The sequence below is a fragment of the Schistocerca serialis genome, chromosome 7 (genome assembly GCF_023864345.2).
Source record: "Schistocerca serialis cubense isolate TAMUIC-IGC-003099 chromosome 7, iqSchSeri2.2, whole genome shotgun sequence".
Classification (NCBI taxonomy): domain Eukaryota; kingdom Metazoa; phylum Arthropoda; class Insecta; order Orthoptera; family Acrididae; genus Schistocerca; species Schistocerca serialis.
In genome coordinates, this window is record NC_064644.1 from 509,717,245 (window position 1) to 509,789,333 (window position 72,089).

Consider the following 72,089-nt stretch of genomic DNA (forward strand, 5'->3'; position numbering starts at 1 on the left):
ATGAATCATACAACAGTCGGCAATGTTCACCTATATGTCTTGCAGGCATGTAGCTCTGTGTGAGTGAGTAAGCCCTGAGGTGAATGAGGCCAAGTTAGGATCTTTTCTTTTTTATATATGATCTTGGTAGGCGAAATCGCCCCCAACACTCAAGACAACATTGTGAGATCTCAGTAATATTGGATGATTTCTGGCTTCCATGTAATTCTGAAATGAGCCACTACACATGTGGAAGTCAACCGTGGTGGTGGGCAGTGAGAGGGGATGAAACAGTCTGACTATCCCCCATATTCAAGGGTAAAATTTAATGTTGATTTTACATCAAGAACATCGTTTTTGTTAGACGAAAGGAAGTTATTGGCATGAGCTGGCACTGATGGGATCAGGTACATTGCTAGTGCATGTGGGATTTTTATGGTGCCTCTCCTTCGAACAGTATTTTCTGCAGTTGAGAACAAACAGTCAGTTTAGTCATTTAACATAAAACCCTGTATTGGACGTCTGAGGCTTGAAAGCCACATCCAGCTATTAAGGAAATACCATCTTGTTGCATTTACTAGGGACAGAATGTTGGGCCCAAGAATTTCTCACACTGGTGTACAGACTACACGTTTGGTAGAAGAGATAGTAAAAATGCCTACTTGGACCTACCTGTTAGATGCCTCTTGCTGCAGCATGGGCAGGGGCAAGAGAGATTACAGTCATCTCCGACAACTCGCTGTGTCAAGGGCACCCTTATTCTACATCTACATTTATACTCCACAAGCCACCCAACGGTGTGTGGCGGAGGGCACTTTACATGCCACTGTCATTACCTCCATTTTCCTGTTTCAGTCGCGTATGGTTCGCGGGAAGAACGACTGTCTGAAAGCCTCCGTGCGCGCTCTAATCTCTCTAATTTTACATTCGTGATCTCCTCGGGAGGTATAAGTAGGGGGAAGCAATATATTCGATACCTCATCCAGAAACGCACCCTCTCGAAACCTGGCGAGCAATCTACACCGCGATGCAGAGCGCCTCTCTTGCAGAGTCTGCCACTTGAGTTTGCTAAAATGTCCGTAACGCTATCACGGTTACCAAATAACCCTGTGACGAAACGCGCCGCTCTTCTTTGGATCTTCTCTATCTCCTCCGTCAACCCGATCTGGTACGGATCCCACACTGATAAGCAATACTCAAGTATAGGTCGAACGAGTGTTTTGTAAGCCACCTCCTTTGTTGATGGACTACATTTTCTAAGCACTCTCCCAATGAATCTTAACCTGGTACCCGCCTTACCAACAATTAATTTTACATGATCATTTCACTTCAAATCGTTCCGCACGCATACTCCCAGATATTTTACAGAAGTAACTGCTACCAGTGTTGGTTCCGCTATCATATAATCATACAATAAAGGATCCTTCCTTCTATGTATTCGCAATACATTACATTTGTCTATGTTAAGGGTCAGTTGGCACTCCCTGCCCCAAGTGCCTATCTGCTGCAGATCTTCCTGCATTTCGCTACAATTTTCTAATTCTGCAACCTCTCTGTATACTAGAGCAACATCCGCGAAAAGCCGCATGGCACGTCCGATACTATCTACTAGGTCATTTATATATATTGTGAAAAGCAATGGTACCATAACACTCCCCTGTGGCACGCCAGAGGTTACTTTAACGTCTGTAGACGTCTCTCCATTGATAACAACATGCTGTGTTTTGTTTGCTAAAAACTCTTCAATCCAGCCACACAGCTGGTCTGATATTCCGTAGGCTCTTATTTTGTTTATCAGGCTACAGTGCGGAACTGTATCTAACGCCTTCCGGAAGTCAAGGAAAATAGCATCTACCTGGGATCCTGTATCTAATAGTTTCTGGGTCTCATGAACAAATAAAGCGAGTTGGGTCTCACACGATCGCTGTTTCCGGATTCCATGTTGACTCCTACAGAGTAGATTCTGGGTTTCCAAAGACGACATGATACGCGAGCAAAAAACACAACAGATAGACGTCAGAGATATAGGTCTATAGTTTTGCGCATCTGCTCGACGACCCTTCTTGAAAACTGGGACTACCTGTGTTCTTTTCCAATCATTTGGAGCCCTCCGTTCCTCTAGAGACTTGTGGTACACGGCTGTTAGAAGTGGGGCAAGTTCTTTGGCGTACTCTGTGTAGAATCGAATTGGTATCCCGTCAGGTCCAGTGGACTTTCCTCTATTGAGTGATTTCAGTTGCTTTTCTATTCCTTGGACACTTATTTCGATGTCAGCCATTTTTTCGTTTGTGCGAGGATTTAGAGAAGGAAATGCAGTGCGGTCTGCCTCTGTGAAACAGCTTTGGAAAAAGGTGTTTAGTATTTCAGCTTTACGCGTGTCATCCTCTGTTTTAATGCCATCATCATCCCGGAGTGTCTGGATATGCTGTTTCGAGCCACTTACTGATTTAACGTGAGACCAGAACTTCTTAGGATTTTCTGTCAAGTCGGTACATAGAATTTTACTTTCGAATTTACTGAATGCTTCACGCATAGCCCTCCTTACGCTAACTTTGACATCGTTTAGCTTCTGTTTGTCTGAGAGGTTTTGGCTGCGTTTAAACTTGGAGTGAAGCTCTCTTTGCTTTCGCAGTAGTTTCCTAACTTTGTTGTTGTACCACGGTGGGTTTTTCCCGTCCCTCACAGTTTTACTCGGCACGTACCTGTCTAAAACGCATTTTACGATTGCCTTGAACTTTTTCCATAAACACTCAACATTGTCAGTGTCGGAACAGAAATTTTCGTTTTGATCTGTTAGGTAGTCTGAAATCTGTCTTCTATTACTCTTGCTAAACAGATAAACCTTCTTCCCTTTCTATATATTCCTATTAACTTCCATATTCAGGGATGCTGCAACGGACTTATGATCACTGATTCCCTGTTCTGCACTTAAAGAGTCGAAAAGATCGGGTCTGTTTGTTATCAGTAGGTCCAAGATGATATCTCCACGAGTCAGTTCTCTGTTTAATTGCTCGAGGTAATTTTAGGATAGTGCACTCAGTATAATGTCACTCGATGCTCTGTCCCTACCACCCGTCCTAAACATCTGAGTGTCCCAGTTTATATCTGGTAAATTGAAATCTCCACCTAAGACTATAACATGCTGAGAAAATTTATGTGAAATGTATTCCAATTTTCTCTCAGTTGTTCTGGCACTAATGCTGCTGAGTCGGGAGGTCGGTAAAAGGAGCCAATTATTAACCTAGCTCGGTTGTTGAGTGTAACCTCCATCCCTAATAATTCACAGGAACTATCCACTTCTACTTCACTACAGGGTAAACTACTACTAACAGCGACGAACACTCCACCACCGGTTACATGCAATCTATCCTTTCTAAACACCGTCTGTACCTTTGTACAAATTTCGGCAGAATTTATCTCTGGCTTAAGCCAGCTTTCTGTACCTATAACGATTTCAGCTTCGGTGCTTTCTATCAGCGCTTGAAATTCTGGTACATTACCAACGCAGCTTCGACAGTTGACAATTACAATACCGATTGCTGCTTGGTCCCCGCATGTCCTGACTTTGCACCGCACCTGTTGAGGCTGTTGCCCTTTCTGTACCTGCCCAAGGCCATCTAACCTAAAAAAACGCCCAGCCCACGCCACACAACCCCTGCTACCCGTGTAGCCGCTTGTTGCGTGTAGTGGACTCCTGACCTATCCAGCGGAACCCGAAACCCCACCACCCTATGGCGCAAGTCGAGGAATCTGCAGCCCACACGGTCGCAGAAGGGTCTCCGCCTCTGATTCAGACCCTCTACTCGGCTCTGTACTAAAGGTCCGCAGTCAGTCCTGTCGACGATGCTGCAGATGGTGAGCTCTGCTTTCATCCCGCTAGCGAGACTGGCTGTCTTCACCAAATCAGATAGCCGCCGGAAGCCAGAGAGGATTTCCTCCGATCCATAGCGACACACATCATTGGTGCCGACATGAGCGACCACCTGCAGATGTGTGCTCCCTGTACCATTCATGGCATCCGGAAGGACCCTTTCCACATCTGGAATGACTCCCCCCGGTATGCACACGGAGTGCACATCGGTTTTCTTCCCCTCTCTTGCTGCCATTTCCCTAAGGGGCCCCATTACGCGCCTGACGTTGGAGCTCCCAACTACCAGTAAGCCCACCCTCTGCGACCGCCCGGATCTTGCAGACTGAGGGGCAACCTCTGGAACAGGACAAGCAGCCATGTCAGGCCGAAGATCAGTATCAGCCTGAGACAGAGCCTGAAACCGGTTCGTCAGACAAACTGGAGAGGCCTTCCGTTCAGCCCTCCGGAATGTCTTTCGCCGCCTGCCACACCTTGAGACGACCTCCCACTCTACCACAGGTGAGGAATCAGCCTCAATGCGGGCAGTATCCCGGGCAACCACAGTCGTAGTCCAATTGGGGGATGCGTGGGACGAGCTGGCCGTCCCCGACAAACCGCCATCCCGACCCACACAGTGATGCCCATTGGCAACAGCCTCAAGCTGTGTGACCGAAGCCAACACTGCCTGAAGCTGGGAGCGAAGGGATGCCAACTCAGCCTGCATCCGAACACAGCAGTTGCAGTCCCTATCCATGCTAAAAACTGTTTTGCAAGGAACGTATGAACTAATCTACAGCGAGCGCAAACAAATCGACAAAATTTAAACGGTTATTAAAATACAAGATTGCCTAGTAAATGCAGTAATGCTGCTACTTGCGCACTGCTGACACTGCTCGGTGGCGAAAGGAGACTACGCGAATTTACACTATTCAGGTACCAAAACGCGATGCTACAACTCTCAAATACTATAATACGCCCGAAATTTATGAATTAAACAATGTAAGTACCAAAAACACGCAAAAAAATTAAGAATTAAACTATGTAACAAATGAGTGAGCTAGGAGTATACGACTTGCTGCTGCAGCTGCTTATCCAACGGCGGCAGGGAGCACACTGACTGTGACCAACCGACACTGGCCGTTCAAAACAAAAACAGAAGACAAACGACTAAGCGAATTTACACTATTCAGGTACTAAAACGCGTTGCTACAACTCTAAAATACTATAATACGCCCGAAATTTATGAATTAAACAATGTAAGTACCAAAAACACGCAAAGAAATTCAGAATTAAACTATGTAACAAATGAGTGAGCTAGGAGTATACGACTTGCTGCTGCAGCTGCTTATCCAACGGCGGCAGGGAGCACACTGACTGTGACCAACCGACACTGGCCGTTCAAAACAAAAACAGAAGACAAACGACTACGCGAATTTACACTATTCAGTTACTAAAACGCGATGCTACAACTCTCAAATACTATAATACGCCCGAAATTTATGAATTAAACAATGCAAGTACCAAAAACACGCAAAGAAATTAAGAATTAAACTATGTAACAAATGAGTGAGCTAGGAGTATACGACTTGCTGCTGCAGCTGCGTATCCAACGGCGGCAGGTCTGCCACACTGACGTTTAATCTCCTTGTGCATACTGGGTATAAGTGATTGAAATTGGTATATGGTATGAGTGGCGAGAGGAAGTGTCACACGCTGGAATCTGCCAAGATTTCCGAGCTCCATTAGAGAGTAGTTACGATCCATCTAACAGAATGTCCGGTCCGATAGCTGAATGGTCAGTGTGACGGACTGCCGTCCTAAGGGGCGCGGGTTCAATTCGCAGCTAGGTTGGGGATTTTCTCCACTCAGGGTGTTGTGTTGTCTTCTTCATCATTACATCCCCATCCGGCGCGCAGGTCGTCCAATGTGGCGTCGAATGTAATGAGAACTGCACCAAGGAGACCAGAACTGCCTCCCGGCCAGTGACACCAAACGCTCATTTCCATTTCCATCTAACAGATCGTCAGCCACGACTTTGCATATTTCGTGCCTGTAATACTGAATTACGGGCGCCACACATCACTGCTCTGCAGATGCCAGAACCACGATTGTGACACCGCCAAGCATCAAAGGGTATTGTATTGCTGCTCCAGCTTGTTAAAGTAAACAGGATTACTTTTTCTCAGCTTCATCAACATAGTATAAGTTCAATGTGGAATAAATCCATCGAAGTCTATTCAGCATTAGATAACTTTTGACTGAATTATCAATGTTTTGAGCCAGAGTACATAGTTCAATCAGACAAACCTTAGTCTTTGCCAGTCAGCTACCACACAGGAGATTGTTCACGATGGCATATTTTTACTGCCATCAGTTTATGTTTATTTGTTTTCATGCTTAACATGTACTTTGTTCCTATTTTTAATCAATAAACTTGTGCCATACTTTTATAATTGATCAATCCCATGTTGATATATTAACCACCCACCAGCAATTCACTAAAATAATAACAGAACCACCATTTCATTAATATTATTTCAGCATTCAAATTCATTTAAATTCTAATAAATGTGATCACCTTTGTAACACGCTATGAATAACAAACACAGTCAAGGGCAAAATCAGTTTTAGCAGACTTATGGGCCAGGTAGTGAAACATGGACTGTGGGAAAATCGGAACAGAAGAGAATCGAAGCATTTTAGATGTGGTGCTATAGACGAATGTTGAAAATTAGGTGGACTGATAAGGTAAGGAATGAGGAGGTTCTACGCAGAATCGAAGAGGAAGGGATATGTGGAAAACATTGATAAGGAGAAGGGACAGGATGATAGGACATCTGCTAAGACATGAGGGAATGACTTCCATGGTACTAGAGGGAGCTGTAGAGGGCAAAGACTGTAGAGGAAGACAGAGATTGGAATACGTCAAGCAAATAATTGAGGACGTAGGTTGCAAGTGCTACTCTGAGATGAAGAGGTTAGCACAGGAACGGAATTCGTGGCAGGCCACATCAACCAGTCAGACCAAAAAAAAAGGGGGCCAGGTAGTCAAGTGGAAGGCTTAACAGTTTGATGTCAGGGCTTAAACTCACAGTCACGCCCGAGCTGGCCACGCCAAACATGCACAGGCTGCCAGTCGATATGCAGCAGCCAGAGCTGGAAACAGACCCCACACCAGGTCAGGTGCCGCCCGCAGAGCTGCTCACAGCAGGTATTCGCTTCTGGTAAGAGGGCGCCACACTATGGAGGGTCAGTCTGGAGCTTCTTACATTGTCCTGTACCCTGCACTAACGTGGGAAAAATAAAGCACCACAGCTTTCTGCAGCAAACCAATGTGTTTATTACCCATTCTCCTTCAAACTGTAGCACACACATAGGTGATAAGTGAGGGGCAAGAAAATGAAGTTCCCAAATTTTTCAAATTGCATCAAAAACGGACTATAAAAAATATAGTCTGTGCTGTTGTATGATTTCCCGATTAATTCACTTTTCCTGCATATTCTCCTCTAATGTAAAAGTCAGTTTCGATTTTCTGTTTCATAACTGATTATCAGCAGCAAACAGTAGCGGGGTACATCAACAGAAATGGTACTGGATCTGACATTATTGAAGGAGTGAAAGGAAGAACTTGTTTAACAACTGCATATCTAATGGTTCTAGTTATTATAACACTTCTGAAGCTACACACATAACTACAGGGGAGCTCTTCAATTTACCATACAGACACGAAAGGAAAATTTTAATTTTATACCATAACAATTATCATCAGGAATTGTTAAGTAGATATAATGAAGTAAAAGATCTAAAACAGTAAAGCAAAATACAAGACGATTACAAACACTCATTATAAAAGTACAGCAGAAACATTAAAGTGTGGCTGCGAATAAAAATATCTGTAAAGTGTGCACACAGCACTTCAACATCACCTACACCTGCATGTGTACTCCACAGGCCACTTTGAGATGTGGTACTTAGCATGACACCACATGATAGGGACTCTTCCCGTTCCAGTCACATGGACTGCAGGAATAATAACTACATAAGTGCCTCTGTGTTACTACTTTAATCTAGACTTCACTCGTCCTCTGGGAATGCTACGTAGGTTGATAGAGAATATCTCTGGAGTCTCAGTGAATACTGTTTCTTCAGTCTGTGTAGTACGCTTTTGCTGGAAACCTGCTGCCTATCTTTAGATGAATGCCAATCTAGGTTTTTCTGCGTTTATGTACGTTCTCCAATAGTCAGTCAGAACTGTGGCTGTATGTGTCACCTATTTTGCTTACTTCATTGTCCTCAGATAGATCTGTTTGGCACAGGCAATATTGAGCAATATTCTAAAAGTCTCCTATGCAGTCTTAAAACTCTCACTTTTCGATCCTATCTCTGTGTGTACAGTAGGTGACAGAATTAACGAGACCCTCACTTATCCATTATGCTGTACTTCAAAACTTTGCAGTCTGGAACAATACATGTCTGGTTAGGAGACATCGTGCCACCTATATACTGTGAAACACGTGTGTGCAGACTACATAATGAGTGACAAACAGTTCGAAAACCGTTTCGAGAATTTCAAAATGGCCACACAAATATTGGCAATGAACAATGAAGTGACAGACCCAGTAGTAGAATCAACGGTAACGTTAATCAACTGAACGAAAAACTTCGAGGTGATCGGCGACTGACGATTAGTGGTCTGCATGGTGAATTCCAAAATGTTATTCTAACCTCAGTTTACAGAGCTGGTACAGAACATCTTGGATATCACAAATTGTGACCGAGATCCGTTCCAGAAATGCTCACCCATCAGCACAAAGAGCAAAGAACGCTTTGTGCAAGACAGCTCTGGAGCGCTACAGACGGAATGGAGATGGCTTGTTTTCCAACGTTACGGGTGACGAAACGGCGTACGCCAATGTAGAATCGGAACAACAGTCAATTCAGAGGTCCCACTCAAGTTCACCGAAATAAAAAAGTTTAAGCAGTCTACGTTCTCGAATCTAAAAATGATGGCCCTTGATGAACAATTACAGCTGATGTATACTGTGAAATGCTAACGAAACTGAGACGTGGGACCAAAAGTCTTCGACGCCGCAAACTGTTGTCTGTAATGAACCTCCTTCACGACAGCGCACGTCCTTATCCCGCTGCCAAAACCAAGGAAAAGGTTCAAGATTTTCGTTGGGAGCTTTCGGGCACCCTTCGCACAGTCCCGACCCTGCACCAAGCGACTGTTTCCTCTTCTTACTTTTGAAAATGTGGTTGGGTGGAAGATTCAAAAATGACGATGAACTCAAAAGTGGCGTCAGCAACTGGTTCACATCCCACGTGGTAGACTTCTCAACAGAGGTGTTAAAGAAACTGGTGCAAAATTACAGAAAATGGATAGATGTGAACAGCCAGTGTATGGGAAAGTAAAGCAGATATGTAGTAAAATATCATTATCAATAAGAACCTTTTCTCATGAGTTTATTTCTTCACGACCAAACAGATCATAGTTCTTGAATACACCTTGTTTTTCCCAGTGCTCACAAAACACCAGTTTTTCTTCTCAGTCTGTAGGCGTTACTGTGCCTCTTCTCTGGATTGCTGGTTTGTGCACTCGTTCATAATTGAATGCACTCACCTCTAGTGTCAATAGTGTCAGTCTACTGGAATATCATAGGCTGTGAGATGCCGGGGTTGAGAGGTGCACAAGTTACCCCAATTCATTAAAGAAACCCGTATTAGTTAGGCCGCTGCTCTCAATTCCCCATTTAACTACCACAGTTCATTTCACGAAATTGATAATCTATGGAGAAAATTATGATATGGTCGTGTTTGTGGTCAGTTTAAGAGTTTCGACGTAATTCTATTTATGATAGCCCTTCAACTGATCAATCGTATCTGTCAAAATGCCCTGATAGTAAAGGTGAAATTCGACTACAAAATAGTACAAAGAGTAAAGTATTACAATACACAACCACTGAATGGAATATAAATAAGAATAATGTAACTTCGGTAATGAGACGTTGGCAGAATTTCTGTCCTATCCCGGTCGTCCCGCCAAACGTGGAGTGTGCCCTTCTGCGTCATACTGGTCCACCAATTAGATGGCGTTTTTCGGTCTATGAATGGGAGAGTATAGGCCTGAAACTGCCTCCGGCCATTTTGCGGCAGTGGTCTACGTGGGCGCTGTACTGTAGACCCCCAAGACAAACCGACCCAGCCAATGCAACCGTAAGGTGCCGTCTGATACGTGAGCGGCGGGCCCCACTGCACTAAAATGTTTTGCGAGGCTCCAGCCCCAAAGCTGCCCGTGTTCCAAAACGGTCTGCTCGCATCGCTACAAAAGGCGAAAACCTCTGGCAACCTCTGAGGTGCAACAAGCAGGCCATACTCTGCTCTTGTTGCTCAAGCAAGTGTGCCACCATGCATCTTCCCATGCCTAATAAAGTGCGCCAGCCCCATCACCGAGTTACCATCTAAAGAAAATAAAAATCTCTCATTCTAGAGTTCATTACTCCACTTTCTGTTCCGACACTGACAATGTTGAGTGTTTATGGAAAAAGTTCAGGACAATCGTAAAATGCGTCTTAGACAGGTACTTGCCGAGTAAAACTGTGAGGGACGGGAAAATCCCACCGTGGTTCAACAACAAAGTTAGAAAACTGCAGCGAAAGCAAAGAGAGCTTCACTCCAAGTTTAAACGCAGCCAAAACCTCTCAGACAAACAGAAGCTAAACTATGTCAAAGTTAGAGTCAGGAGGGCTATGCGTGAAGCGTTCAGTGAATTCGAAAGTAAAATTCTATGTATCGACTTGACAGAAAATCCTAGGAAGTACTGGTGTTACGTATATCAGTAAGTGGCTCGGAACAGCATATCCAGACACTTCGGGATGATGATGGCATTGAAACAGAGGATGACACGCGTAAAGCTGAAATACTAAACACCTTTTTCCAAGCTGTTTCACAGAGGAAGACCGCACTGCAGTTTCTTCTCTAAATCCTCGCACAAACGAAACGATGACTGACATCGAAATAAGTGTCCAAGGAATAGAGAAGCAACTGGAATCACTCAATAGAGGAAAGTCCACTGGACCTGACGGGATACCAATTCGATTCTACACAGAGTACGCCAAAGAACTTGCCCCCCTTCTAACAGCCGTGTACCGCAAGTCTCCTAGAGGAACGGAAGGTTCCAAATGATTGGAAAAGAGCACAGGTAGTCCCAGTTTTCAAGAAGGGTCGTCGAGCAGATGCGCAAAACTATAGACCTATATCTCTGACGTCTATCTGTTGTGTTTTTTGCTCGCGTATCATGTCGTCTTTGGAAACCCAGAATCTACTCTGTAGGAGTCAACATGGAATCCGGAAACAGCGATCGTGTGAGACCCAACTCGCTTTATTTGTTCATGAGACCCAGAAAATATTAGATACAGGATCCCAGGTAGATGCTATTTTCCTTGACTTCCGGAAGGCGTTAGATACAGTTCCGCACTGTAGCCTGATAAACAAAATAAGAGCCTACGGAATATCAGACCAGCTGTGTGGCTGGATTGAAGAGTTTTTAGCAAACAAAACACAGCATGTTGTTATCAATGGAGAGACGTCTACAGACGTTAAAGTAACCTCTGGCGTGCCACAGGGGAGTGTTATGGTACCATTGCTTTTCAGAATATATATAAATGACCTAGTAGATAGTATCGGACGTTCCATGCGGCTTTTCGCGGATGTTGCTCTAGTATACAGAGAAGTTGTAGAATTAGAAAATTGTAGCGAAATGCAGGAAGATCTGCAGCAGATAGGCACTTGGGGCAGGGAGTGCCAACTGACCCTTAACATAGGCAAATGTAATGTATTGCGAATACATGGAAAGAAGGATCCTTTATTGTATGATTATATGATAGCGGAACAAACACTGGTAGCAGTTACTTCTGTAAAATATCTGGGAGTATGCGTACGGAACTATTTGAAGTGGAATAATAATATAAAATTAATTGTTGGTAAGGCGGGTACCAGGTTGAGATTCATTGGGAGAGTCCTTTGAAAATGTAGTCCATCAACAAAGGAGGTGGCTTACAAAACACTCGTTCGACCTATACTTGAGTATTGCTCATCAGTGCGGGATCCGTACCAGATCGGGTTGACGGAGGAGATAGAGAAGATCCAAAGAAGAGCGGCGCGTTTCGTCACAGGGTTATTTGGTAACCGTGATAGCGTTACGGACATTTTAGCAAACTCAAGTGGCAGACTCTGCAAGAGAGGCGCTCTGCATCGCGGTGTAGCTTGCTCGCCAGGTTTCGAGAAGGTGCGTTTTTGGATGAGGTATCGAATATATTGCTTCCCCCTACTTATACCTCACGAGGTGATCACGAATGTAAAATTAGAGAGATTCGAGCGCGCGTGGAGCTTTCCGACAGTCGTTCTTCCCGCGAACCATACGCGACTGGAACAGAAAAGGGAGGTAAAGACAGTGGCTCGTAAAGTGCCCTCCACCACACACCGTTGGGTGGCTTTCGTAGTATAAATGTAGATGTAGATGTAGGGACCTTAATTTGCCACAACCATTGAACTTAACGAGAAAACGTTGTACCAAGGTAAAAAAAAGGAAGGGGACAAGTCACAAGAGCTTGGCTTTTTTCATAGCCCCTCAATTAAAAAAGATTTTGTTTTATAGTGATTGATTCACTTAACGTTAGGATAGTGCGTCATTCATATAAAAAATCTGCCAAGCTGGAACTTTATTCCGTCTTAAATCAGAGAAAGTCAGCAGGAATATGAAGCTAAGTGGAAAAGTTAACAATGGGGCCAACCTCTCTTTCCCACTAACTACATCACTCAACACAGCCTCATGCTCAGGAATGCTACACACACTCATGAGAAAGTCATTAATGAAAAGGCCATGCTGGAAGTTGCTATTAATTGTAGGCACAGTGGTATCTGAAACTTCACACACAGTCTTAAACAATTAAAAACCCATTTTCTGTGCATACAACACCAAACACATTTTTCATCGTCGAAGAAGACAAATGTCCTTATTACAATAGTTTAAGCTGGAGAGTTATTCTGTTGACTCACACACATACAATCTCCCTTACCAGCTGAGGTATGTACATTGAATGCAGGCGATAGACGTCCTCTCAGAAACAGGAAATTTGTAACAAATATCCAGCATTCTTCCAACTGTCAGCACAATGAAACATAATCAGTGTTTGTGTGGAATATGTATAATGTCACATTTTGTAGCTGGTGATAAGCAATCATAAGTATATATCAAATTACATGAAACAGTTCAAAACAACAACATCACAGCAAAATAGCCAACATAATTAAATATGTTGGCGCAGTGGCATCAAATATATGTACCGAATTTACACTACCAGAATGAAACACAGAAAAAAGATTTCATCTTTCATTAGCAAAGTCATTGACAGCGAGTGTTGTATGAAACCCTCCAAAGGAGGCTACCCATTGATTTACCAAAAGGTTAAAAATTAGAATTATCTTGATGAATTATTTAAGGAAACATCAAATTAAAATATTAAAAAATAGTGTTTAGATGCTCGAAAGACATGGCAAGATATCATGTATACAGAAACTAAACAAGGAAAAATATGTAAGATCCTGATAAGCTTGCCCATACCAAGACTGTCAAACAGTACCAATATATATAACATATTACATGCTTACACTTCATCCTTCCACTCACGTCACATGGGTCTCCTTCCTCCATGGCAGTGGTGCAGAACTGTGAGGTGGCGTTCGTGTGGTCCCACTCTTAGGAGAAGGTGCAAATAGTGGCACGGGCCATCAGCCAGATGTCCCTCAGAAGAAACAGCCGAGATAGGTACAAGCGAGGAGCACCAGACATATTTTTGCTTTGATAGAATTGCCAGCAGTTGGATCAGGGGGCTTATATTGTGGCAAGGCAGCTCATCACGGGTAGACTGCTGTATGGGAGAATGCATCAACCATCACAGGAAATCTCCATAGGTGTCTCATTCCTTCTGTGGACCACCTCATATGGGCTAATGTCAGGATTATGAGACAGCTGTCTGACAAAGGAAAGAAAATGGTTACTTCAGGATTGTGCAAGGAACAGGATGGCCTGGATGGATTGGTACCACTGATTTGATATGCAGCGACACGGATTCTAAAGCTGCTTTATGGTTCGAGTCATTTAACATCGGCTGCCCATGTTTGTCTCTCTAGGGGAGCAGAAACTGAATTGGGATACAGGTGTCCACACTCTTTAGGACGAACTACACTGTGCTAGCGGTCTCACGAATGCGTGGGAGATAAAAGCATGAAAGGAGTGTATGTCATCAGTGTGCACTGTAGATATTGATTCCATAGGTCGATGACACTGTCGCCATACAGGTGCGTCTGTTACTAGTCGTTTCCCTTGCTACAAAGAGGATTCTCGGGGAAGCCCTCTTCTGGTTGGGCGACATGCACTCTACCGCCACCAACTGCTGGCAGATGCACACATACAGCACTGCAACCCAGTCCAGCCTCTGGCTTTGTTCCTCCATGCTCCGGTAAGCAATTCTGTAATTCGGAAATACCCTGATATTCGCTCAGAAGAATGCGTGTCAGCACTTTGACTCAGCCCCAGGCGTTTCACTCAGACCTGGTGACTCCTGAGTTGGGTTCAGCTTACGTCGTGCAGCCTGCGTCATGTCACTTGAACTGTACTGATGGAATCTCTGTCAGTCATCGTCTCCAATACACTCACAATACAATTTTACAAATAATTTTACAAAAACAAAATAAAAGACTGTCTTTGCCCTGAAAATGTTAATAGCTATTCAATTGAATTTGTAATGTTGCCATTATCATATCTGAAAAATTCATGACCGAATAGTTTGGAGTAAACTGTACTTATTTACAAGCCTTTGGCTGTGTTAGTATTAATATTAATGTTGTGCAACATAATCCTATGGTGCATTACTAACATAAAATAATGATACAAAAGCCGAACTCTCTTAAGGGGTGGAAAACCTTCACCCAAAACAATAAATAGATACAAGATTTAGACACAGAAAAAATACTAGCGCCATAATTAACCCTATACCCAGTATACATTATTCTAATAACACAATGAAATCCCACTATTGTCTACCCATCAACACTGATTGATTGCCCATTACGCTCACTACGGCATAGCTAACTAGAGCACTAGTCTTGCTGGTGACACTGTCCTCGATGACGCCTTCAGTAGTGTCTGAAAACAACAACATACCACAAAGAAGAACGCGTTGCTGCTTCCAGTACTTGTGGCAGCCATCGAGGAAGACAACTGTGCATCCGTGAATATTTTGCAAAAACAGACATAATGTGACGCAGCTTGTGAACGTTGCTGTGTGTGGGCGGGTTACTGATCTGAAGATGGTTCTAGAGGAACCGAAACCGGTCATGTGAATAAACAGTTTTGCAATCAAGACGGATTATAAGTAACATTGTCCGTGAATATTGTCAGCAATGTCTCAATGGTGTATTTGGCCACTCGACACAGCCACACAGCGACACTCCATTTCACGGCACCCTGGCAATCATATTGGCCGCAGCTGTGGTCATCTAGGGCTACATTAAATCTGATTTATATTAAGTTTTTAATTGCAACATCAGTCTTACTCTTTGAAACCAGTGGATATAGCAGTTAGAATGATATCTTCACTCCCAAGGAAACTACTAGTTACGTGTCATTCCACACAGGTATCGCCACTCTTCCGTCTGAACGAGCTGGTCCCATCCGTCCCATGGTCAGACCAAACATCGTGCGGCACTGTGGACCCTAGCAATTCGTAGTAGAGGGTGTAAAGCAGATTCTCTCTTGCCTGTTCCATCAACAAATGAGCGTTGTTAGTGTGGGTTCGGCAACTATTCGGGTGTAGCACCCATCAAAAATCTGTCGACTCGCTCTTGTGCGAAAAAGGTTACAGAAACCTTAAGTACTAACTGCTAACGATATTTTGCCTCTCGTCATCCAATTTACGTTATTTCATAAACTGTAAGTACCTTTTTAGGCCAAATATATCGGAAACGTCTGAGAAATGTGTGTAAATTGCACAATCTCGATTCTTAGTGCTGTCTTTGTTCATTGAAACTATCATAAAGCTGATACAGAAAATAATGTATTTCCCATCAAGAACTTAAAGAACTGGGAGAAAAATGAAACTGGAAAATAATTAGAACACCCATTTATGAGTCCGCTTCCTGTTGCACTAAAATGTGCACGTTGCAAAGAGAGCTGTCATTGCTGACTGTGATGGTTGTAGAAATCTATTTTGCTTTTAAGTGTTATGGTACCTATACCAAATGGAATCATAATGTTTTGAACATGGCTGTGCTCAGCTACCTTAATTAATTACAATGTTACAAACTTCCAGCCAACCAGTTGCAAACGGAATTTAAAATTCTTTAACTAGTTTTCAACGGCGACTAAGGGCGCCTTCTTCAGAAGAAACTGTTAACTTACCTAATAATATCACAGGAAGGTACATTAATAGCAGGTAGGCAATTAGAATAAACACTTAATTTTTACAAATTAAATTGCATAAAAATATTCACACGTGGATTAAAAGGAAATTTGAGCAACATCACTCTAGTCAAGACGCTAAAACCACAACTAAAACAATTTTCCACCTGAATTCATAACAGATATAGTCAAAATTTTAAAACAATATGTAAATATGCCACTAAGGGCACTACAGTGGTATTGGCCACGAGTGAGTAACAGCAACTGCGAGAGTAGGCCGTGCCAAATGACGACGTGAATATGATACAGATCGCGCCATCTAGTAGCAGAACTTACAAAAGTAGTGACTGACAGGTTAATAAGATGTGTATAATACAAGCAAGGGAGAGGAAAACAGTATTTGAGGGCTACAGTGAAACGGAAAACCAACTTTAGCTATCAAACATCTTTTAGTAGCGGCTTTAAACCATCGGAGAAATTTTTTACTACGGGACTGCAATTGTTCATTTAAAATGAGGCCATCAGTCAGAGAAAGGTGTTTGAAAATCTGTAACTCTTCCAAAATGTTTAATCTAAAACCTTTTCTATCACAGTGCAAAATTCCGATGTCATGAATTTCCATAGGTTTGTGGCCTATGATCAACAAGTCGTCGGCAAAGGTTGAGTTATGAATCTTAGAACTATTTTACCCCAAAAGATGTTCTTTGTATCTGGTGGAGAAAGCACGACCTGTTTGGTAACATTGCCAGAGCTAAGCTTGATTAGTCAGGTGTGTCATGTGGCGGAGCGACAACCACTTAATGTCATTGGTCAGGCTTGATTCAGACTGAGCATCCTGGGTTACTAGTGGACACTTGTGTGCTTGGTTGTTAAAAATTTGGCTCTGAAGTTCATTCTGGCTTGTGATTTTTTGCAAGTGACCCAGCTCTTAGTTGATGATGTGGGTCGTCGTCGTTTCTTAAATTAAGGCCAGAAGAGAGTTTTAAGTTTGGTATCCATGGCATTGGCCCGAAGGTATGTAGAGCGAGTGTAGAGCAGGGAAGGATCGACGTTACCCATTTATCCAAAGGCCAACCAGCACAATTACAGAGATTGTTAGGCGAATTTCCAAAAGTGTTCAAAAAAATGGCCCCTAGCACTATGGGACTTAACTTCTGAGGTCATCAGTCCCATAGAACTTAGAACTACTTAAACCTAACTAACCTAGTGACATCACACACATCTATGCCAGACTGCAGCGCCTAGAACCGCTCGGCCACTCCGGCCGGTTCCAAACTAATAGATTCCGAGTAACTAATAAAGCTGAATGCAGGAAGTAGTCACGGTTAAGCACCCGGTGAATCAGACTCCCTACTGGTTGTCAACTCTTGAAATGCAACATTTGCATAAAACCATCGAACATTTACTTGCTGGTGGGGTCATCTGTCCTTCGTCTCACCTTATGCTGAGCGTATATTTCTGGTTTCGAAGCCTCATGGAAGGAGTTTTGACGCGTAGCTGATTACCAGGCGATAAATCAGAAAGTTGTGCTCGAGTGTATCCCATCTCCAGAATTACGCAACCGCCTTACGCGGGTCCCGGTTCAGGATTGAAGCTAGGCCTTCTATTAGATGCTTTTAGAAGAAGAGTCTAAACCTGTAACGGCGTTCTTTGCCGCCTACAAACTTCCTGAATTTAATAGTGTCCTCTTTGGACTGACCACAGGAGCGGCAGGCTTATCACGTCTCTTGGATTCGGTACTGGCATCGTAAATACATGTGTGAAGTCAGATGAACTCTGCGCCTGGTCCCGGCGGAGGTTCGAGTCCTCCCTCGGGCATGGGTGTGTATGTTTGTCCTTAGGATAATTTAGGTTAAGTAATGTGTAAGCTTAGGGACTGATGACCTTAGCAGTTAAGTCCCATAAGATTTCACATACATTTGAACATTTTTTGTGAAGTCAAAGCTGGTCAGCCACGTCCTGTTACTAGCGTTGCGTGCTATCTTTGCAGGAAGTCCGGTCATTTTGTCAGGGAATGCACGATACCTAAGGATAGGTGTATGAACAGCTGACATCTGAAGCAAGGGGCCGTTCTGCATTACACAGAATGCTGCCACTTGCGCACCACCAAGTCTGTTTACAGCGCCAGTTCAGCGGAGCATCTAGACCACATCCGCCACTTGGAGGTAGCGAGTCTGACAGTTAAATCCACCAAAGTACACTATGTGATCGAAAGTATTGGGACACCTGGCTGAAAATAACTTACAAGTTCGTGGCGCCCTCCATCGGTAATATTGCAATTGAATATAGTGTTGGCAAGCCCTTATCCTTGATGACAGCTTCCACTCTCTCAGGCATTCGTTCAGTCAAGTGCTGGAAGGTTTCTTGGGAAATGGCAGCCCACTCTTCACGGAGTGCTGCACTGAGAGGTATCGCCGCCGGTCGGTGAGGTCTGGTACGAATTCGGCCTTCCAAAACATCCCAAAGGTGTTCTATAGGATTCAGGTCAGGACTCTGAGCAGTCCGGTTCATACAGGAATGTTATTGTCGTGTAACCACTCCGCCATAGGCCGTGCATTATGAACAAGTGCTCGATCGTGTTGAAAGATGCAATCGCCATCCCTGAGTACAGACATATGACACAAGTGACACCCATTCACCTGACCACGTTCGAAGTCCGTGAGTTCCACGGAGCGCCTCATTCTGCTCTCTCACGATGTGTAACGACTGCTGAGGTCGCTGAAATGGAGTACCTGGTAGTAGGTGGCAGCGCAATGCACGTAATATGAAAAACGTGTGTTTCTTGGAGTTGACCGTATGCTTTTGATCACAAAGTGTAACTCTGACCTGGACAAAATATCAAAAAGGGGACCCGTCGACATCGGCTGGATCCAGGTCATTCATTCCAGTCCCAAAAGACCATAAGGCTATCGGATGCTTTATAAGAATGGTGAATTTCTTTAGGAAGTTCATGCTGAATTTCGCCCACATAGCGGCTCCTATTAACCCAACACATACTCAATAAGTTGACTTTGGAGCATTAAAACTGAGCGCAAGCATATCACTAGTATAAAGGGTTCCTGATTTTAATTATCCGTTTATAATTCAAACAGACACTTTCAATGTCAGTGTGGCAGCTGTCCTATTACAAGAGCATGGTGAACAAGGAAGGCCTGTTGCTTTCACCTCACGGGCGTTGTTGCCATCTGAAATCAGATACTTAGGGTACAAATTAGAAGCATTGTCCGTTATGTTTACACTAGAGAAATATAAGTTTTATTTGGAACTTCGTCGGTCTCCACTGGAAATCGAAAACCGGGTCCTGAGCTGGATGTTGGTTCAGACTCGCTAGACTTGGCAAATAACACCATGGGCAGTAATGGCCTCTAAGTTCTAGTTCAAAGTTTTGAAGGGGGCAGAACCAAACTACCGATGCGTTGAGCCAAATGTTTCAAGTGGGTGATGTGGTGAGCTGCTCCAGGTTAACATACAGCTTGTATGCAAAACGGGAGTCCTGAGAGAGATACCGCCCCTGTTTGCCTGTTTGCCAATCTTAAAACGGAACAGCAACAAGACCCTGAATCGCATTCTGCTCATGGTAAGTCTATTGCTGGAGTTTCTGTTCTCAGAATACTCCCTCAAAAAGGTTTTCTTGTGTTTCTGTGCAGGGGGTTAGCAATCGAAGTTATGTGTACTCTGGAGATAGGTCATTGTGTGAAAGTCACCTGGGGTTTCACAAAGCGCAGCCTCGAGAAGTTGATTTGGTCTGGGCTAGGACATTCAGAAACTGGTCGCTGGGTGTGAACAATGCAAGGTGGATAAACCTCATAAAGGTTCTAGAAGGGGTTCTCTGCAGTCAACACACTAGTTCCAACCAATCGATAAATTATGTATTGATTACCTGGAGGCCTTGCCCCGCATCGAAAGTGGAAACCATTTTGTCTTGGTCATAGTCGACACCTTCGCTAGGTTTGTCTCGTTGATCCCTAATAGTGGCACCACCGCCGCTGTTAATATTCATCATCTTGAGAAAATTTTCCTGAGTTTTGGACCCTGAAAACCTCAGTTAACGCACAAGCCATCACGTCTAAAAAGTTCAAGTGGTTCTGTTTTGACCACAGAGTAGTACATATAACTAAGACATCTTAGTGTCTATGTGCATATTTTACTGAAAAGATAAACCGTAACTTGGAGTCAGACTTCACTGTTTGCCACTCAAAGTCCCAGAAATGATGGAACACGTTGCTAAACTGGCTCTCTTTTGCCTTCGATACCATCCATCATGAAGCCTCTAAGACCACTCCTGCCAAGTTAACGTTCTCATTAAATTCTCCATTGACCAATTTATGGTCACTCAGTCATCTGCTGCTGGAATAGGTGGATCTCGAGGAGCTCCAATAAAATGGGAGGCAACCATAAATGAGACTAGTACATTGTCGAGAGAAAGCCTGGTATAACAAAGGGAGGCAAGTCGCTTCAGTTAAGGTAGGGATGAAGTTTTCCTGGAACATTTTTGGGGACAAAGCCAAGGTATTCAAGGCATTAGCGGAAAATCGTTGCCCAAGTTTGTCCGCCCTTATGTAGTACCTGAGAGGCATACACTGCTGAACCGTTCCGGTTGAGCGATCATAAAAATTGGGGATGGATGGACAGCAACCCCATTTATTTAGAGAAAGGAGATTTTAGTTTCCCGCCCCCTGTTCGCTCTTTAGATGGGAGGCTGAGCCAAAGCACCTTTTCTTTATCTTTGGCGCTGGCTGTGTGTTGGTTCTTCCATTTGGTTTGCCTTTGCTGCTGTGTGACTGGCTATGCAAAGCCTTAACGGATCGGGCTAGGATGGTCATGAGAGTGGTTGGTTTTCAGAGAGGTTTGACAGAGAGTTATTGGGACGACCGGAAGCGAGCAGCACACCAGTGTCCCAATAATGGTGAGCCTACTACGGTCAGCTTGGGCAGATAGCACTGAAGCAATGCGGTGTTGCTCTTGGTTTGGTACAATGCAGAGTGGCGGCACAGTTGAGTGGCACGAGACCCAGTTGTTGTAGTGGAACTGGGATTGGCAGTGCCTGCAGTGAGAGTCTATGCTGTCTATGGGCCTTTTTATGCCTGGGAGCGGCCATGTTCTGCCCTGTAGCAATTTGCAGTATCTTCAACTTCCTAACTGCTGTTGCTTACTCCACTCTTTCTTGTGGATGAACTGTTTGCAGCTGGATGTACTGCCCTGCCCTCTGAGTTATCAAGTTGTTGTTGGCCCGTTTCCTGTAGGTAACTATACTGTTGTGTGATTACACTTACTGTTCTGATTCAGTAATCTCCGCGTTCTGACCCTTCTATGTTCTACATATACTTAAACAGGTTGGGTTTGCCTATTGATGAGGCCAGTGTTAACAGTTGTGCCTTCCAAGTGGTTTGGCACTCTTTCTGCGAGGCATGTAATACTTAAAGTGTTCTGATGTGAAGACAGTAGAAGTTCCGTGTGCTAGTAATTCTGCAATAAATCTTAAACTGCATGTAATATACTGGGTGTTACAAAATGGTACGGCCAAACTTTCAGGAAACATTCCTCACACACAAAGAAAGTGGACATGTGTCCGGAAACGCTTAATTTCCATGACAGAGCTCATTTTAGTTTCGTCAGTATGTACTGTACTTCCTCGATTCACCGCCAGTTGGCCCAATTGAAGGAAGGTAATGTTGACTTCGGTGCTTGTGTTGACATGCGACTCATTGCTCTACAGTACGAGCATCAAGCACGTCAGTACGTAGCATCAATAGGTTAGTGTTCATCACGAACGTGGTTTTGCAGTCAGTGCAATGTTTACAAATGCGGAGTGGGCAGATGCCCATTTGACGTATGGATGAGCACGGGGCAATAGCCGTGGCGCGGTACGTTTGTATCGAGACAGATTTCCAGAACGAAGGTGTCCCGACAGGAAGACGTTCGAAGCAATTGATCGGCGTCTTAGGCAGCACGGAACATTCCAGCCTATGACTCGCGACTGGGGAAGACCTAGAACGACGAGGACACCTGCAATGGACGAGGCAATTCTTCGTGCAGTTGACGATAACCCTAATGTCAGCGTCATAGAAGTTGCTTCTGTACGGAGAGTGCTACGGGAGAACCAGTTGTTTCCTTACCATGTACAGCATGTGCAGGCACTATCAGTAGCTGATTGGCCTCCACGGGTACACTTCTGCGAATGGTTCATCAAACAATGTGTCAATCCTCATTTCAGTGCAAATGTTCTCTTTACGGATGAGGCTTCATCCCAACGTGATCAAATTGTAAATTTTCACAATCAACATGTGTGGGCTGACGAGAATCCGCACGCAATTGTACAATCACGTCATCAACACAAGTACGAGACAACATGTGGTTCATGCACGATGGAGCTCCTCCACATTTCAGTCGAAATGTTCGTACGCTTCTCAACAACAGATTCGGTGACCGATGGATTGGTAGAGGCGGACCAATTCCATGGCCTCCACGCTCTCCTGACCTCAAACCTCTTGACTTTCATTTACGGGGGCATTTGAAAGCTCTTGTCTACGCAACACCGGTACCAAATGTAGAGACTCTTCGTGCTCGTATTGTGGACGGCTGTGATACAATACGCCATTCTCCTGGGCTGCATCAGCGCATCAGGGATTCCATGCAACGGAGGGTGGATGCATGTATCCTCGCTAACGGAGGACATTTTGAACATTTCCTCTAACAAAGTGTTTAAACTCACGCTGGTACGTTCTGTTGCTGTGTGTTTCCATTCCATGATTAATGTGATTTGAAGAGAAGCAATAAAATGAGCTCTAACATAGAAAGTAAGCGTTTCCAAACACACGTCCACATAACATATTTTCTTTCTTTGTGTGTGAGGAATGTTTCCTGAAAGTTTGGCCGCACCTTTTTGTCACACCCTGTATATTATAATGACTGTAAGACTTCAAAGCCGTCTGATTCACCTTACAGCAGATTTTAATACTTAGGATAGTCGGTTCTTTAATCTCTTGGTGCATCTGTGAATTGTTCTTATGTGTTTAATTATTAAACTGCTGCCTGCTCTGATTGTGGTTACATAAGGAAGGTGGAATAGTTGTTCCATTAATTTTCACTTTCTTTTGTGGCAGTTTAAGGATGGAATAATATTTATCATGTGAACCACAACAGCTGTAAGTGTTAAGATTTATTAAGAAAATTCTTTTCTTTCACTGGTTGGTTAATTGGAAGATTTAATATCTTATATTGATGGTTCATAAGGGTTAGTGGCTGTGCGGGATAGCAGTGTGGTCTTAGGCGCCTTGCCACGGTTCGCGCGGCTATCCCTGTCGGAGGTTGGATTCCTCCCACGGTCATGGTTGTGTGTGTTGTCCTTAGAGTAAGTTAGTTTAAGTAGTGTGTAAGTCTAGGGACCGATGGCCTTAGCAGTTTAGTCCCATAGGAACCTACCACAAATTTTCTACGTTTGGTGGCTTCACAAGTACCATCACATTCTCCTGCGAACGTTGCTGAACTAGCACTCCTGAAAGAATGGATATTGCGGAGACATGGCTTAGCCACAGCCTGGGAGATGTTTCCAGAATGAGGTACTGGCAGAAGTAAAAGCTGTGAGGACGGGGCGAGAGTCGTGGTTGGGTAGCTCAGTTGGTAGAGCACTTTCCCGCGAAAGGCAAAGGTCCCGAGTTCGAGTCTCGGTCCGGCACACAGTTTTAATCTGCCAGGAAGTTTCAAGTCAGTAACAGCTTACACTGTACGTGCTTGAACACCAGCTAAGCTAGTCATAGGTTGTATTCCAAAAATGAACAGCACGGAGGCAGAAGTGATCACACTTTCTGCAGGACTTGACCATCATTTAGCAGAACAATATTCAGGTATGTACAGTGCAAGTTGTTAATGATTTGTTTGATTGATGGGGCTGCTAAGGGCTATACCACCTACTGCACTCCTCTGACTTCAACTCGATCTCTGTACTGAAGGAAACACTTCTCGGCATTCGCTTCAGAACTGCTACAAATTCGTCGGGCAATAGACCACGCCGTTAAAACTGTCAACACAACTGGTACTTCTAAGAGTATTCTACGACTTCTACATCGCTGGCAACGGGCTATACAAAATGCTGGTGACTACTCTGCAGGTCAGGAACACTTTGAAACACGTATCTATTTTGGACGAGCTGTAAATAATTAGTTGCCACTATTAAAGTTCCAAACCTCTTAAAACGCCCTCCGCCGAAAATTGCAGAGCAGCCCTCTTGAGCGTACTCTGTACACTGTGTTTACTAACAGTGCAGCCAGATGTCACTCTCTAAGAAACTATACTAGAACAGTGTTACAACTGGTCTATTGTCGAAAAAATCTTAATTTTCTCGCTGTGATTTAACAGCAGCTAATGCAGGGTTCCAGGCTGTGCTCAGTTGAAATCCCGCATCCCTGTTGACAAGATTATCAGCTTATTGGGTATGTATTGCTTCCATCATGACACATTCACAGAAAGATGAGTCCGGGGAAAAAACTTCCTTTTCATAAACCATGCGATGCTCACCCTGCCTGGATCTCCGCCCCTCCTACCTTTTACAAATCCCTTCAAATCCTAGAAGCCATGCTCCCCCCCCCCCCCACCCCCCCGCCTCGCTTATCGCATCCATCTCCCCTAAGCGGATCCTGTATGACCTTATTCCATTCCCGCACCTCCTCCTTTTCCTCGAACGGATCCGGATCCTCTACACCTTCCATAAACTTCATCCCCCTCACCTGCTTGTCTCTCCCATCCTCTCCCACCCCCATCCCCTGTATCCCCATTTACCACCTGCTCTCCATCTCTCCACTCTCCATACCCTCTCCCAAGGTGGCTTCCACCGACTCCCCCTCCCTGATGATGCCCTCATCCCCTCCATCTACCCATCAACTTTGATCCTCCCTTCCCTGTGGTGCCTTAGGGCACCCTCTCTCCCTCCTACATTCTTCCCGCCCTCCTCACCCTGGGCTTCCCCTACCCCCGTAGCTTCTTTCCTCCCCCTCCCATCTCTGCTGCCACTGGCATTTGCACTTTACCCTCTCCCTCCTCCCCCACCTTTTTCCCCTTTTTGGCAGGTCCACAGACTTACACACGTCACGTGAACATTCGCGCGCCAGAGATCATCGCCATCGGTTCTGTGTGCGTGCCGTCGTGTTTGTGCATCAGTGTTTTCACCGAACCACGCTCCATCATTCACGTGTGTTCTCTCAGTCGTCAGTGTTCGTGTACAGTGCTGACCATTTTCTATCTTCACCTGTGAACGGCTCCGTGTTTTTTTAATTACTGTGTCTACTGTTTTTTGTCCAGTGTTATGTTATATTATTCTATGTCTTCATTGTTTCTCTTTGTACTGCCTGTGGCTGAACAGCGGCATAATGTTGCCACTGCCAGCCCACCTTTAGTATAATGTGTAAAATCACAATAAAAAAAATCATGTGATGTCCTGTGTCCAGATAGTGTTCCACAACTGCCGACTTTTCCGGTTGATGTAGGGCTGTATGGCGCTGATTTATCGCTGCGTTCTTGTACTGTGCAACATGACTGGGCTGAATATGCTGCCCGACATTGACAAGGGATCTTGAAGATACGGAGACACCCACCACTTTGGCCCTTTTGCTGTATTTTATTATTATGTCGTCAAGGTCTGAATGGTCCTCAGAAAATATGAGATTAAGTGTGTTTTTCGACCATCTACAAAATTGAGGAACATGTTGGGTTCGGTTAAGGATGACCTTCACCTGAAGAAACGCGGTGTGTACTAGATTACTTGTCAACGTGTTGCGTCGTACACAGGCCAGACATGTCGCACAGTACAAGAACGCTGTGATGAACAGGAGAGTCATACACGCTTACGTCAACCGGAAAAGTCGGCAATTGCAGAAGACTATCTGAGTACAGGACATCGCATGATTTGTGAAAAGTCGGAAGCTTTATCCCCGGCATCATATTTCTTGGATTGCGTCAATAAGGAAACAATAGATATCCGTACAGCCAATAATCTCATCAATAGGGATGCGGGATTTCAAATGAGCACAGGCTGGAACCCTGCATTGGTTGCTATTAAATCACGTCGAGAAAATTAAGATTTTTTTGACAACAGACCCGTCGTAACACTAGTCTAGTGTAGTGTTTTAGAGAGAGACGTCTGGCCACACTGTCAGTAAATGTAGAGTACAGCTCACGCGCAGGAGGGCGCTCTGCGATTTTCAGCAGAGGGAGTTTTAGTATGGGACTATACCCCTGCAAAGCATTGCGCATGCGTAATTTCCCCACGTGCGCATTCTTCGCGCGCGTGTTCCATACACAGGACGTTGACGTGCGGATACCGTCAGTCGTACCTAGCCACCAGCAAGGCTGAGCGACCTCAATATGTCGGAGAGTTGCTCCGAGGAAATATTGTGGAATTTGCACAATCTCATACGGTGGCAAATCCGTGAAGACTATTTACAACATATCCGCCGGAAAAGCCTGAAGAGTCACAATGCATTTGCGTGTTGTAAGAAAAAACATTCTCTTCAAAATACAGTTTTTAAGTCATACTGTTTTACGTTGTAAGATATAAAGAGTTCTTATTCTACAGGTTACTTTGGGGTGGAGGTTTACCAAACTAAAAACTCACTTAAAAGATTTTCACTGCAGTAATTTTGATTACCGATTGATTGATTGAATCCTTGATGCTCATTCTGCTTATGCACGATGAAAGTATTATAATTAGACTTAAATCCTAATTTTAATTTTGAAACAATACTGTAATTGTGACGCCTCTCAGTTTGCATTAAAAGGTCTAATCATTCTCTTGAATTGAGGCACACACACACACACACACACACACACACACACACACACACACACACACACACACACACACAAACACACCTACACACACACACACACACACACACACACACACACACACACACCCAACGTTACCTCTGGATGTATTTCGTAAACCACATCAAATACTGACGAACCGATTCCACAGACCGAACGTAAGGAGAGGGGCTAGTATAATTGTTTAATACAAACCACACAAAAATGCACGGAAGTATGTTTTTTAACACAAACGTACTTTTTTTTAAATGGAACCATGTTAGTTTTGTTAGCACATCTGAACATATAAACAAATACGTAATCAGTGCCGTTTGTTGCATTGTAAGATGTTAATTACATCTGGAGATATTGTAACCTAAAGTTGACGCTTGAAACCTCCGACGATCAGTTACGTGTTGTAACAAACACAGGCCACGGCCGGCGAGCAGCATCTGCAGGGACATGTTTACGATGACGACCGTGTTTACGAGTGTGGCTGTAGTGCACTGTTGTGGTTTGGTCTAGCTGTCACAGAGTCCGCATGTAGCACTTGCTGCTATTGTTATTCTGCATTCGTCTCCGCACGCAGACCGTGTTACCAGACGTCTGTGATAGTGTAGTGTTGTAGGAACTGTGACTATGGTGTATTCGAACTCTGAAAAGGCGGAGATGATACTCATCTATGGCGAGTGTCGACGAAATGCAGCTGAAGCCTGCAGGGTGTATGCAGAACGGTACCCGCACAGAGAGCATCCAACGTGCCGCACATTGCAAAACATCTACCGCCAACTGTATGCAACAGGTATGGTCGTAGCACGCAAACGGGTCCGTAACAGGCCCGTCACAGGAGAAGCGGGTGCAGTTGGTGTGATAGCTGCTGTTGCCATGAACCCACACATGAGTACACGGGACGCTGCGAGAGCCGGTGGACTGAGTCAAAGTAGTGTTATGCGCATACTGCATCGTCACCGCTTTCACCCGTTTCATGTGTCGCTACATCAGCAATTACATGGTGATGACTTTAATCATCGAGTGCAATTCTGTCAATGGGCATTAACAGAGAATGCGTTGCAGTTCTACCTGTTTACCGATGAAGCGGGTTTCACAAACCACGGGGCAGTGAATCTACGGAACATGCATTACTGGTGCGTGGACAATCCTCGCTGGCTCAGACAGGTAGAGCGACAGCGACCGTGCACTGTAAATGTATGGTGCGAAATCATTGGTGACCACCTCATTGGTCCTCACTTCATTGCAGGGGCCCAAACAACTGCAACATACATCGCGTTTCTACAGAATGATCTGCCAACGTTGCTCGAAAATGTCCCACTGGAAACGCGATGTATGTATACAAAGGGGACATATACTTCACAAGTTCGATTGACCAGTGGGGACTGCAACATAAATGGTGAAATAGATCAATATTCAGGAGCCTATCGGTAGTAACTGTCCAGAAAAACAAGTATTAATTGAGATGGTTCAAAGCTCTGAGCACTATCGGACTTAACATCTGAAGTCATCAGTCCCCTAGACTTAACCATTTAAACCTAGCTAACCTAAGGACATCACAAACATCCATACCCGAGGCAGGATTTGAACCTGCGACCGTAGCTGCCGGTTGGTTCCGGATTGAAGCGCCTAGAACCGCTCGGCCACAGCGGCCAGGTATTAATTGAGACTCCAGAGACATTTGCCATCCACCTAAGTATCATTTCCATAAGAACTGGGAGGATAAGATTAGAGTAATAATAATATGAACAGGTGTACTTGTGTATTTAATCTTCCTGCAGTCATAACGTATATGAACAGGTGCACTTGTGTATTTAATCTTCCTGCAGTCGTAACGTAACTGGAACGGAAAGAATTCCTAACATGTAGCGCCATGCTAACTACAACTTCTCACATGTTCTGTAGAGTATGTGTGCAGATGCAGATCTATTGAAAATCTGTATGCATATTTTATAAACATTTTAATGTTAATCTTCCTCTTTTCGTTTTATAATAAATGAATACAATCGTCTTCTTTCTTGCACGGGAATTACTGTTTTGATCAAGAGCCATAGCGCCTTCCATATATATTTCTGTGTGTCGGTTCTTTCATTTGACTTAATGTTGTTGTACCGTGATTGGCTGCATGGAGCTTTAATGGTGTTGGCTAGGACGGTCATGAGATTGGTCGATTTCCAGCGAGGTTTGACACAGAGTTACAGGGCGACCCGGAGAGGGCAGTATACCGTGCGCCAATGGTGGTGAGGTTGTTGTGTTCGGGGCTGGGAGCCAACGTCGGAGCAGTCTAGTTTCGCTGTTGGCTTGGCGCGACGCAGAGGGGTGGCGCAGCTGCGTGGGGCTACACAGAGGCTTCTTACCGTATGGTAACTGGGGTTGGCAGCGCCCACAGTGGAATCCATTGCTGTCTGTGGGTGGTTTACGCATGGGTGTTTCCATGTGCCGTACCATAGTCTCACGCGATGACTTCAGCCTTCTTGCTGCTGCTGCTGCTGCTGCTGACTGCTTCCTTTCTTGTGGGTGAGATGTCTCTTGCTAGACGTACTGTCCTCCTACAAGCCTCTTACCTCTCCGACTAATCAGGCTTTTCTATATGACTGTATACCAAAAGACCCTAATCTGTGGGAAAAAGGCATGTACTCCGAAGAATAATGCAAAACCGAGAGAAATAGATGAAGTTATAACCGATTCGCTACTGCTCAGTACTTTAGCAACGACGATTAGAAACAAAGTTCGGTTAACTTTACATATTTTTATTGTGTAAACTAATTTTTAATTAACAGTAGTTAGTGGAAAATTTGGAAAAAAAGGTTTTCAAAGCATGTCATTAATGAAAACAACCAATGGTCACCAGTTCCTCACAGGGGTAGAAATAATTAAATTTGAACTGAACTTTATACTGGTGAGCAATTTTACGTAAGAATAGTTATTGGCATCAAGACGTAGAAACAGCACCTAACGCACACTTTCAAGTTTTTCACACCACACATGTCACAGTAGTCAGATAATAATCAAATAGCAAATAAATACAACATATTATATTAATTTTCATAGATCAATTAAAGTAAGATTGTTTATTGGCTGTGGACAGAAAATTTTGGTTACGTTACTCACCGTAATTGTAGCAAGCAGAGAGATTGAATTTACTCATTGCTAAGGACTGTCATTTACATAGCAGTTACGCTCATATTTCTTTGTACTAAAAGTTATAAACTATGCCACAAGCTATAAATTAGAAACTGTGCTTTGACAGTGAGAAATTCAGTGTCCAAGTTACGTAAAGTTTTATTACCAATTTTTTATTATGAAAGTTACTCTATTCTTAGCAAATGAATTAATACTGGCTTTTGCATCATTCTGTTTCTGACATTATTCATACTACAACCAAAGTTTCCATTATTACGTAATTGTTCAAAAGTTCGAAAAATTATGTTTTGATAAACTAATAACTTAATGTTCACTTCATTTTCTGATTATCTCGGTTCGTACAAAGGGGTGGGATGGATACTACTTGGATAACGACTTAGGAAAATTATTTACGTGACAATATGCATGAAAACAATGTTATTTAAGTAATGAATTTCCAACTCCGTTGGACAGCCTATTACACTTCTAGTTATAAAATGCCTAGATCTTACTTAACTTTATGATGTCGTTGTTTTGTCGTGCGGCTTCATTTAGTGGTAAAATAGGGCACAGGTGGATCCTGCCATACCATAGCCAGTAACAAACGCCCACAGCACTCTTGTTCTTATCTGATTACTCTTGTTGCATTTGTACTGTGCGCACTAAATGCTATACACACACCTTGCCCATATTGAACATTTGCCAAAACAACCATTTCAATTTTCACTGCTCTGCATTTTCTAAACAGACTTTTTAACTCCGCACTTTTGCATAGTCACGCCGGCAAATACACACAACCAACTACAACAACTGGCTCCTCGCGACTCATAACTGCTCGCACGCCCAGCGATAATGCTCTTACAATTTACTATACTCTTTGATAATAGCTTTTCCCTGACTAGGTCAGCGTATCTACTTACGAAACGTTAACGTTCCATGTGTATTCTCTTTCTTAAATAACAAATAGCATTTGTAGCTTGACAGCATATTTACAATAATAATATTCGGCACAACTAATAAAACAAACTTCTTAAAACACATATAATATATATGATCATCCACAGAGTTGTGGTTTTACACTCTGAGCTATTAAGTTGTTGTAACCACTTTTCCAGTTAGAAACCGTACTGTGCTGTGATTGCATTGTCTTTCTGTTCTGATTCAACATTGTCCCAATTCTGTCTCTTCTATAGTGCTACGTATATTTTAACCGGTTTCTTGTTACTGTTTATGAGGCCAGTGTTAGCTGTTGTGCCTTACAAGAGAGTTGACTGTTATTTGTGGGAGCCACGTACTGTTTAAAGTGTTCTTATGTGAAGGCAGTAGACGTTCTAATAACCAGTAACTCTGACGTTTATTCTTAGTCGGTTTCTTAATTCGCTAGTGCTTCCGAGAATTATTATGATGTGATTAAGTACTAATCCGCTGCCTGCTCTGATTCTGGTTACAGAAGAAAAGCGGAATAGTTGTTCCATTAATTTTCTCTTTCTTATGTGGAAGTTTAAGGATAGAATCATATTGGTCAGATAAACTGCGACAGCTACCAGTGTTTAGAATTATTTTAAAAAAATTTCCTTACCTCCACCGCTTGATTAATACGAATTTGTTTGCTTTACATTGGTGGTTGATAAATGTTGGCGCCTTGAAAAGTACTATCACACTTGGCCATTAATTTATTATTCTTTCATGTATTGTAGAGTGCGCTTTATTTTGTCTGTGTTGCATCGGACTTGGTCACCGTGAAGTGCAGTCAGGAGGGCCTATGGTCTCTGAAGAGTGCCGTACAGGATTGGCACAATAATTGATGTGTTTGAACGTTGTTAAGAAAAGGTTTTCTCTTAAAATTATAGTATGCATGTTATAGTATTTTAAGTTAACAGAGTTAAAGAGTTTTGATTCTAACGAGCCCATTGGGCTAGAAGTTTGATAAATTAAACTGTCACCTAAAACATTTTCTCCAAAGGGGTTTTGATTCATTAATATTCTTAAAAATTTTATTTTGCTTAAAGTTCCCCTTTTCAGGGGATGGGTTGAATATTTGATGCTTATTCTGTTTATGATACATGAAATTATTGTAATTGGACTCAAATTACATATTTCGTTTTGAAATATTATTCTACTTGTGGTGACTCTCAGTTAGTATTGAAAGGTTTTGTTATGATTACTAACGTGTCTTCAATTGAGTGATACATGCAGCCTATATCTGAAATGAAGTAGAAAATGAGAGGTTTGGCAGAGTGGGACATATCAAACATATTTCACATATCAATCCATGACTGCATTAGTCAAGAGATGGTGTTAGGCATGGTTGAACAGTTTTGTGCACTGCCAAGAGGCTAGAAACACATGCCATTCGAGCTGTCATGGTAGGAGGTCTGTTGGGCAACGATTTCAATGTGTTTGTGGAACCAGGGTAAATGATACGTCTGTGTGAAGTTTTATAATCTTTATTTGAAAACAGTTACAAAAAGTTGTCGACATTACGCCCTCCTGCCTGAATGCACTCCTTGTGAAGACCTTGTAGTGAATGTCGCACTCTTTCAAACACTCCTGGCAAAGTGTACATAGAATTGGAAGCTGCCATAATACGCGCTATCAATTCTTCATCAGTCTCAGTGGGTTTCTGAAAGACAAAAGATTTTAGGTGGCGCCAGAAGAAAAAATCAGTGAAAAACAAATCGGGAGAACATACAGACCATGCCACTGGCCCACCGCGCCCTATCCATTTGTGACCAAAGGTTTCGTCCAGATGCATTTGCATTGCATGTGCAAAGCGTACACATGCACTATTGTGTTGGTACCTCATTCCCCGTCTCATGCTGAATGCAACATGTTTCAACAACTCTGGCAGTGTATCTCGTAGAAAGGTTAAGTATCTCTCTGACTTCAGTCGCTAGGAAAACATGTGTGAACAGACCAGATTATCGCCTACCAATGTGGCCCAGATGTTGGCAGCGAAGCAGTCTCGGTCATGAACAATGGTTGCGTGCAGATTTTCCCTTGCCCACATTTATTGGTTGTGGCTGTTGAACATAGCCTCTCTTGTAAAAGATGCCACACCTGAAAAAGTACGTGATTTGGAAAGACCGGTTGAATGGCACACCTTTGTAAAAAAAGATCCAAAGGAAAATGTTTGCAGGAAGAGGTTGTGGCCTGGAAACAGTAAATGTTTGTCCTACGTTGGTGGGATGAGGAGCTGGATGTTGATGTTAATATTAGTGAGGGTAGATATGAACAAAGAATTAGCAGCCTGTTTGTAAAGAAGATAGACAGCCTATTTTGAGAGTAGCCGAAGCCTATGATGTCTACTCTTGAAAGAGTGTCACGTTTCTCAGTAGAGAGTACCGATCAGTTAACTGAGTTCTTGTGGTTGTTTGTTGGGTTACATCAACAGGCTAATGTTTTACAGGATAATCATGGAGTAGTTTATCCAGGTTCATCCATTGACCATAGGCCGCTTGCAGAAGATAATTGTGGGAGCATTCGAAGGTGCAGATACGTTGTGAGACTTCTGAAAGTTGCTGTTAAATAAATGCGTGGGTGCTTGTAAGAGGAAAGATTTGCTAGACCAACATGTATACTGCGTACAAGGGCCGGCCGGAGTGGCCGAGCGGTTCTAGGCGCTACAGTCTGGAACCGCGCGACCGCTACTGTCGCAGGTTCGAATCCTGCCTTGGGCATGTGTGAGTGTGATGTCCTTAGGTTAGTTAGGTTTAAGTAGTTCTAAGTTCTAGGGGACTGATGACTTCAGAAGTTAAGTCCCATAGTCCTCAGAGCCATTTGAACCTTTTTTTTTTTTTTTTTACGTACAAGGCAAGGATAATCATTTGCCTCATTGTGTTAATGAAATGCATCTTTGCATTTTAGTATTGTATGTTGCGATCTCTGAAGAACTGGTGATGGCATTATCTTGGAGGGTATGGGAGCAGAGGACAGGTCCAGAAAATTGTTTAGTGAAAAACCAGTGAACAATGTCAATATAGACAAACTTTTGGCTGGAATTCGTGAACATTCTTTATAGTGACCATGAATGGGGGAACTAAATCAGAGCTGGTCAGTCACATTATGTTACTAGCACTGTATGCTATTTTTCAAGATGCCTGACCTTTTTGTCAGGCAATCTACGATACCTAAGGGTAGGTGGATGAACAGCTGATGCCAGAAGCAAGGGGCACATTCTGCATTATGCAGAATGCTCCCATTCATGCACCATCAAAGGTGGGCGACTGCTTTGTGTGCATGCATTTTTAGGACCTGAACATGTGTGTGCTCTTCTGGATTATGGAGTAATGTCCCCCTCCTGGACTATGCCTGGTACACGCGTTATAAACAACTGACCTTGTTCCCAGAGCTAAGTGTGATGAGTTGGATGAGTCATGTGGTGGAACGACAAGCACTTAGTGTCGTTGCTCAGTCTTGTATCAGACTGAGATTCCAGGGTTTCTAGTGGCCATTTGTGTGCTTCGTTGCTACAAATTTGGCTCTGAAGACTTCCGGGTTGTGATTTTTTTTGTAATTGACCCAGTGTTTGGTTGATTATGTGGGTCGTCGTCGTATATTAAATTTAGGTCACAGGAGAGTATTAAGTTTTGTACCCATAGCATTGACACGAGGTTATGTAGAGTGAGTGTAGAGCACGCGAGGGTTGGTGTTACCCACTTACCCAGAGGTCAATCTGCGAGTGGAGGGCAAATTTCCGGATGTGTTGACTAATAGATTGCGAGTAACTACTAAAGTTGAATACCGGAACCAGCTCATCTGAGTGCATCAGGCTCCCTACTGGTCAACTCCTGAATTGCAACATTTGCATATAATCGAATATTAATTTTCTGATGGTGTCATCTATCCTTCGCCTCACCTTACACTATATTTTTGGTTTCTAAGCCTCATGGGAAGGGTTTAGACCTATAGCTTATTACCAGGAGATAAATCATTATAGGCCTACTATCAGATGCTTTTACCAGGAGAGTCTAAGTCTTTGTATACCGCCTACAACCTTACTGCGTTTAATAGGGTCGTCTTTAGACTAGCCAGAGGAGCGGCAGTCTGATGGCGTCCATTGGATTACGTCTGGACTTCTTTAAGTTCATGTCTGTTTACAGAGCCAGTTCTGCAGAGCGGGTAGACCACATCCGGCACGTGTACTGCCACATCAAGGAAGCGGGTCTGACTGTTAAATCAAACAAAGTAACCTTCACCTGGGACGAAATATGAAAACTGGGATCCCTCGACAACGGTTGGAACCAGTTCATTCATTCCAGTCGCAAAAGACAAGGCACGTACCATCTGTTTTGTTGGAACAGTGAATTTGAATCTGAATTCATGATGAATTTCACGCAGATAGCGGGTCCTATTATGTCATTACGTACCATGAGTAGAACAGTTGTGTGGGGTGAACCACAATAAGTTGCCTTTGAAGCATTAAAATGAGTCCAAAACTAGCACTAGTGTCAGGGATCCCTGATTTTATTTGCCCGTTTATTGTTCAAACCAACACTTCCCATGTTTGGGATGCAGTTGTCCTATTACGAGAGCAGGGTGGAGACGAAAGGCCTCTTGTGTTCACATCATGGGCGTTGTCACATGTTGAAACCAGATACTCAGTGTACAAATTATAATCACTGGCCGTTATGTTCACACTAGAGATATATAGCTTTTATTTGGAACATCGTCGCTGTCGACTGGAAATAGATACCCAGGCTCAGAGCTGGATGTTCGTTAAGACACGATACACAAGCCAAATAACACAGTGGGCAGTAATGACCTCTAAGTTCTAGTTCGATGTTTGTCACATTAAATTGGGGCAAAACCAAACTGCCAATGCGTTGAGTCAATTGTTTCCAGTGGGTGATGTGAGTGAGGTGCCCAGGTTAATACGCAGCAACACAGGAGTCCCAACATTCCCTGCAGAAGGATTGACGCGCGCTAAACTCGCTGTGCAGAACTGGTAATTACGATTGTGGAAAGCGCCAAAGAGGTTGGGGTCAGTTTCACCTTCTAATTGTAATTTATTGTAATTTAATAACCCTTTTGCAACCAAAGTGGCACGTAGACGAACCTTTACCGAATGCAACTCTTTCACGGCTGAAGGCCTCGAAACAAGAAATCTTAACAAATCAACAAGATAAAAGTCCAGTTCAGAATGCAATAAAGTAATTAAAAAAAAAAAAAACACACAGCAAGGTAGATAGAACGAACATATGCAAGGTGCAATACAAATTGCTGAAGGCCAAAAACTTCGACAACATTAAGATGCAATTAAAGAGGCAAATAAAATAAAAAAACATATCGCGGGTTAAATTTGCAAATTTTTTAAGAGAAAAAGGAAAATAACCATAAGCCTTATATTTTAAGTAGCTGAAAACAGATAATTAAACACCGGTGGCACTCAGAAGCCTCCAGGGAAGTCGGTTTGCCCTCGTTCACTTAGGCGAGACAGGTGGTAAGACCAAATACACTTGATCCGTCAGAAACCCAACCAAGGCACAGCCACGGACCGACCGACAAAACAACTTGCTCGCCACCAATCGGTACATGAGAACTCAAACCCCAAATGTCACGAACGTCAGTATCCTCGAGGAAATATGTATTAAGCTACCAAAACCACGCACTACGTTGGACAGTCCCAACAGGTGAGGAAAGTACGCTGCCTGAAATTACTTCAGTGGCCAGGGCACGAAGCTCGTACCGTTCAGACAGCTCCACACACGCTCCGACACCGTGCAGGGAGCGGCAGCGGACCCAGCGACTGCACTGCGAGGAGATATCTTCCTTGGTCCGCAGCAACCGTTCGACTGCCTGCTTGTCCGTCAGCTACTGCTGCTCCGTTGCGACTGCACTGCTGGTGCGTCTGCCACTCACTTCCAGACACACGACGGCGGAAATACTGGCTCGGACCCAACCATGCAGAGGAAACACATTCACTGGCTAAACGACATCCATGCACCAGGAAAGGACTGACCCAAGTTCCACAAGATGGTAACTGAAGGGGCCCAGAAGCGCTCAGAGAACCGGTCACACGTCGCCCGATGAGACGACCAACCTCTCAGAGCCACTACGCCAAGAACATTTAAAATAATCGTCAGTGGGAACAACGCCAACTAACGCACAATCTGACAAACACTTGCAGGAAGACCTGAACGACACAACAGCAATTAAGCATGCATGAAGACAAATCTGGAATCGAAGCACACACAGCCGACTCATGAACATTCGGCGAGCCAAAACGCGCCGTCCGGTAGGACGACCAACCGACGATCCACCAAGACCGTGGCCTGGCTCAAGTGATGCGTGGCGGCAATGGTCAGCGAGCCATGTCTGCGCAGACCTCGTTGCTCCAACCCGACTGCACTAGTGCCGCATTGCAACTCCCCGACTGGCAGGTCCGGACTGGGCTCCAGACGCGTTCCAACAGACTGGCAGCCTGTACTCCCAAAGAACTCCTAACTCGGAGTGACGAGCTACGACAGACAACGACCGGGAAGTAATAGCAGTCAAGCAAAGATACTACGAGAGGGGATATATCGATACACGCTGCTAACGCCACTCACGGTCGGGCAAAGCAGCAACTCAGTGACAGTGTTAATTTAAATTAACGTAGTGGGATGGAAGTACGTTAATAACAGAGTGTAAAATACATGATGGCGGGAAGATGAGCCACGCACAGCTCAAGGATTTCTTGTGTTTCTGTTCCAGGGGGGATGAGGAATCCAAGTTATGTGTACTCTGTTCAGTCTTCGTGTGGAGGTCACGTGTAGTTTCATCTGGACTGTGACATTCAGAAACTGGTCGCTGAGTACGAGTTTCAACCAATCGATAAATCATGTATTGATTACCTGGGGCCTTTGCCTCATTCCCAAAGCAGAAACCTTTTTGCCTTGGTCATAATCGACACCTTCACTAAGTATGTCTCGTTGATCCCTGCGGCTATTAATATTCAGCATCTTGAGAAAATTTTCGTCGGTTTTGGACCCTGAAAACTTTAGTTAGTGAGTATCAGCCTTCACTTCTAAAGAGTTCAAGTGGTTCTGTTTTGACAAGGAATAATACGTATTACCCAGATATCTTAGTATCTAAGGCCATATTCTACTGAAAAAGTAAGCCAAAACTTGAAATCATCCCTCACTGTTTACCATTCAAGGTCCCAGAGGTGATGGAACATGTTGCCAAACTGTCTATGTTTTTCCTTCGATACCGCCCACCATGAAGCCCATCAGACCACTCCTGCCATGCTAAACATTCACATTAAATTCTCCAGTAACCATTTTATGGCCGCTCAAGGATCTACTACTGGAATAGGCGGATCTGGAAGAAATAAAATAAAATGGGAGATTCTCAGGAGAAAGCTTGGTAGGAGAATGGGAAGCAAATCGCTTCAGTTAAAGTAGGGGATGAAGCGTTTCTCAAAACGTTTTGAGGACAAACCCAATGCATTAAAGGCATCAGCTGAAAATGTTGCCCAAGTTTGTCAGACCTTATGTAGTAGGTGAAAGGCTCACACTGCTGTTCCCTTCGTGCAGAGGGATGCAAGAAATGGGTGATGGACAGACAGCAAGTCCAAGTATTTAGAGAAAGGAGATTCCGGTTACCTACCCCAGTTCAGCCTTGATGTGGGAGTTTGAGATGTTGTGCTGGCTATTGTTGACTCTTCCGTTTGGCTTCCCTTTGCTGTAGTGTGACTGGCTGTGCAAAGCTTTAATGGAGCAGGCTACAATGGTCATGAGGTCAGTTGACTTCCAGCGAGGTTTGACAGAGAATTGTTGGAACGACTGGGAATAGGCAGTACACCAGTGTGCCAATAATGGTGAGGCTATTACAGTCAGGGTTTGCAGTCAGCACTGCAGTGTCGCCTTTGGCTTGGCACAACGCAGAGGGGCAGCACAGTTGAATGGAACTGCATGGCACAAGGCACGCTTGTTGAGTGGAACTGGTGTTGTCAGTGCCTGCAGTGGAAGTCGTTGCTGTCTGTGGGGGTTTTATGCCTGGCTGCAACCATGTTGTATCACGTGGCATTGTGCAGCCTCCTCACTGCTGCCGACTCCACCATTTCTTGTGGATGAGCTGTTTGCTGCCAGACGTTCTGTCCCCTGAGCTATTGAGCTGTTGTTTGCCCATTTCCTGTTGGAAACTGTACTGTGCTGTAATTACACTCTCTTACTCTTCTGGTTCACCAGTGACCGAGTTCTGACCCTTCTATGTGCTACATGAACTTACACCAGTTGGGTGTGCCTGTCGATGAGGACAGTGTTAAATGTTGTGCCTTCCAAATGGTTTGGCAATCGTTTGGGGAGGCAATCAGTATCTGAAGTGTTCTTATATGAAGACAGTAGAAGTTCTAACTACTATTAATTTGTCATTAATTCTGAAACTGACTTAAATATGTATTACAACTACTGTAAGACTTCAAAGCTGTCTGCTTCATCTTACAGCAAATTGGTAACACTTAGGCTAGACAGATCCATATTCGCCTCGTCCATCTGTGAATTTTTCTTATGTGTTTAATTATTACTCGGCTGCGTGCTCTGATTGTGGTTACATAGGAAAGGTGGAATAGTTTTTCCATTAAGTTTCACTTCCTTTTGTGGCAGTTTAAAGATGGAATTATATTGATTATATTCTGACACAGTCACTGTACCTTAGCAGCTACGTTCAAAAACTAGATGTGTTGTGATTTATTAAAGGAAAAGCTTTTCCTTCTCTGGTTGATTAATTGGAACATTTAATGTCTTATATTGATGGTTGATAAAGTTTGGTGGCTTGACAAGTACCATCATACTTCGCTGTCAGTTTGTTGTTCTTTAATATGATGTGCAGTGGGACATATTTGACGGTTTCATGTCAGGCGTTGCTTCAGGCACTGTCTCCACCCACTGTACTCTGGTGGACCACAGATCAATTTCAGAATGCACATATACAACAGTGCCGCCTTTTGGAATCAGGATGCCTATGCTTGCGTGCAGTTATATTTTGGTAAACAAAGATTATTGTTATACTCTATCCTAAACTTGGTTTGTCCCTTCCACTCCAGCAGTCCCCTGCCCTGCTACCAGCTGTCACACTAATTACTTCATTATCTCTTAATAATTATTTTTGATGATAGCTATTATAGACAAAAATTAAAATTTTCCTTTCATCTTTGCATGGTACATTAAAGAACTCCACTGCAATATATTTATCTTTGAAAATTTTGTGGTAACTAGAAAAGCATTAGGTGTGAAATTGTTATAAATTCCTCTTTTCGTTTCTTTCCGAACTGCTCATTCAGTATCATTTTGCTGCAGGAAACCCAGTAGTGTATATTGTAGATAAGCATTTATAAAACGAAAAGACAAACTACCATTTACAGGAGAGAAGGGCTCAGAAAAAGCGGCATAAAGGTGTTATTACATTGCAGCATCTTGTATACTATTTACAGTCGATTACTGAAGCAATTTCCAAAATTCTGGAACTTTATCAGTATCTTCCTGTTTGCAGTTATCACCCATGTGTGTTCTAGAGCTTATATTTACAAGGCATTGAGTAATAAACACATATGTTTGCTGCAAAGTGCAGTGGTGCTTTATTTATGCCATGTCAGTGCAGGGTACAGGACAGAGTGAGCAGCTCCAGACTGCGCCTCCACGGTGTGGCGCCCCCTCAGCGGCGGCGGCTACAACTTGTGGGCGGCTTTTCGGGCAGCGCCTGACCTGGCGTGGGGTCTGTTTGCAGCTCTGCCCGCAGCGTGTCGGCTGCCTGCACGAGCGTGTTTCGCGTGGCCGGCCCGGGCGTGAGCACCTGCTCAACAATAAAGGACAGACGTGATGATCAAGTGTCTCACCAGAAAATTCCAGTAGTCATATCAGGAACTCTTGTCTACAGCTGCTGCAAACACTAAGCTTGCATTTTCTGTGCATTTTTTATATTTAAGAAGTGGATGACAAACAAATGATTGCTCTGTTTTCTTTACAAAAACCCTTGACATTATTATATTGATAATCAATTAAGTTGTATGGTAACTGTGTCCTGTCAAAAACAAAATTGTAAGTATGGAACAAAAAACAGACCACCAATTAAAAAAGAAACGTACATAAATACAGTGTGTGACACAACACCATAGTGTCTAATGTAAGATATATTCACACTGTTAATGTTGCAATTTTGAGTAATGCAGTAAATTTTTCTGTAATATATTTTTCACTATTTTGTAAACATTTTCCTGTCAATTAATACGATTATGTAATTTAAATGCAATATCTCATAAAGAGTTACATAGTAACATGTAGTAAACATGCCTGTCTAGATAGGGAAATTTGCTGTTGTGAACAGTCAAAGAGTATATCTAAAGTAGTGAACATTGTAGCTGGTCGCGAACGCTCACAGTGCAGTAGAGTCTTGCGCAAGCTCTTGTGCAGCAATGTCTGATAGAGGCACTCAGGCGTAGTTTTTGCTAGCGGTGCGTAGTGCGGTACATTGTAAAGTAGGGCCTACCAAACTGGAAGAAATGTATGTGACGACCACAGATAATTGGGAACAGTGCAAAAGGTACCAAGAGGAGTTGATATGAAAGAAGAGCATTATCGGTCCAAAGTTATGTATTGCAAAGCGACGACAAGACAAGCCTGTTCCCATGCATTGTCGGCGATTATTTCTTTTACACAGCAGCAGCAGCCACTCTCTGAAATAAGACCAGAACAACTTTAATATTTAGAAGTGTATCAAGGCTAGCTAGCTAGCATAGTAGTAAAATTTTGTGAATTATTACCAACTTAATGTTAACACTGTGTTAAAAGTGCTCATACCTGAACAATTACCAAATAGGGTCCTATTCTTTCATTATTAATTAAAACCGAGTGTCACTGTTGATGATAAAAAGACTAAAATTGTTGCACTAACTTAATCTTGATAATTTGTTTCGAGAAGTGAAAATTATCAATACTTGTAAATAATCAAGGTAGTTAAAGACAATGGACTTTACTGCTCGGTGAAATCATCACTTGAAAATCAGTATTAATATTCAGTGATTACGAAAAAATAATTTCAGTAAGTTCTGAATGTTAGTGCAGATCAGAAGTTTAATTTTTTTGGGAGAAAAGTGGCTCTGAGCACTATGGGACTTAACATCTGAGGTCATCAGTCCCCTAGAACTTAGAACTACTTAAACCTAACTAACTTAAGGACAGCACACACATCCATGCCCGAGGCAGGATTCGAACCTGCGACTGTAGCAGCAGCGCCGATCAGGACTGAAACGCCTAGAAAAGCTCGGCCACATCAGCCGGCTTCTTTGGGAGATCAATAGTTTTTGCTCTCATTCCCAAAACATGTGACAGGTTATGCAAGAGTTGACCAGTAGTTATTTAATGAAAGTTACATGCTACTGAGACATTTTGCTTAACAGAAAATATTTGTTTCAGAACAATTACATAGTCAAAATATTAACATTACGCTTTACAGGGTTCTGTGAGAAGCTACTTATCACTCAAACGGAGTGCCAAACAATTAGTAGTCAAGTGGATACTCTTAGTGCAATTTGCTTTCGGTCCTTATTACGTAGAAGTAATCGCCCTAAAACGATTCGGCTATAACTGATTTACGTTATTTTATATTTAATTTGTTCTCCGGAAACGATGCGTTTATGCTTGGCATCAGGGATATTAGGAACACCTGTCATCAGTTATTTCAATTTCCCAAAAGTACATTGGCTGAACGTCGAGAATTTTAGTCTTGAAATCAATATTAGTTAGTGGAAATTTCGATCAGACACTAGAGAAAAAAATGCTAAAAGCGGCAGCAACAGAAGCATGAGCCGATCCCGAAATAATTTGACGGTGAGCTGACTAATGACAGTGGAATGGGTAGCTAAGTAAATGTGACACTAAAACAGGAGATCGACGATTCTTACCAGGGAAATACCTGAGAGATGTTCTCAAAGAGCGTGGGTCGTACGGATAAGATCGGAACGAAAACAGAAATAAAACTGGTACTGAATCAGATGGGCGATGGGCCATTGGGAGTTTTCAATGAATTCAAACAGATGATATTAACGATGAACAATGGTTTGAAAAATGACATGTCTTCGTCAGTTCAGACATTGAATAATTAAATGAGCTCGTTGGATACCAAAATTGGTACACATATAAAAGGTCTGATTCTACCAATGGCCCATACAATAAATAAGAATATAAATAAGCTAGATGTTTAACTGTAAAATGGAGACTTTAAAGAAGTCGGTAAGCGATGTAATCAAAGAGGAGAACGGTATGTTGCAGTTAGCAGAAAAATAACTGAAGATAAGGCCGCTATGTGTGGAGATTTAAGCACAAAAGTAGCCCAGCAAATTAAAATACTAAATGATTAGGAGGAAAAGAGTCGTAGTGAACTAGATCGGTTTGTAAAAACTTGCAAAGGGCGGATCATGAAAGTTTAAAACGAGACAGAGACCAAATTACGAGAATCCGCGTCTGCTATTAACACTCATGTACCGGGAAAAACTCAGACGTTTGAAGTTAGCGTGAATCACTAAGCGGTGGAATTTAAAATTTATAAATAGTGAATCTGAAACCTGAAAGTAATAAAGTCAAAGAAAAATTAAAAAATAGAGAATATGAAAAATTTAGGCTAGGATGACCTTACCCTAGTTATGTAAATTTCGAAATTTAAATTTCGACCCTAGAAGCGGAGTCCATCCATTTATTCTTATAGACACATATAGGAAAATAATTCCTTCAGCATCATCTGAAGAGGATCGAATTACAATTGGAGAACAAAATTAATCGAGGACGCGGTTAGCTGGGTAGTCCATGTTATGGATAGTTGCCGGACTTCAGACGACTTTCAAATAAAAAGTTCGAAAAGAAATACTGGTCTTAGATATCAAGGACGAAGTATTGCAGGAATTTATGCAAGCTACTCCGTAATGGTCACGCAAAGAAAAGCGGTACTACAGCAACTACAATCACTAAATTGGGAATAACTTTAACCACAACAATAATAATAAGAATGGTTACGAGATGCGATGTGCTCACGTAGAAAGAGGTAGGAGAGGAGGAAGAGGAGGTAGCTGTCGTGGAAGAGGAAATCAGAATGGATGAATTTGCGAAAGTCACTGTTCGGAAAACGGAGATTCGCAATAGTAATGGGGACCGCTGGTGTGGAGATCAGTAGCGGCCATGACGTCAAAAACAGTGTTACTGTAGCGATAACAATTGAGTGCTTAGTAACAAACAAAGTCAATCATGTAAACACCAACAGGTTTAAGTAAGAAGCAGTGCGCATAAATATCAATGCAAGGTTAATGAATTTCGTGAACAAAGTAAATCAAATGTGGTAGCGAATGAAATCAGAAGTGTTGTCGGATTGGCATCGGGTGCGGGGCATACGTGTAGTACGGCGGCGCCGGTAATGGATCACTGTACGGTCACGAAGAAATGTGTTGTCGTTTTTATCGAGGTCAATCAGTAGGCAAGGAGAAGGAATGGCTAAATTAGTTAAGTGAAATATATGAGAAGCTGAAAGAATGGAAGAGAAGTAGGAAATAAGTTTCAGTGAGAAGAAATTTAAGAGTAATGATGATTATGAAGTGTGTGAGGTACAGGGCGTGAGCAATCTGAGAGAGATGCTGCGCGATGTAGATGAAATTAACAAGTGGATAATGAGCAATGTCGGTGATTTTAATGAACATGGTGAGTAGCAGGGGACACGATAAGTGCAAGTGATTAAGAATTTGGCAGATGCCTTTCCCGATTCAGTCGAAATCGACATATTTAATCACACAGCCGAAAACTGTAATATACGGCAAGAGTATGTAGCTTATGGCAACCTAATAAAATAAGTGGAGAAGATGGTTCCAATGTGTACGAAGCCAAGGTTGGAGTGATGCGTTCAGAAAACAGTGATAATGACAGTGAATGTGCCGATTACTTAGATACAGCGATGGTTAAACATGTCATGTGTAAAAAAGGAGGAAAGGGATGGAGGAAAACTGAAAAACACCCCAGATAAATTAGCTGAAAGAGCTAACGTTTAACGTTAAATGCGAACATTTCATGTTAAGCTTTACCTTGTGGAAAGATCTGGAAGTGGAGCAAGACTTGTGGGAAGATACAAGTAATAAATCGGAGCTTTGTGAGCAAATTGTACCTATCGAAGCATTCTTGTTGTTGTTGTGGTCTTCAGTCCTGAGACTGGTTTGATGCAGCTCTCCATGCTACCCTATCCTGTGCAAGCTTCTTCATCTCCCAGTACTTACTGCAACCTACATCCTTCTGAATCAGCTTAGTGTATTCATCTCTTGGTCTCCCTCTGCGACTTTTACCCTCCACGCTGCCCTCCAATGTTAAATTTGTGATCCCTTGATGCCTCAGAACATGTCCTACCAACCGGTCCCTTCTTCTTGTCAAGTTGTGCAACAAACTCCTCTTCTCCCCAATTCTATTCAATACCTCCTCATTAGTTATTTGATCTACCCATCTAATCTTCATCATTCTTCTGTAGCACCACATTTCGAAAGCTTCTATTCTCTTCTTGCCCAAACTATTTATCGTCCATGTTTCACTTCCATACATGGCTTCATTCCATACAAATACTTTCAGAAACGACTTCCAGACATTTAAATCTATACTCGATGTTAAAAAATTTCTCTTCTTCAGAAACGCTTTCCTTGCCATTGCCGGTCTACATTTTATATGCTCTCTACTTCGACCATCATCAGCTACTTTGCTCCCCAAATAGCAAAACTCCTTTACTACTTTAAGTGTCTCATTTCCTAATCTAATTCCTTCAGCATCACCCGGTTTAATTCGACTACATTCCATTAACCTCGTTTTGCTATTGTTGATGTTCATGTTATATCCTCCTGTCAAGACACTATCCATTCCGTTCAACTACTCTTTCAAGTCCTTTGCTGTCTCTGACAGTGATACACAACAGAAACCCAGTATTAATTGATAGCAGTAGTACAATTTGTGTTATGTCTCAAAAATTTTATGAGCATATCAAAACAGTAGCAGATATCGTTGAGATTTCAATTATGGGAGTGGAAGTTATAGGCGCTTGTGATGCCTGTAGCAAACCGACTACGAAGCGAGTCTTGCTGCCATTTCGTATTAAAGGTATTTTATGTGAGCATGATTTTTAATGGTGTACCACTTAATGTACTCGAATTATTATGGGTATGGATTGGATGATGAAACATGATTCTTCATTGTGAGAAGATATTAGTGACTTGTTCTGTAGTAGACAGTAAATTGGAAGAGAATTTTGGCGATATTAATCAGGCGATTGAAAATCATGTTAGAAGGCTGAGTTTAGTTACGATTCTTATGGGTGAAAGCTTGAGCAAAGGGTCGCGGCTTATCATATCAGAAACGAGAACGCGATATCACCTTTCGACGACGAATTTGCAAAGACAGTGGAGAGTGTATCGGGTATATGACCTTGAGTACAAAATTGAAATGTTACGCCATGAGCGATTTTTTGCACCAGTCTATCAGATACCATTAGCTAGGAAAAATTTGGTGGTAAGTTTCTACTGGTCCAAACTGCTGAGGTCATCGGTCCCTAGGCTTACACACTACTTAATCTAACTTAAACTAACTTACGCTAAGGAGATAAAGCGTATGGAGGAATGGGGCATACCGCAACGACCTAAGGGCCAATATAATAACCCCGTAGTTTTGGTAAATAAGAAAAATGATACCATTAGGATTGTGGTAGATACACGTGATCTTAACAAGATTATAAAGCGTGAGACATATCGTGCCGAGTGTTTAGACGAGGTGCAGCAAAAATTCAATAACGGGTGGTACATGACGGGCCTCGATCTGACGGCCGGCTGTTCGCAGATCGCTCTCGAACAAGAATCGCGAAAACTGACCGCGTTCTTGTTTGCAGGGAAATGTTACCAGCCAAAAATAAATAAAAAGTATGAATTTGGGAAAATTTGTACGTTACGTAAAGCCACAGCGGAAACAGTGTTTAGTAAGTTGGGAGACAATTATTTCCTGAAGATAGGGAAATCGAAAGCTACACTCTCGGACAATTAACCGTAGTTCGCATCTATAATTTAAAATGAAGGTTCAAAATGGCTATGAGCACGATGGGACTTAACTTCTGAGGTTATCAGTCCCCTAGAACTTAAAACTACTTAAACCTAATTAACCTAAGGACATCACACACATCCATGTCCGAGGCAGGATTCGAACATGCGAACATAGCGGTCTGCGGTTCCAGACTGTAGCGCCAAGAATCGCTTGGCCACTCCGGCCGGCTTTAAATGAAGGCCTGTAGGAGAAACGGTGTAGAGGTGATTCATATTCTGGTATGCTATGTGTCAAGGAACCTTCCGGAATGCTATGTGCTTTAATTAGGCAGACGTTTTAGGGCATATTGCCATTATGTCCACGGAGCGTGGGAGAATATGTAGCTGACGTTAGTATGGTCCCCTCCCCCAAACCGACCAACCAAAGCGTCGGACAAAATTGTCACGCCCCACCAGGGTTTGATAGGCTCGCAATCTACATCAAAATCTGATACCATGAATGATACCATGAATGCTATCTGCAGACAGACGCAGTGACAGAGCGCCAGTAGCGGCACAGGGGCGGTTAGCGCTGTGTTGAGCCTGCCCACTTGAATTGCTGCTTACCTCTGGCTGCCTGCCTGCTCTCTCCACTTGCACCCTCCTCATCAGCGCAGTCGTCGGCGTCGTCGTCTGCTACGCTGTCAGTCTCGTCGTCATCTTCGTCTCCATCGTCTGCAGCAGCTAGCGGCGTGCAGTACGCCACAAGCAACACGCCAGAGATCAGCAGGACGAGGGCTGCCTTCATGGCTGCAGTGGCTTCTAAGTTGAGAGCCTTGCTACAAGTGCCACAAGCGAGCACACCGGCCTCCTCTTATAGGGCGCGTTGGACACTTATCGCTCATACTGTGGCATGCGAGGATAGCTACTTGGTGCATACTTCAAACGCTCAATTAGCCGTATCGCTCTGTTGTCATAAAGGCAGAAATATCTTACTGGACATGGTAGTAAAACTTGAAGCTCAAGGTTCTAAAAGACGATAACAATATTGTAAGCACTACAGCTGATAAATACAGGAGAACCAAGAAAAACATTTGATGTACCTTAAAGTTTACAGACATTAATTACAAACCTCTTTCTATTGTAAGAACAAGAATACAGAAGGGTAATCACTCCTTTTAAAAACTAATTTAAAAACGACAAAGAATTGATTCGCTTACTATTAACATACTTGTTGTTGTTGTTACTTTGCATTATCATGTTCTACATTTAGCTAAAATTGGCCGGTGTTATTCACTGCATTGTTTGATTATTTATGTGACAATTCGTTATCCCATTTTAGCAACAATTAATAGTATTTTTTGTTTTGTTATGTTAATCTGGGGATATAAGTTTGTATTAAGTAATCTATAGACTCTTACTATTAACCATGACCTAAGAATAGACTTGTGAAGCCCAGTACTGACGATTGGTGCCCTATAACTACATTCCGTATCAAGAACTTTTTTTCAGCTTTTTCTCAGTGCTTCATCCACTGTGATAAATAATAGGAACAATGATAACTCTTAAACAGGATTCAATCCATCTTACCAGAATCAATTCTTTGGGATTTATTCGATTACTATTCACAATTTTCGTGTGGAGTGACGCTAGAAAAATCAGTTAACCATGTCACACCAGTCTGATTCCTATCAAATTCTGCGGTGATTTTCACCTAAAAAAATATATATAAATAACAATATTTCTTTCGTGCTAAGACCCAGAACTGACGCCCACCATCAACATCACTATGAATTGTAACTCTCATTGACACCAGTGCCTGCATTGATGTATTAAACAAACAGCCCCTGAGCGTAATCTTGAGGAATTGTTTGCAACACCTGAAAAACATGCTGTGTTAGTATATGAAAGCAACTGTACGGCCCCTAATATGGAAGTATTCGTCTTCTTATGCATTCTTTATTCATGCCAGGAGGCAGGGAAGGCCAGTCAAGAAGCTGTACATTGTTTGAGCTGTTTGTGATGTGAACTGCAGCATGGCGGCTTTCACTGTAATATTCCATTTGGAAACACAGCCACAAAGGATATTAAAATAGCGTTACCATTTTCATCCTATAGTGCTGTAGAACTAACGGTATAGCGACTACACTCAAATCTTCTGCACTCCATTTTGTAACCATCTGAAACATAGAAATACATGAGATTGGTTTATAAGATGATCGCCACATTGCCTTATTCAACAGCTATGTGATACAAAGTAGTGCTTACCTCTGTGTCAGTGTGCTACGAGGTATTTTAAAATTTTCAGCAGTCTCCCGAAACAAAAAAACCTCCAGCAGCTTGTTTTGCGTATTTTACATTTTATGCTGTCCATTTTCTACTTGTGGGATACATAAAAACTGTTAAAACTGAGTGAGTGATCGTCGATGGACAATGATGGTTACAAATCAATGATGGTCAGTTCTTGGTGATAGCTGACAGTGGCAGTCAGTGGACAAAAATGGCCATTGGACATTGTTGGTGAGTGCACAGCGATGGTCGGTGGACAATGAAACCTAGTGGACAAGAATGGCCAGCGGATAACAATAGCAAGTTCACACGGTGCCTGCTATTAGCCCATGTTTTTAAAATCCTTAATAAGCAACTATGTGTAGCAAATAGCACTTACCATGATACTGTGCAACAATAGTATTACACACTTAATCAGATTTATAGTAACACTGTCTGTCACTCAATTTCCACTCAACAACTGACAAGACAGCTTGCGATATGCCTCTTAAATACAGAATACTACTGTACTCACCATTACCAATGACATTGTGTGCTGCATTATTTTCCCATATACACTAGTAGCTTATCTTTCTTTCTTGATGTCAAAACACATGAATGCGATCATTGTCTCTCAGGAATTTCTAGGAAATCGTGCACTGAAGCTAGTTTTGGTCTGTTCACTAAATTAATTTTCCGTTACATAAAATTTAATGGCTCTAACTAAAGCGGTGTGACTACTGGCTTCCCGAGGCACTCCCCCTAACACAGTGTCTCTCTGCAGGCAACTCAAGTGCAGCATTCATGTCATCAGGTTTTGTTAATGTTACTGTTATACCATTAGCACAGTGCTCAACAGGCTATATTTGGGTTCGACGATGTTATAGCAAAAAGACATAAATGACAGTCTTTTTGTGAAATATGCCTTAGTGGTACACTAAGTCTAAGGAAGAGTGTCATTGACACTACACAGTAACAGAGTTAAATCTACAATTATGTTGTACTATTTTTGGTCTGATATAATCATGTATCTAATAAAAAAGGTAACAAAAGTGACAATACCGCAAAGAAATTACTAGCAACACATTGCTGTAACGCTCTAGATGTGGGACATACATTCGTAACTACTCATTAATGACTCTAAGTGCTTTCTAATAAGATAGGTGGTTTCCTTATTTGTGCTATCCACTATACATCTTTTTCCACTAGTCGTTTAGTCACCTGTATTTTTATTTTATACTTGGAAATGTAACATAATTATGGAAGTCACTCTCCCTGACAAAACAAAAAAATAAGCCTTGCTCCAGGACAGAATTCATGCTCAGTATCTGAAAGATCATTAGAATAGGGTTAAAGGTGTATTACAACTTTTGACGTTATGGAACTACGTAAATTGTGCTTCCATACAGTCCTCTTGCTTCAGTTCTTTTATATTATTTGACTTGCGTCAGGAAATGTGTTAACAAGTAGGTCACAGGAATTAAAACTTGTGGCTCATGGACACAGTAAATCTGCAGCACAATATGTCTGTATGTTAATCGCCTGTACGTCATGCAATGACAGACTGATTACGAACTACTGTTAATAATGGTAGTATCACGAAACAGACATAGTTAAGTGAGGAAAACACTAAAAATTGATTTTAGACATCAGACACATCAGTGTAACTCTCTTAGACACCTTACAATCATACAAAAAGGATAAATGACATTTTCAACATTATCATAAATTCCAATTTTACAATTTATTTTGTGTCAACAACTCTGTAAATATATGTCATATCACCATGAACTAAATTCCAAATTACAGTTACCCACATAATGTGGAAATGGATACAATGCAAAAATGTACTGTAAGCGAGACCAGCGATCCTGACATGTAAGGCAGCAATTATTCCAAAGAAAACAAACCGATCATTCATGTTTTATCCGCTTCTTAAGAATACTTTTTACCTGTAAAGGAGCTGTAAAGACGTGTTGCTATTATGACAATTGAAGTTTTCTGTTGAGACGGCAATTTAAGCAGGCATTACTCGAACGTCACGTTTGTTGTTTACTGTTGAATAGGTTCCCACACCCGCGCAAGTCACGCCAAGCACGTGCGGGCAGGCAGACGACAAGCAGCAGCCGGAGCTGAAGCCAGACCCCAGAGCCGCCCACAGAGGGTAGTCGCCGCTACTGAGGGGCGTCACACCGTGTAGGTGCAGGCTGGAGCTGCTCACACTGTTCCGTACCCTGCACTCGCGTGGAAAAAATAAAGCACCACTGCAATTTGCAGCAAATATATGTCTTTATTACTCAACGTCTTATAGGCGCAACATCTAGTAACACGTTATAACCCAGAACGGATAACGTTAGGACAGTTCCAGAATTTTCGAAATTGCCTCAGGAGCTGACTATAAATGAAATAATCTGCGCTTTGGTATATTTTCCTCATTACCTTGCTTTAATGTATATCTTTCTGTGATGAAAAAGTTGCCTTATTTTTGTTGTTTAATATCTAATTATCCACAGTATTCAGAACTCGGGTACATGTGGCAAAATGATACTGAATATGTCATGATCGAAAAGCAATGAAAAGAATAGCTTATAACAACTGCATGTCCGGCACTCTCCTAGCAAAATAAATTTTCTAAATCTACGTGCATTATTGCAGGGGAGCCCTTCGATATATCAAGCAGCCATGAAAGAAAAATTTTAATTTTACAATATAACAATTATCATCAGGAATTATTAAGGAGATTGACGAAGCAAGATCTTTATAAAAATTCATTATAAAAGTACAACAGCAACAATAACGTGTTTTTGTGCTTAAAATTATCTAGAAAGTGTGTACGTAGCATTTCAACAGCATCTACATTTGAATGCGTACTCCATTAACCACTGTGTAGAGAGGTACTTAGCATTACACCACAGGTAGTTATTCTTTACCTTCCAGTCACTTGGACTACAGGAAAAATAACAGTAAAAGTGCCTCTGTGCATGCAGTTATTACTCTAATCTTGCCCTCACACTTCCTCTGTACATAGGTAGATGGATAATATCTGTAGATTCTCAGTGAATACTTAGTCCTGAGACTATTTACTAGGCTTTTGCTAGATTGTAAGTGTCTTTTCGATGCTTGGTAATTTAGGTTTTTCAGAGTTTATGTTGCTCTTCCCATGCGTCAGTCTGAACTGTGACTGTACATACCCCCTTGTTTGTATACGTTGAATATCCCCAGATAGTTCTATTTGGCACTGATAATATTGATTAGGCCTTATCTCGTGGACTCGTGGTAGCATTCTCGCTTCCCGAGCACGGGGTCCTGGGTTCGATTCCTGGCGGGGTCAGGGATTTTCACCTGCCCCGAGATGACTGGGTGTTGTTGTGTCTTCTTCATTATTATCATTCCTCCCCATTATGGCCGGAGGAAGGCAACAGAAAACCACCTCGATTAGGACCTTACCGAATTAATATTCTAAGAAGGGATGCACCTGTGGTTTGTAAGCGGTTCCTTGTGTAGAGTTAAAACATTCGTATTTCGATTGCACGTCTGTATCTACATTCAGTGACAACATTAGCGAGGTCCTTCATTCATCTGTTATGCTGAACTGCAAAGATTCACAGTCTGTTACAGTGCATAACGGGCTAGGAGGCACTGTGCTTCTGATATGCCGTCAATCATATGTGTACCGAGTGTATCTTACAGGAACAGAAAGGCGAGATTCCTACTAAATTGAATGTAGAAGTTGACAAGAAAGGAATTTTTAAAAATTGAACAAATACAAAGCTTTATTTTAGCATAGCACTTCACACATTTCTGACATATTTGGATTGAAAAGATGCTTATACCACGCAGAATATCGTGAACCAGGTGACACGAAGCATATTATCATCAGCAGTTAGCACTTAAAGTTTCTGTAACCTCTAGCATACCACATCAATTCAACAGATGTTATGGGGGTGCCACAGCATAAGACTATCCCCACTCATGTAAAAGAGATCTTGCTTCGAACCCTCTGTTATGAATTACTAGGGACCCTAGTTTGGACTGGTGATGTGCGAATTTCGCTCTCCAGCTCTGCCGGGTAGTTGAATGCTGACAACTGTTTGGTATGGTGCATCACTGGTGGTTTTCTCGAGAAGAATGATGTCATTCTGATTGCCATGACTTTAACACTTCAGGTTGATGTTGTTATTAAAAAGTTAAAGATTGGTGTAAAATAAATATAAAACAACATCAGAGTGCTAGAGCTCTGTCCTCTATGACTGATAGGATAGCATATAGCTATGGGTAGTGGATATTATCTGTTGAACGTCCAAAGGCGGTGATGAGGCAGTGAACAAAATCTTCAAATGCGTGTGAAATCTTATGGGACTTAACAGCTAAGGCCATCAGTCCCTAAGCTTACATACTGCTTAACTTAAATTATCCTAAGGACAAACACACACACACACCCATGCCCGAGGGAGACTCGAACCAGCCGCTCAGTCCATGACTGCAGCACCCTAGACCGCTCGGCTAGTCCGCGCCGCGCTGTTAACAATATAGTCATTTATCGCTGTTAACAGTATAGTCATTTATTATTTACGTATACATAATTGTCTTCTTTCATGGCTGGCACCAGTACAGCACCTGAAGGCTGCTAACCACAGCTGACAGCTGCACACGCCACATCATCTCAGTTGGTCTTGAGAGAAAGGCATGGACTCAGTGACCTCACTGGTTTCAGTTCGGCAGGTAGTTGTCAGTGCTGCCACTAGCAGCAAGCTGCATGGTTAGCAGGTTACCAGGACGCTCGTAATACCAACAAGGAAGAACAACAGACATTGCATGTAGCATGGGGACACTACCTGAATTATGTGACCAAGGTGGCAATGGATCAGTGTGACCTCACAGAAAGTGGAGCATGACGTCATTCTGTCAACCACACACAACGTGTATGTCATATGCAAGAGTGACTTCTCAGCACACATGAAGTGCGGAAATTCAAAATTGAAGCCTGAAGGGAGGAGGTGGTCACCACAGAGCAGTGCAGAGCACTGAGGAGTGCTGAGAGCGTCAGGTTAGAATCCTGCCTCGGGAATGGATGTGTGTGACCTGCGACCGTAGCGGTTCGGGACTGAAGTGCCTAGAACCGCACGGCCACCGCGGCCGACACCATATTTTCAATAGATTTCAACGCCGCTGTACGAAAAATATATAAGATGACAGTTGTTTGAGAAGTAGATCTTATTGTCACACTGAGTCTTGAATCGGATTTATGTTTTTTTGGTGTTATATACTCCTATATATAATAAAAGTAACATAGCAAAAGTAAATGGAACAGTATCACAAGGAAACTGCAAATAACACATTGCTGTAACAGGCTTACCAAAGTAGACAGCGGCTCTAGAGGTAGTACATACAATCATAACTATTCAGGAAATGGTCTAAGTGTTTTTTAATTAGATGAGAGGTGTCCTGATTTGTGCTATCGGCAGTGCATCTTTTTCTGGTAGCGATTTACTCACTTGTATTTTTATTTTGCACTTAGAAATTTTACATAATTTTACAAGTTACTCTTCGTGGCAGAACAGATAGAAATCTTGCATTGTACTTGAAAGTTCATTAGAGTAGGGTTAGAGCTGTATTGTATCTTTTGATGTTACTTAGTGACACATTGAGCATTCATATAGGCCTCTTGCTTCAGATCTTTCATATTGTTTAACTTTTTTCATGAAGCATTTTAACAAACAGGTTACAGCATCTGTGGTTCTAGCACACAGGCACAGTAAGTCTTACAGCACAATATATCTGCATGTTGGTGGCCTGTGTATCTTGCAATGATTGAGAGAATACAAACTACTCTTAATGAAGTTAGTATCACATAAGGAGCATAGCGAACTGTTTAAACCACTGAAACTGGTTTTTAAAAAACCCATAGCAGACATTTACATAACTGTTTGAGAAAAGTGTAATGCTATTGTGAACATTGCAATAAATACCTCCATTACAACCTATTTTTGTGTCGACAACTTCGTAAATATATGTGTCATATCAACATAGTGTAAAAATTATAGTAACTCACATTGTGTGCAAGTGGGTATACCTTGAAGAATAAGGCACCAATTGTATCGAAGATAATATACTAATCACCTAAGTCTCATCCACTTCTTTAGTATACTTTTTGCCTATAAAATGTAAGCGTAGTGTTTTCAGAAGCCATAAGCAGGTGTAGATGTTATAATGTGAAATTTTCTGCTGAGACAGGAAAGTAGGCATGTCTCACTGGAAATTGTTTACTGCTGAACAGGTGCTCACGCCCGTGCTGGCCACGCCAAACATGCGAGGGCAGGCAGCCAACACGGTGTGGCCAGAGCCGGAGTCAGACCCCACGCCCGGTCAGGTGCTTCCTGCAGAGCTGCCCACAGCAGGTAGTCGCCACTGCTGTACAGGTGCCAGGCAGCGGAGGTTCCATCCTGGAGCTGCTTATACTGCCCTGTACCCTGAACTCATGTGGAAAAAATAAAGCACCGTTGCACTTAAAAATGTGTTTAATACCCAGTATCATATAAATCTAAGCTCAAACACACATATAGCTGATAAATGACGACAGGAAAATGTTGCAAAAGTTCACAATTTTTTCAAATTTCTTCAGTAGCTGACTACAAATGATGTTGTCTGTGCGTATTCTGTTGTGATGTAAAAAGTAAATTTGAATTTTTTTTGTTTAATAACAAATTATCTACAGAGTACAGTACTGGGGTATATGATACTGAATCTGTCGTTTTGGGAAAGCAATGAAAAGAAGGACTTATAGAAACACGTCAAATGCTCTTTTAATAACATTAAATTTTCCAAAGCTTCATACATAATTTCACGGGAGCTTTTCGATGCGCCGAGGAAAATTTTAATTTTTGACTATAACAGTCATCATCAGGAATTATTAGGGAGACTACTGAAGTAATAGGTCTCACGTACAAGGAACAAGACGATTATAATCATTCATTATAAAACTACATCAGCAACATTACCATGTTTCTGTAAATAAAGATATCTGTAAAGTGTGCATACAATAGTTCAACAGTATCTACATATGTATATGTACTCCACAGACCACTGCGACCAGTGGTACTTTGCACGACATCACATAATAGGGATTATCTCTGTTCCAGTCACATGGACTGCGGGAAGAGTAACTGGGTAAGTGTCTATATGCATGCTGTTATTACTCTAATCTTGTCCTCATTGTTACTATGGGAATAATGCATAGGTGGATGGAAATTATCGCTGGAGTCTCAGTTATTACTTATTTTTGAAACTTTGTAGTAGGCAGTGGGGTCTTAAGATTCCTGCCAATTCAGCGTTCTCAGCGTTTATGTTACACCCCCACGTGCCAAACAGACCTGCGACTGTATGTGCCCCCTTGTTTGTATACGTTCAATATCCCCAGATAGTTCTACTTGTCATAGATAACAATGAGCAATATTCTAAAAAACGATGCACAGTGATTTGTAACGAATCTCTTATACACTGATATTACGATTCCATCTCTGTATGTATGGTTGGTGACAGAATTGGCGAGATCCCTCGCTGTTTGTTGTGCTAAACTCTAAAGGTTTCACTGTCTATTACATTGCATAATAGGCTAGGAGATAAAATGCTTCCAATATACTGTCAGTCACCTGAGTACCTCAAAGGAACCAAAAGGTGAGCTGCCAACTACAGTGAACTTAGAACTCACGAAGAAAAAAATTAAAAAGAAAACGAACAAGGAATTCAATTTTCTTTTACGAAACCCTTCGGAGTAATATAGTTACCTACAAACAACACAGCCGGCAGTAATAGCTCTCTTTGTGAAGTAGTCTTTTAAGTATAACATTAAGTGGAGCTCACAAACAGTCGTTCTAATTACTTACTAGTTTTACTTTTCTTATAGTGTTTTAAACTCTTCATGACACATGCATTCTTTCCTACATCAATTTCGTAATAGTTTCAGTGAACGAAGACAGCAATAAGAATTGAGATACTGCAGGCTACACATGTCACTCAGATATTTTTGACATATTTACTTTAAAAATTCAAATGGAATTCCGTAAGTTAGAAGGTGGGAGGTAAATTATCGTCAGCTGTGAGGATTTAAGGTTTTTATAAACTTTATCAAACCAGAGGGTCAATGGTGCTCCACAATGTTTGGACAGGTCACGTGACGGATTTCGCCCACCAGCACTGACTGTTCACAGACTGTTTGGAATGACGCATCATTGGTGGTTTTCACAAGAGTGAGGACATCATTCTAATTTCCTTAACACTATTAACGTAAATAAAAAACAAGTATAAAACAGATTTAGAGTACCAGAGTTGTGTGCTGAGTGAGTGCCATGATGGCGTCGAGCAGTGTTTGGCAGTTATTATCTGCCGAATGTCAAAAGGCGCCAATGTTAGCAGTACTCCCATTTATTATTCATGTATACAGTTGTCTTCCTGCATGGCTGACAACAGTATGGCGGGTTGGAGGGCACTAGCCAGAGTGGAACACACTGCCAGCTGTTCACGTCACATCTGAGGTGCTGTTGTGAGGAAGGCACATGTTTAGCGTAGCGTCCTGCGACGTCACAGGCACGTTGGTTGTAATTCGGCCAGTACTGTCCGCACTGGCACAAGAGGCAAGTTACATCAGTATCAGCCTACCAGAGCGCTCCTGTTGATGTATTTTAAACAGTGGTGCAAAAAGGCACGCAACACCTCTGCACAAGGTGGCCAGAGTCGTCAGGAGTTCCTTTATGGTCTCCTGGTGGGAGGATGGCCAGCTATGTCAGATTCTACTGTTAGACACAAGCTGAGAGGTGGGAGCTACTCCGCTTCCCCAAGCTGATGGAAGTGCTGCAGCTGCTGGCTAGGTATCAGCAGCTAGACCTCCAGAAGTCTTGTGTAGAAGGCATCCCAATCTTCCCATTCGCAAATTAAAAGTCGAGATAGCAGCAACCAGTTGCTTCAGACCGAGCTGGCTATTGCAACATCAGTGAGAAACGTATGAAGGCAAAAAGCATAGAAGAAACATGAGACAAAATGAAGTGTAGCCGTGTGAAATCCCAAAGAGATCTTAAAATGTCTCCCAGTCAGCGGCCAAGAGCAAACCACAATCCATGTAGTGCCACCACAGGAATCGCAACAGAAACCAGCACCAACAGAAAGCCTGCTACAATTAATTATGATAATTTAGAATTTAGCTTACTTTTAAGTAGGCTAGAGTAAAAAGAGATACTGTAGACAGGACAGCGGATGCTACTTAGATTGTGCCATCCGAAGGGTGATTCGCTCTGTTTTCCTGCAACTGAGCTGACAGGCATAATCATATGAAGGACAAGAATGTTACTACATCAGCAGAGCCGCTGCTTGACCTCATGCTCCAAGTCTGCCTGCGCAGGTCATAATCATTTGACTTGGACAAAATATATACTCAACATGTAAGAGCATACGGACGAACATATTTCGATTACTCACAGACAGGCAATAAATGATTTGTACACGTAAAACACCCAGAACACACAGACAAAAAATGAATATCTTATAACACATAAAACAGTACCATAGTTAGCGCGGAAATCCCTAAAATAGAACTAGGCTTGCAGCTAAACAACATGCGCTTACAATAACCTTATAATAGAAATCGGCAACTAATATGTCTACCAAAACATGCTACCACAACAGTAGGCATCAATGACTGTAAGGCTGTAACAGTAATTTTAAATAGAACTTATAACATAATTAAGGTAACACCGTTATGCAATCAATATAGTTAATGTAGAGATAACTAATGGGAACGTTACATGGGTGACTGCATCCATATATGCCCAATACAACCAACAAATACAGCGATGCGCAGACCACATCAGAGCCCTAGTAATGGATGTCAGAGGCAAAAAATTAGTGATAAGTCCTGACATTAATTCTAGATCAGCCCTATTAAACTGAGATATAACAGATGAAGAGGACGCATAATCACCGACCTAATACGAGAAACACCATACATGTCATGAACACAGAGGGACCTATACCACCATATTCAGGGTTGGGTGCTACAAGCAGTAATATCAACTTTACGCTAGCAAATAATGCAGAAAGGGCATACGTAACAAACTGGGCTACACACAACAATATAACCTGTAGTGACAGCCAAGTCATATCATATACACTAATGTACACTAAGCACACAACTACCAAATCGCACACCAGACACTTATTGTTGCGCAAAAGCAGACTGGAACAAATGAACGGAAATTATGCAACAATGGAGGTATCGATTACAGACCACAAAAGCTAACACAACATGCACAAAACACATCAGTACCGACAGCAAAGAACACAAAACACTTACCATGGACCTACGAACTCACGAGACTCAAACAAGATGCCAGACGCAAACGAAAATTATATAAAAGGACTGTGGTGTCACCGTCAGACACCACACTTTCTAGGTGGTAGCCTTTCAAATCGGCCGCGATCCGTTAGTATACGTCAGACCCGCGTGTCGCCACTATCAGTGATTGCAGACCGAGCGCCGCCACACGGCAGGTCTAGAGAGACTTCCTAGCACTCGACCCAGTTGTACAACCGACTTTGCTAGCGATGGTTCACTGACTAAATACGCTCTCATTTGCCGAGACGATAGTTTAGCATAGCCTTCAGCTACGTCATTTGCTACGACCTAGCAAGGCGCCATTATCAGTTACTATTGATATTATGAATCATGTACCGTCAAGACCGACGTTCTTCATTAATGGATTAAAGTTAAGTATTCCACCAGCTACGTCCGTTTTTCTAAATTCTAATTTCCTTGACCTGTTCCAGACCTCACGCCAGCCTGCGTGAGCTAAAACGCGTGCCTTTCGGCCTCCTCTAGTAATCCAGTGTTGGCTCTCCTGCCAACCAAAACAAGGGCTATGCTATATAGTAGAGACACCCATAACACTTGAAGCATACCGGCATGCACAAGACTTATATAGACAGACCCTATACAACACGCGTAGACAATGATGGGTAGGATTTGTAATAAAATAAGTAAATGAATATATATGGGTGGAACCATACAAAAAACTGCCAAAGAAGTTCTGTGAACGCTAAGGCAGGATGACGGCACAATGACGAAGAGATGGAAGAATACAGCGGGGTTTGTGCTGTGTAAACTGCTTCCAGTCGGCGTCATCGATACAGACACACAGTGTCATACAACACTAAGAGAAAACCTCCACACACCATACAACACTACAACAGTCAGCTATCCTTCTGTGCAAGAAGAGGTTGCGTTAGCAATCTCAGAGCTCAAAAACAAGAAAGCCCCTGGACCAGTTGGTACCCACTCGGAACCATTGAAAAACTAGCAACGCAAGGGACCCTGCTTCTAAAAATATTACCGAACGATGAGTTATTGCTGGGCAGGGTACCTACAGTATGGAAAACCTCCAAGGCAGTCATTATTAAAAAATTAGCAGACAGGGATCCTTCAGATCCAAAGACATACAGGCCGATATGCGTAATAAACACTTCAGCTAGGGTTCAGAAGAAGCTACTGTGTAACCGCGTGCAAACACACAAAGCTCTCAGGGGTATGAGCCAACACCAATTCGGCTTCAGAACTGGCAAATCAGTATATGAAGCCATCAACCAGGCCCTACACATAGTTAATACTACAACACACGCCATGGCAATAATGATTGACATTGCCAGGGCACTCTATAACCTCTGGTGGCCCACAATGTTTCAGAGGTAAAGGTATCTGGAGGTACCGCAATCAATATACAACAGTTTACTAGACTACGTAAAGACCAAATAGTCGAATGGCAGATGGACAGTCGGAAAGTAATGGAAAGAATGACCTAAGACTGTCCTCACTGTCGATCTGCGGCCCCATCTTCTGGGACATAACAATGGAATCCCTCCTATAACTTCTGAATGGGGATGACAGGTCAGACGGAATTGTCACCTATGCAGATGACCTATTAAGTTGTAATCACTGCAAACAATAGAGCCCTGTTAGAAGAGAAAGCCACTGGAATACCACAAAGAATTACATAATGGTGTCAGAACAACAAACTCAGGATAGCCGAAAACAAAACATCCTACACATTACTGAACAGATTACTCCAAAGAAATTCTTCAGTTAAAATTGGGGACACAAACATCAAACAAGCACATGTTATGAGCTATTTTGGGGTACACATAGATGAGAAATTGAATTTTCACGAACACATAAGGCTAACAATAGACAAATCAGAAAAATATTACCTAAATTCAAAACAGTACAGACCACCGCTACCAGTCTTGCTGACATATCACTGTGGGCACAAAGATTAAACCTGTTCACCAACAAAGCATCAGTCAGACAAAGCACAGAAGTCTCCTACTTTGGCTATCTGGAGCTTCCGGCACCACCTCAGTGGATGCAATGTGTGTGGTGCTCGGAATATGACCCAAAGGTGAGTGGGATGTAAGTGAGTGGGGACGTAGGCTGCATGACTTCTTCCCTGAGAACGAGAATGAAACATATCGATCCCAACCGTGATACGGTACATTTCTTAACTGGACACAGACCTTATCCCACGCCTTTAAACCGCATCAGTTTGAGACAGACATCTACGTGCACATGCGGGGAAGAAGATTCCCCAGAACACACTGTCTTTTCTGTAGGCAATACGCGAATAATAGACAAACACTGAACTTAGGAAACACATAAACAGACACACATAGATACACAATAATAAGAGATGAAGAACAAAGGGCAGAACTAAATGTATTGAGAAACAGCATTTCAAAAACGTGTGGACACCACGTAACAGGCATGCCTATATGCAACGTAACAACAGACTCCAGAGAGTCGACAGTGATACCCACAATGACAGTGGGAACAGTGACATTGAAGAGGAACAGGAGAAAGAAACGAGATGTGACAGTAAAATTATGCATAGGATGCTGGCGATCTAGACAAAAAAATCACCAAATGCTGTACACAGATGAGCACCTGAAGTTAATACACAGGATTAGAAGTACATAGGATTAACAATATTATTTCTCTAATACTAGATTTCTTTTTTGTGACTGGTGGTCAGCAACTCGAAGAAACCATTCCAAGGTACTCACCATCAGTCAGAATCGGTGATGATGCTAACAAATCGCTCCTCTATCATCTTTTATATTGTTCTTAAAAAACATCAAAATTTTATTTATAATTCCAACCTTAAATTTTTGTCATTTGGAAAAGAATTATTCTTAGTGAAATGTTGTAGATAAAAGCAAAAGAAAAGAAAATTGCAAAAAAAGATAAAAAACGAAAACTGTAAGATGTATGGCCTGTTTTAAAAGATCAGTTAACAGGTCTATAATTTGGTAATAAGTTAACAAGTAAATAATACGAGTTACCCACTGTTACTTCATTGTGCATGGATGGCTGTGAATGACATTATGCTTCCTTCTTGGTGAGGCGATTCTGCTCAGTCAGCACCTTGGTCATGCAGCTCATGTGGCAATTAGCTTGGTGGTGCGCCCATGCCACATTGAGTTTCTGTTGTTCTTCCTTCTTAGTATTCCATTCTACATACTGCATGGCAGCTTAGCTTGGCTTTAGCTCTAGAGCTGGTATCGGCAATTTTTAAAGTGCTCACTTAAAAATTTCTACATCTGCCTGGAATATCATTCTATGGCCTTTGGAAAATTCGCCTGGAATCTTACTCAGGAAGTTCTTGGAACAATCTCGTCACACATGTGTGTTTTGGTTGCCTTCCTGCTCACACGGAGCTGAACTGCAAGACATATTTTTGAATCTTAATCCTACAACGTTATGTTTCTACATTCAGTCCACTGAACTTAACATTTTAACACATATATTGACTCCAATTCATCTCCAGGTGATGGTATATATATACTACTGGCCATTAAAACTGCTACACCACGATGATGACGTGCTACAGACGCGAAATTTAAGCGACAGAGAGAAGATGCTGTGATATGCAAATGATTAGCTTTACAGTGCATTCACACAAGGTTGGCGCCGGTGGCGACACCTACAACGTGCTGACATGAAGAAAGTTTCCAACCGATTTCTCATACACAAACAGCAGTTGAGTGGCGTTGCCTGGTGAAACGTTGTTGTCATGCCTCGTGTAAGGAGAAGAAATGCGTACCATCACGTTTCCGACTCTATCAAAGGTCGGATTGTAGCCTATCGCGATTGCGGTTTGTCGTATCGCGACATTGCTGCTCGCGTTGGTCGAGATCCAATGACTGTTTGTAGAATATGGAATCGGTGGGTTCAGGAGGGTAATACGGAACGCCGTGCTGGATCCCAATGGCCTCGTATCACTAGCAGTCGAGATGACAGGCATCTTATCCGCATGGCTGTAACGGATCGTGCAGCCATGTCTCGATCCATGAGTCAGGAGATGGGAAAATTTGCAGGACAACAACCATCTGCACGAACAGTTCGACGACATTTGCAGCAGCATGGACTATCAGCTCGGAGGCCATGGCTGTGGTTACCCTTGACGCTGCATCACAGACAGGAGCGCCTGCGATGGTGTACTTAACGACGAACCTGGGTGCACGAATGGCAAAACGTCATTTTTTCAGGTACAACATCATGATGGTAGCATCCGTGTTTGGTGACATCGCGGTGAACACACATTGGAAGGGTGTATTCGTCATCGCCATACTGGCGTATCACCCGGCATAATGGTATGGGGTGCCATTGGTTACACGTCTCGGTCGCCTCTTGTTCGCATTGACGGCACTTTGAACAGTGGGCGTTACATTTTAGATGTGTTACGACCCGTGGCTGTACCCATCATTCGATCCCTGCGAAACCCTACATTTCAGCAGTATAATGCACGACCGCATGTTGCAGGTAGTGTACGGGCCTTTCTGGATACAGAAAATGTTCGACAGCTCCCATAGCCAGTACATTCTCCAGATCTCTCACCATCTGAAAAGTCTGGTCAATGTTGGCCGAGCAACTGGCTCGTCACAATACACCAGTCACTACTCTTGATGAACTGTGGTATCGTGCTGAAGCTGCACGGGCAGCTGTACCTGTACATGCCTTCCAAGCTGTGTTTGACTCAATGCCCTGGCGTATCAAGGCCGTTATTACAGCCAGAGGTGGTTCTTCTGGGTACTGATTTCTGAAGATCTATGCACCCAAACTGTGTGGAAATGTAATCACATGTCAATTCTAGTATAATGTATTTGTCCAATAAATACCCGTTTATCATCTGCATTTCTTCTTGGTGTAGCAATTTTAATGGCCAGTAGTGTATATATATATATATATATATCTATATATATAACCTTCGCTATTAAAACACATAATTTATTAACTTAAGTCAGTGGAAAATTTGTAATCGCATTTAGGAATTTGTATTTATTGTAGGAACTTTGTCAGATATTTGACTGAAATTACAGAGTCTTTGAATAGATTATTGATCAAAGAAAGGAATTTGAATGTCTACCGACTGTCAGACAGCGTCTGATGCCTTGAAACATGCGTTAGTTGAAGCCTAGGCAGGCTACTACGCAATACACGGGATGTAATACCAACAAGGAAGAACAACAGACATTGCATGTAGCATGGGGACACTACCTGAATTATGTGACCAAGGTGGCAATGGATCAGTGTGACCTCACAGAAAGTGGAGCATGATGTCATTCTGCCAACCACACACAACGTGTATGTCATATGCAAGAGTGACTTCCCAGCACACATGAAGTGCGGAAATTCAAAATTGAAGCCTGAAGGGAGGAGGTGGTCACCACAGAGCAGTGCAGAGCACTGAGGAGTGCTGAGAGCTAGATCACATTAAGCCATGCTTGGCGCAATATAACACTGACATAGACTGATTGATATAAGTACCCTGATTTCCAAAATTCAGCTCCCATTTGAAGCTAACCAGCTCCACTCTACAATGCAATAGCCAGCCTGGCCTTCAGGACTTGGCTGCTGCCACCTCACCAGTCCCTTCGCTGATAACGATGGTGGGGTGCCTTCTATCACAGAGACGCTGGAAGCCTAGCTGATGTCGTCTAGAGTGCTGCTGAACTTCCATCAATCTGGGAGGACACTGTAGCTGCCACCTGCCAACTAACGTCTATGAGCAACACTGACATCGCTGGCGATGCTCTCACTAGAGGCCATGTCAGAGCTGTTCATCAGAGCTGTTAACGACTCCAGCCACCTTGTGCAGATTTTCTGGTGCCTTTCTGGAACAACGCTCAACGAGCGTCCTGGTAACCTGCTAACCATGCAGCTTGCTGCTAGTGGCAGCACTGACAACTACCTGCCGAACTGAAACCAGTGAGGTCACTGAGTCCATGCCTTTCTCTCAAGACCAGCTGAGATGATGTGGCGTGTGCAGCTGTCAGCTGTGGTTAGCAGCCTTCAGGTGCTGTACTGGTGCCAGCCATGAAAGAAGACAATTATGTATACGTAAATAATAAATGACTATACTGTTAACAGCGATAAATGACTATATTGTTAACAGCGCGGCGCGGACTAGCCGAGCGGTCTAGGGTGCTGCAGTCATGGACTGAGCGGCTGGTTCGAGTCTCCCTCGGGCATGGGTGTGTGTGTGTGTTTGTCCTTAGGATAATTTAAGTTAAGCAGTATGTAAGCTTAGGGACTGATGGCCTTAGCTGTTAAGTCCCATAAGATTTCACACGCATTTGAAGATTTTGTTCACTGCCTCATCACCGCCTTTGGACGTTCAACAGATAATATCCACTACCCATAGCTATATGCTATCCTATCAGTCATAGAGGACAGAGCTCTAGCACTCTGATGTTGTTTTATATTTATTTTACACCAATCTTTAACTTTTTAATAACAACATCAACCTGAAGTGTTAAAGTCATGGCAATCAGAATGACATCATTTTTCTCGAGAAAACCACCAGTGATGCACCATACCAAACAGTTGTCAGCATTCAACTACCCGGCAGAGCTGGAGAGCGAAATTCGCACATCACCAGTCCAAACTAGGGTCCCTAGTAATTCATAACAGAGGGTTCGAAGCAAGATCTCTTTTATATGAGTGGGGATAGTGTTATGCTGTGGCACCCCCATAACATCTGTTGAATTGATGTGGTATGCTAGAGGTTACAGAAACTTTAAGTGCTAACTGCTGATGATAATATGCTTCGTGTCACCTGGTTCACGATATTCTGCGTGGTATAAGCATCTTTTCAGTCCAAATATGTCAGAAATGTGTGAAGTGCTATGCTAAAATAAAGCTTTGTATTTGTTCAATTTTTAAAAATTCCTTTCTTGTCAACTTCTACATTCAATTTAGTAGGAATCTCGCCTTTCTGTTCCTGTAAGATACACTCGGTACACATATGATTGACGGCATATCAGAAGCACAGTGCCTCCTAGCCCGTTATGCACTGTAACAGACTGTGAATCTTTGCAGTTCAGCATAACAGATGAATGAAGGACCTTGCTAATGTTGTCACTGAATGTAGAAACAGACATGCAATCGAAATACGAATGTTGTAACTCTACACAGGGAACCGCTTACAAACCACAGGTGCATCCCTTCTTAGAATATTAATTCGGTAAGGTCCTAATCGAGGTGGTTTTCTGTTGCCTTCCTCCGGCCATAATGGGGAGGAATGATAATAATGAAGAAGACACAACAACACCCAGTCATCTCGGGGCAGGTGAAAATCCCTGACCCCGCCAGGAATCGAACCCAGGACCCCGTGCTCGGGAAGCGAGAATGCTACCACGAGTCCACGAGATAAGGCCTAATCAATATTATCAATGCCAAATAGAACTATCTGGGGATATTCAACGTATACAAACAAGGGGGTATGTACAGTCACAGTTCAGACTGACGCATGGGAAGAGCAACATAAACTCTGAAAAACCTAAATTACCAAGCATCGAAAAGACACTTACAATCTAGCAAAAGCCTAGTAAATAGTCTCAGGACTAAGTATTCACTGAGAATCTACAGATATTATCCATCTACCTATGTACAGAGGAAGTGTGAGGGCAAGATTAGAGTAATATCTGCACGCACAGAGGCACTTTTACTGTTATTTTTCCTGTAGTCCAAGTGACTGGAAGGTAAAGAATAATTACCTGTGGTGTAATGCTAAGTACCTCTCTACACAGTGGTTAATGGAGTACGCATTCAGATGTAGATGCTGCTGAAATGCTATGTACACACTTTCTAGATAGTTTTAAGCACAAAAACACGTTATTGTTGCTGTTGTACTTTTATAATGAATGTTTATATTGATCTTGCTTCGTTAATCTCCTTAATAATGCCTGATGATGATTGTTATATTGTAAAATTAAAATTTTTCTTTCATGGCTGCTTGATATATCGAAGGGCTCCCCTGCAATAATGCACGTAGATTTAGAAAATTTATTTTGCTAGGAGAGTGCCAGACATGCAGTTGTTATAAGCTATTCTTTTCATTGCTTTTCGATCATGACATATTCAGTATCATTTTGCCACATGTACCCGAGTTCTGAATACTGTGGATAATTAGATATTAAACAACAAAAATAAGGCAACTTTTTCATCACAGAAAGATATACATTAAAGCAATGTTATGAGGAAAATATACCACAGCGCAGATTATTTCATTTATAGTCAGCTCCTGAGGCAATTTCGAAAATTCTGGAACTGTCCTAACGTTTTCCGTTCTGAGTTATAACGTGTTACTAGAGGTTGCGCCTATAAGACGTTGAGTAATAAAGACATATATTTGCTGCAAATTGCAGTGGTGCTTTATTTTTTCCACGCGAGTGCAGGGTACGGAACAGTGTGAGCAGCTCCAGCCTGCACCTACACGGTGTGACGCCCCTCAGTAGCGGCGACTACCCTCTGTGGGCGGCTCTGGGGTCTGGCTTCAGCTCCGGCTGCTGCTTGTCGTCTGCCTGCCCGCACGTGCTTGGCGTGGCTTGCGCGGGTGTGGGCACCTATTGAACAGTAAACAACAAACGTGACGTTCGAGTAATGCCTGCTTAAATTGCCGTCTCAACAGAAAACTTCAATTGTCATAATAGCAACACGTCTTTACAGCTCCTTTACAGGTAAAAAGTATTCTTAAGAAGCGGATAAAACATAAATGATCGGTTTGTTTTCTTTGGAATAATTGCTGCCTTACATGTCAGGATCGCTGGTCTCGCTTACAATACATTGTTGCATTGTATCCATTTCCACATTATGTGGGTAACTGTAATTTGGAATTTAGTCCATGGTGATGTGACGTATATTTACAGAGTTGTTGACACAAAATAAATTGTAAAATGGGCATTTATGATAATGTTGAAAATGTCATTTATCCTTTTTGTATGATTGTAAGGTGTCTAAGAGAGTTACACTGATGTGTCTGATGTCTAAAATCAATTTTTAGTGTTTTCCTCACTTAACTATGTCTGTTTCGTGATACTACCATTATTAACAGTTGTTCGTAATCAGTCTGTCATTGCATGATGTACAGGCGATTAACATACAGACATATTGCGCTGCAGATCTACTGTGTCCATGAGCCACAAGTTTTAATTCCTGTGACCTACTTGTTAACACATTTCCCGACGCAAGTTAAATAATGTAAAAGAACTGAAGCAAGAGAACTGTATGGAAGCACAATTTACGTAGTTCCATAATGTCAAAAGTTGTAATAGACCTTTAACCCTATTCTAATGATCTTTCAAATACTGAGCATGCACTGAGAAAAAGCTGAAAAAAGTTCTTGATACGGAATGTAGTTATAGGGCACCAATCGTCAGTACTGGGCTTCACAAGTCTATTCTTAGGCCGTGGTTAATAGTAAGAGTCTATAGATTACTTAATACAAACTTATATCCCCAGATTAACATAACAAAACAAAAAATACTATTAATTGTTGCTAAAATGGGACAACGAATTGTCACATAAATAATCAAAGAATGCAGTGAATAACACAGGCCAATTTTAGCTAAATGTAGAACATGATAATGCAAAGTAACAACAACAACAAGTATGTTAATAGTAAGCGAATCAGTTCTTTGTCGTTTTTAAATTAGTTCTTAAAACGAGTGATTACCCTTCTGTATTGATGTTCTTACAATAGAAAGAGGTGTATAATTCATGTCTGTAAACTTTAAGGTACATCAAATGTTTTTCTTGGTTCTCCTGTATTTAGCAGCTGTAGTGCTTACAATATTGTTATCGTCTTTTAGAACCTTGAGCTTCAAGTTTTACTACCATGTCCAGCAAGATATTTCTACCATTAAGATAGAATAACGACAGGGCTAATCTCGTATTTTGTAGTACACTCTAAGTAGCTGTCCTAGCGTGCCACAGTATGAGCGATAAGTGTCCGACACGCCCTATAAGAGGAGGCCGGTGTGCTCGCTTGTGGCACTTGTAGCAAGGTCCTCAACTTAGAAGCCACTGCAGCCATGAAGGCAGCCCTCGTCCTGCTGATCTCTGGCGTGTTGCTTGTGGCGTACTGCACGCCGCTAGCTGCTGCAGACGATGGAGACGAAGATGACGACGAGACTGACAGCGTAGCAGACGACGACGCCGACGACTGCGCTGATGAGGAGGGTGCAAGTGGAGAGAGCAGGCAGGCAGCCAGAGGTAAGCAGCAATTCAAGTGGGCAGGCTCAACACAGCGCTAACCGCCCCTGTGCCGCTACTGGCGCTCTATCACTGCGTCTGTCTGCAGATAGCATTCATGGTATCATTCATGGTATCAGATTTTGATGTAGATTGCGAGCCTATCATACCTTGGTTGGGCGTGACAATTTTTTCCGACGCTTTTGTTGGTCGGTTTGGGGGAGGGGACCATACTAACGTCACCTACATATTCTCCCACGCTCCGTGGACATAATGGCAATATGCCCTAAAACATCTGCCTAATTCAAGCACATAGCATTCCGGAAGGTTCCTTGACACATAACATACCGGAATATGAATCTCCTCTACACCGTTTCTTCTACAGGCCTTCATTTAAAGCCGGCCGTAGTGGCCAAGCGGTTCTAGGCGCTACAGTCTGGAACCGCGCGACCGCTACGATCGCATGTTCGAATCCTGCCACGATGTGTGTGATGTCCTTAGGTTAATTAGGTTTAAGTAGTTCTAAGTTCTAGGGGACTGATAACCTCAGAAGTTAGGTCCCATCGTGCTCATAGCCATTTTGAACCTTCATTTTAAATTTTTGATGCGAACTAAGGTTAATTGTCCGAGAGTGTAGCTTTCGATTTCCCTATCTTCAGGAAATAATTGTCTCCCAACTTACTAAACACTGTTTCCGCTGTGGCTTTACGTAACGTACAAATTTTCCCAAATTCATACTTTTTATTTATTTTTGGCTGATAACATTTCCCTGCAAACAAGAACGCGGTCAGTTTTCACTATTCTTGCTCGAGAGCGATCTGCCAACAGCCGGCCGTCAGATCGAAGCCCGCCATGTACCACACGTTATTGAATTTTTGCTACACCTCGTCCAAACACTCGGGACAATTTGTCTCACGCTTCATAATCTTCTTAAGATCGCGTGCATCTATCACAATCCTAATGCTATCATTTTTCTTGTTTACCAAAACGACCGGGTTATTATATTGGCCCTTAGGTCGTTATGTTATGCTCCATTCCGTCATACGGTTTATCTCTTTTTGTACTACTTCTTCGCTAGTAAATGCCACGGTTCGTGCGGCTGCCCCCCCCCCCCCTCTCCCCCCTGTCGGAGGTTCGAGTCCTCCCTCGGGCATGGGTGTGTGTTGTCCTTAGCGTAAGTTAGTTTAAGTTAGATTAAGTAGTGTGTAATCCTAGGGACCGATGACCTCAGCAGTTTGGTCCCGTAGAAACTCACCACCAAATTTTTCCTAGCTAACGTACCTGATAGACTGGTCCAAAAAATCGCTCATGGCGTATCATTTCAATTTTGTACTCAATGTCATATACCCGAAACGCTCTCCACAATCTTTGCAAATTCGTCGTCGAAAGGTGATATCGTGTTCCCATTTCTGATATGATAAGCCGCGACTCTTTACTCAAGCCTTCACCCATAAGTAACGAAACTAAACTGAGCCCTCTAACATGATTTTCAATCGCCTGATTAATATCGCCAAAATTCTCTTCTAATTTACTGTCTACTACAGGACAAGTCATTAATATTTTCTCACAATGAAGAATCATGTTTCATCATCCCATCCATACCCAGTATAATTCGAGTACTTAACTGCTACACCATTAAAAATCATGCTCACATAATATACCTTTAATACGAAATGGCAGCAAGACTCACTTCTTAATCGGTTTGCTACAGGCACCACTAGCGCCTATAACTTACACTCCTGTAACTGGAATCTCAACGATATCTGCTACTGTTTTGGTATGCTCATAAAATTTTTGAGACGTGATTCTAATTTGACTACTGCTATCTATTAATACTGAGTTTCTTTTGTCTATACTTCGATAGGTACAATTTTGGTCACAACGCTGCAATTTATTACTTGTATCTTCCCACAAGTCTGGCTCCACTTCCAGATCTTTCCACAAAACAGGGACGGTAATGCCTAACATGAAATGTTCGCATTTAACGTTAAACGTTCTTTCAGCTAATTTATCTGGGGTGTTTTTCAGTATTCCC

The 72,089-nt window shown here is 42.5% G+C and overlaps 2 protein-coding genes across 2 annotated transcripts in view; one reads left to right on the forward strand and one right to left on the reverse strand.

Moving 5' to 3' along the window:
• Positions 1–40,752: 40,752 nt before the first annotated feature.
• Positions 40,753–48,079, reverse strand: LOC126412645 (uncharacterized). Its single transcript, XM_050082338.1, has 2 exons — positions 47,842–48,079; positions 40,753–40,991 (listed from the first exon to the last, which is right to left on the reverse strand). The coding sequence occupies exons 1-2, from the start codon at positions 48,020–48,022 to the stop codon at positions 40,867–40,869; spliced, it is 306 nt and encodes a 101-aa protein (XP_049938295.1). The 5' UTR covers positions 48,023–48,079; the 3' UTR covers positions 40,753–40,866.
• Positions 48,080–69,840: 21,761 nt separating this feature from the next.
• Positions 69,841–72,089, forward strand: part of LOC126412646 (uncharacterized) — a 7,155-nt gene continuing 4,906 nt past the window's right edge. Inside the window, exon 1 of the mRNA XM_050082339.1 lies at positions 69,841–70,075. Coding sequence (XP_049938296.1) covers positions 69,895–70,075 — 181 coding nt within the window. The 5' untranslated portion in view covers positions 69,841–69,894. The remainder of the gene's footprint in view (positions 70,076–72,089) is intronic.

Bases quoted from the DNA above. Each gene is read 5' to 3' on its own strand.
- LOC126412645 (XM_050082338.1), bottom strand. From the start codon at position 48,022: ATGAAGGCAGCCCTCGTCCTGCTGATCTCTGGCGTGTTGCTTGTGGCG. The intron at 40,992-47,841 runs GTAAGCAGCAAT...ATTGTTGAGCAG, and splicing joins GAGCAGGCAGGCAGCCAGAG to GTGCTCACGCCCGGGCCGGC.